The sequence below is a fragment of the Sorex araneus genome, chromosome 2, assembly GCF_027595985.1.
Source record: "Sorex araneus isolate mSorAra2 chromosome 2, mSorAra2.pri, whole genome shotgun sequence".
NCBI lineage: Eukaryota > Metazoa > Chordata > Mammalia > Eulipotyphla > Soricidae > Sorex > Sorex araneus.
Window position 1 is genome coordinate 77099649 of NC_073303.1, and position 72089 is coordinate 77171737.

Genomic DNA, 72089 nt, shown 5'->3' on the forward strand with positions numbered 1-72089 from the left:
AGGTAGTTACACAGTGGTATAGGGACTCGTTTTTTCTATTCAGTGTGTGTGATTCCCCCACCACTGGGCTTGCCAGAAACTCGACTCAGACTGTATCTCAATCTGAGGTTCTCCCAGCCCGATTACATTTATACTTGCCTGACTTTTGTGATAGTCTGATGATTTTCCCTGATGACTCCTCTTTCTCCTTATTTATACAAATGTTCTTTCCAATAAATCTTTTTCTTCTAATCCTGTCTTGGTATCAATTTTCTGGATAACCCACACTGACAAAACTACACGTGTCAAATTCTATGGCTCACCACTATGTAGGTCTGGGTAACTAAAAGAAGACCTGTGGGGTCTTAAAGGAATGAAGCATAATTCCATCTTCCAATTTGAAAGAACCTTTTTCCATTTCAGAGTCACATTAGGAACCACCAGGGTGAGGGTTCCATATGAATTCATGTAGACCAAGAAGGCAAAACTTAGCTGGAGTGCATGGTAGAGCCCTGAATTCCATCCCTAGCACTGAATGGTTCTCTGTACACCAAGCCAGGTGTGGCTCCTATGCATCTCCAGGTATGGCCCCAAATTAAAACAAAGATAAGACACTTTAGTGGCACAATTAATTTCCAAGTGACCTAGAATACATCCATTACACTGGACATCAAACAATACTTGAAAACACTCATTACACTAGTAATTGTTGTCTGTCTTCCATTCTAGATATACAAGTCTCAAGAAGAATTGTTTTTTATTCACATTTTAGTATATCCCTGATATTTAACGGACTTGCTTGGAGCATTGAAAGTTTTCTTTAAATATCTGTTGAATAGTAGAATTATAGAGCATACCAAATCTTAGCTCACTTTTATATTTTGTTTATTGGTAAATTAAGGTTTTCTAGTCTATATAAGACCTATTAGTTTTCATCTCCTTACTGAATTTTGAGTACTGAAACTTAAATAGTAAGAGATATAAAGACAAAAGACCCCCAGTTACTGAGAAGCACAGGTTCACTGACTCACAGAATACAGTATACTGGCTAACATGAAATTATGTACAATCTCTATTTGAATTCATGTAGACCAAATTGTATAAGCCTGAGATTTTTAGGCGGGGGGTGGAACACAGGAACAAATTTTTGTGAACTTGATAGGCAATCTTAGGCCAACAAAGCATATGCTGTAAGAGAATATAAGTAAGTTGAATTTCGTTGAAAATTAAAACTTTAATGCTTCCAAAGACCTCATCAGGAAAATAGACAACTCACTGGTAGAAAATAATTTTCAACTCATTGGCCAGCATATAGTTTAAAGAGCTAGAACGCATGCCTGGCATGCACAGGGCCCTGGGTTTCAATCCCTGGCACTATATGTCCTTCGAGCACTGCCAGGTATACCCCTGATGGCCCTGAAAAACAGAGACTTTTAGGACCAGGGTGCTGGCGAAAGGGGCTGAAGTAGGAGCCCCTGAATTTGACCCAAGTTCCCCAAGAACTGCCAGGTGTGCCCTATCCCCCAATATTTTTTTTAACTAAGTACCTGAGAAAGGGCTTCAGTCTAAAGTATGTTTAAACTCATAGCTCAATGAATTTGTTTTTTACAAAATAACTCAGTATTGAAAACAGGCATTTAATCAACATTTCTCCAAAGAGACACAAATAGCTATTAAGCAAATGTAATAGACAGCGGTCAATATCATTAATCTGTAAGGAAAAGCAAATAGAGATAAAAATGAAATATTATATATTACACACATGGATGTGCACAATTAAAATAATGAGTTTTGAGAAGATTGTTGAGAAATGGAAGCCCTCCTACATTACATGTGAGGTTATAAAATGGCACCGCCAGTTTGGAAATTAGTTTATCTGTCCCTCAAAAAGTTAAGCATAGGATCACTCAGTAGTAGAGTGTCTGCCTTGCATATGTAAGGACTAGTTAGACAACCTTGCACCTCTCTGCTTCCCCACACTGGATCCTGAGCACTGCCATTGTGATCCCCAATGCCATGACAAGTGTGCAAACCCCAGAGCACCAACCCCAACCAAGGGCGTGCAAACATCACGACCAAATGTGTGAGCCCCAGCACTGCAGCAAGTGTGATGCCCGGGCATCATAACAGAGAAGACAAAAGGAAGACGAGAAGTACATGAAAAAGTTACAGATGCCTTCTGGCCAGCAATTCTACTTGAAGATACTCACCCAAAAGAATTGGAAAAAAATGATTGTACAAAAACTTGTACACAAATACTCATAGTAGCACTTTTACAGTAATAACCAAAAGATAGAGTCAAACCAAATATCCATTGACTGATGCGTAGATAAACATGTCTCATATCCATTTAGTGGATATATTTTGCTGTAAAAAAAGGAATGAAGTACCACAGGCTACAACATAGGTGATCCGAAGTCCCATCATCCTAAATGAAATAATTCAGTCACAAAAGACCACAATTCTCTTTACTTGCAGCACATCTAATAAGCACATCTAAAGAGGTAGAAAAGTTGGGGTCAGAGAGATAGTATACCAGGTAAGGCACTTGCCTTGATACTGCTTACTGGGTCTGATCCCCAGCACCACATACGGTCAGTCCCCTGAGTACTACCAGGAATAAGTTCTGAGCAGAGCCAGGTGTGGCTTAAAAACAAAAAAGGCAGAAAGTCTACAGTCACGGTTGGCAACAGACACCAAGATCATGAAGGGAAATGGGGATGATTAAAGACATTTTAAACTCAGAGGAGGATGAAGATTTCCCAACTTTGTAAATTGACTAAAAGCCATCATATTGTATACTTGAAATAGGGGAATAAACATTCAGTCCATCTTGGTAGTAGCTCAGTAGTTGACTTTTAATAACAAAGTCAACCCAGCAGGGTGGAAAAAAAATTTTCTGTTGTTTTAAGTAAAAACAACTGAATTATAAAAATGACAGATTGCCTAGGTCACTGACCATGGAAATTGGTGAAGGACTCACAACAAGGTCACATAAATGAGAGTTGAAGGAATACGAGGAGTGTATGATGAATTCAGGGAGATATTCAGAGCGAAGCAGCAGCAGGTAGAAAGACAGAGGAGGATAGAAAAGGAACAAGCCACAGTGTCCTCAGATTGAAGTCATTTGTGATACAAGGAAATAGGGGCCAAGAGGCATTTTTTGAGTCTATTTGGGTAGGTGTGGGGTGGGAGAGTGTCTCAAATCATAAAGGGCTATTTAGACATGTTAACTTCCAAGAGGAAAAGAGAAAACCGTAGTAAAATTCTGATTCTACTAAAATCATCATTCTTTGATAAAAGTTGGAGGTAAGTGAAATTAGTAATCCTAGACTAGAAAGGAGAAAATTGTGTAATGCAGGAACTTCATTTACTTTCCTTGGATTTTCTCAATTACTTAAAGCGTTACAATGATCGTTTGTAAATAAATGACACCTGACTTACTCCCTTACTGCCTCACATCTTCCCACGAAATGCCACTTCTCTTTTGTCTACTCCCCTTGCTTCATTTTCTCCTGGACCCTCATCTCAAATTTAACATATTTCACTTTTTAAGTCTTATTTAAAGAATCTGTTTTCCCATTAGAATAAAAGATCACAATAATTGGTTAATTTCTATATTCCTAGTGCCTACCCATGTAGTAAATAATTGGGGTGCAGGTGTTTTCAAAACAAATTTCAAAACAAATGGACACTGAGATGTTTTATGATTCATTATCATACAAAGTAGTAAGTGGTAGAATGCAAGTGTTCCTATACCATTGAATTCCTAGAGTTGTGATGTTGCAGGCAAAAGGTAAGTACTTTCTTAGAAGAGGGGAAAGGGGAAGGAAGAAAGGAGGGAGGCTGGAACAAAGAACTCTCTGGACTTTATAATAGTTTAGATTTTATTTTATATTATAGTTTGGATATAATTATACACAAGAATAATGAAAAGGAATGAGTGCAGAATGACTTTGGTTTCTAGATTTGGCAAATGGGTAAACAGTGGTACAATCTCCTAACTACATATAGGTTAGGCAAAAAAAGGAAAAGGACCAGGATAATCCACACTCTCCCTACACTACTTCAAAGTGTCTTTAATAATAAACTGAGGTGCCGAAGGAAAGCTCAATGGACTACCAAGTGCATATAAAGCATGCTTCTCATGCCGGAGGCCTGAGTTCCATTACCCTCGCCCTACTCCAAGAACCTCAGGGATGATCAAAACCAAACCATATAAAGTGAAGAAATCCAAATTGGCCCTTTGCGTATAATGGGGATAGAAATGAGTATGAATAGGAGTGATAGAAATGAACCTTTCGGGGGGGGGGGGAAGCGTTTAACTCTAAAAACGATAAAATTTCCAGGAGTGTTTAAAATAACTCCAGGGACTGGAAACTGTACAGCAGGAAAGGCGTTTGCCTTGCACGCCACAACCCAGGTTGTATCCCTGGCATCCCATATGGTCTGCTCAGCACTGCCAGGAGTGTGTGATCCCTGAGTAGAGCCGGGTATGCCCAATCCTACATCCAAAATTAAATAACAAGACTCTTTTTTTTTTTTTTGCTTTTTGGGTCACACCCAGCGTTGCTCAGGGGTTACTCCTGGCTCTGCACTCAGGAATCACTCCTGGCTGTGCTTGGGGGTCCATATGGGATGCCAGGGGTTAAACCCAGGTCGACCGCGTGCGAGGCAAACGCCCTACCCACTGTGCTTTCACTCCAGCCCAAACAGACCATTTTTAATGCGGATACTACAAACTAAGGAATCAGTCTTACCCTTAAGCAATCAAGCCATGGTCATGTTTAATCATGTTGGTGGTGGCAATGGCTTGAAGCTAACGAGCAACCACCGTGCAGAGCAGCACCTCCCTGCTTCAGAGTCAGGCCTGTCTTCCCCGTGTTCACTATCTCCCCGGGACCTGAAGGCCGGCTCGGAGCTCGGCCCGCCCCAGAACGTGGCCAGCTGTGGGCTGAGCACAGGATGCTCGCGCCTCGCGCGGCTCCCAACCTCCGCCCTGGCGCCCGACGAGGCAGGGGGCGTGGCGCTGGCGTTTCCCTCACCCGCGCCGGGCTCGAGGCTTGCGGCCTCCGGCCCCCAGGAGGCGCTGTGGGCTCGCGGCCAGAGCGTGTGCCCCGCCCCCGCCCCTAGTGCGCATGCCCGCCACCTCGGTGGATTCAGTTTTCTTTTTTTTTTTTTTCTTTTCTCTCTTTTTTTTTTTTTTTCCGGGCGGCCCCGGCGGCTGCGTACTGGCTGTGGGATGGGAAGTGAAGCCCCAGCGAGCGGCCGCGGCGGGGCTGTGAGGAGCGGCCGGGGGGAGGCGGCGGCGGCGGCGCGTCGGTGAAGCAGCTGGGCAGCGCCGAGAGCCGGGGCGGAGCACCTGCAGGCACGGGCGGCGGCTGCAGCACCATGGCGATTCGCAAGAAGAGTACCAAGAGCCCCCCGGTGCTGAGCCACGAATTCATCCTGCAGAATCACGCGGACATCGTCTCCTGCGTGACGATGGTCTTCCTGCTGGGGCTCATGTTCGAGGTGAGCGCCCCGCCCCGGCCCAACCGCCCACCCGGGGGCGCCTTCCCCGCCGGCCCGGGCCTCGGGCCCGGCTGGCCCCCCGGCGCGGCGGGCGGGCTCGGGCGGGGGGCGCGGTGCGGGACCGCTGGGTGAGGATGCAGACCCTCGCCCTCCCCCCTCCCGCGGGGCCTGGCTGCCGCCCCCCCTCCCCGGCGCACACGCCTCCCCTCCCGCCGCCGCCGCCCCCTCCTGCCGGCCGCGCCGCGCAGTTCCTGGTTCCCGCGAACGGTTACGTGGCAGCCGGCGAGGGGCCGGCGGGCGGCGAGGGCGGCCCCACGCCGCCGAGACGGGCCGGAGCGGGTGGGCGGCTGGCGGGGGGCTGGCCGGCCCCGGGGCGCCGCGGAGGCCAGGCCTGGGGGAGGGCGATCGGGGCTGTAGGTTGGGGGGGGGCACCCACTCGGGAGAGCCGACTTGGGGGTGACCGGGAGACCCACGGGCCCCGGGGGTGCTGCTGCCCCATTGGAAGGGCGGTGGCCGCCGGGCAGCCGAGGGATCGGCCCGGCGTCGGGCACGCCGGCTTGCGGGAGCTCGAGTTTCCCAAACTGGTTTTATTACCCGTCAGTTTCCAGAACTTTTTTTTTTTCCTTAGGTTTTTTTTTTTTTTTTTGCCCCGGTGCGGGGTCCCACCCCCACCCCCCCACCCCGCTCCGCGGGAATGAAATTGGGTGATTGCTACCCAAATCTCGGGCTTCTGAACAGCGGCGCCGAGGCATCAAGTCAGGTTCTTCCTTTGTGTCTTGAAGTATGAAAGGCTGGGACTGTCAGCAGTGTGTAAATTTCTCTTCCCACATATCTCGTATTTTGATGACTTGTTTCACAGCTGCTGAATGAGGGTAATAAACTTTGCAAGGTGAGCGGGGAAACAGCCTACGGGTTTCCCGCGCTCCCCGAGTCAGACGCCCATCTCTCTCGCCCGGTTTCAGCCTTGCCCCCAACCCTTACTCCCCGTGAAAAACACGAATTCGGTGTTTTCTTGCATTTCCACTCCTGGAAGGGAACCTCAGGGCAAAATTTGATGGGATTTGGGGAGGGGGGGGAGGTTTTGGTGGGGGGGAGGAGGGTGTTTGTAACTAGTGCAGTTTCAGCACCTAACGTCATGCCTTTTAAGAGATTTGCGGAAAAAGATTGATTTGCTTGGTGGGGGTTGGGGGGCGGGTAGGCCACACCCTGCTTACTCCTGGCTCTGCACTCCGGGGTCAGCCCTGAGGGGGCTGGGGAACCATATGGGATGCCCGAGAACCGCCCTGGTGCGCCCTACCTCCTGCACTAGCTCTCCAGCCCTCAGTTATTTTAAGGAAGCCCATTTGGATTTTTTTTTCGTGTTAGTACATTGTTTCATTTTGCCTCTTTTGAAATGGGCTCTTTCTGCTTCTATATGATGAGATTTTCTTCTTGTCATGTCTATCCACTTGGTCCATAGGGGAAAGAAAAGGGGAGAAAACCAACATATGTCGCCTTCTTTGTTTTAGGGTTGGCCTCCTGCTACTTACCTACTAGGGTGACCGGTCTATAACAACACCTGCTCTTTCCTCACAGCCATTGTTGCATAAAGTGGTGTGAAGACTTCTGGTGGTCTGAGAAATTCTCTGTGAATTATAACATCATTAAGATCTGCAGAGGTGGCTCAAAAGGCTGGGACGTGTGCTTTGCATGAGGAAGGGCCCTGACACATCTCTGGACTACATATTCCTACACACGCGCGCGCGCACACACACACACACACACACACACACACTCACACACAATCCCCTCCCCCATCAAGTAACATTAACATGCTTTCTATCTTTGGGTATTTTTTTTACGGGGAGGGGTCTGCAGGGACCACTTCTGGCAGTGCTTGGGAACCATATGTGGTCCAGGTATTGAACCCCATTTATCCACATACAAGGCACACACCTTACTGGTGTACTACTACTACTCCAGAACCCGCTTTCTAAATTTTGTATTTGTGTATTCTGCTTTAGTATTAGAAGTAATGCATTTATATTTGCAGTACATTAAACAGTTGTATAAAATTTGCCAAAAACCCATATCCAAATGCTAATTTGGCTTACTTTAAGACTACCGTTAAGAGATCAGAGACATAGTTCAAAGGCTGGAGTGCATGCTCTGCATGCAAGCTCTGGTGATCAAAATTAAGCAGAGTGTGGGGTAGCACCTCCAGTTGTAATCCCAGAAACAACCGAACAAAATGAATTAAAACAGAACAACACACACAAATATATTAAGGAGGAATAATACTGCCTGGAATCAGTATATATAATTTATGGAGTAATATTGCTTGGAATGTGTATTTGTAATGCTTTGAATTAAAAAAAAATCAGAAATTTTGATGCTTAATATCCTAACTTTGCTTTATGTAAAATAGTTCACATTTAGTCATTTACTAGAGATATTCACTACCTGTGCCTTGCCTCATGTACTAATATTTCAACAATGATTTTTTAAATTTACCTGTAAGTAGTTTATATAGGCAAAAAGTAGCTTTAATTTTTTAAGTTGGTGGCCAAAAAGGGTCAGTGTACAGAGAAGTGACAAGTTTGTACCAGTTGTACATTTCTTACCATATGTTAGTTTTAAGATCTGAAAATATACCTACATATGGGAAGAAACTGACTGGGTTAGTTCTGCTATTTGATTTCTAAAGTAATTGTTGCTGAATCTCATAGGTTAGCCTGATTATAGGACTAGGATATTATGTTAGAATAACAGAAATTGAAGGTTTGGGAGAACTGTTACGTGTTTTGTGTAAGTATACTGAGGAGGTGTTAGGATTTACGGTGAAATTGACAGACCAGTACCATACTATACTACTAGCCAAAATGGTCAGTATACCAGGAGTAATTCCTGAGTGCAAAGCCAGGAGTAACCCCTGAGCATTGCTGGGTGTGACCCAAAAAGCAAAAAAACAAAAACAAACAAAATGGTCAGTATAAATGGATCTTTTTCTTTCTCTTTTCTTTTCCTTTTTGATTTTGTTTTTGCTTTTTGTTTGGGCGGCCACACCCAGCAAATGCTCAGGGGTTTACTTCTGTCTCTGCACTCAGGTATCATTCCTGGTGGTGCTCTAGGGGCCATATGTGATGCAGGGGCTCAGATCCAGGTGGATGACATGCAGGACAAGCGCCCTACCCATTGCGCTATCACCCCAGCCCAGAATCAATGTATAGATGTACTGTGGAAACAGACGGGGCGGGCAAAGGAATCTGTGTTCAAGATAAGGCCTTCCAACTTGCTACCTGAATTATCATTTCATTTCCTAGAATCGATTTCCGTTTTGGTGAAGTGGGACTCATTGGGTTACTTCTGAGAATTTGGTTAGCTAATGACAATAATGCCTGATTCAGGTGCTTGGTTTTCTGCAGGAATGTCACACATGATAGATATTACTAATTTTCCTTAGATATTTGTCAAAGTTTGAAAATAGAAGAAAGCAGTTCCAGAAGAGAGAAAGGTTCAACAGTTAGCACTCAAAGAGTTCATGTATACTGAAAATGTTGTTAAAGAAGTAGTCTGCTGAGAACTGTCTACGGACCTGAACTTACCTTGATGGGATCGTGCAGATGGGGTGGGGGAAGGTGAGGGCGCCAAAAGTGGGGAACACCCAGGCGGAGAGTGAGGTGTTTAACAATGAGTGCATGAAACGCTGTTCTTAGCAGTGTTGTAAATGCGGGTACTTAAAAAAAGAATTTAAGCCTGTTTTGGGGGAACAGAGTTTCCATGGAACTTCATATTTAAAATTACTTATGAATTTGAAATTTCACATAATCCAAATCATATCTCTCATTAATGGTTTCATGATTGAGTTGACACAGTCTAAAATTACACAGTGCTTTGGAAACTTTCTGAAAGGAGAGGAGTAGAAGAGGGTTGAAGAGTTAGGGGTGTCCAGCTTTTGAATTACTTTTACCATGCAGGTTTGGGGAACATTTACAGTTGTCATAGGAGAGTTCTGTAGGCGGCTTGTTTTATTTTTAATCATGACTCGTCTTTAATATTACTTTTTTATTTAGGTACTGTGATTTACCGAGCCGTCCACAGTAGAGTTTCAGGCATGCAATGCACCACCTCCACTCCCCGCCACCAGTGTCAGCATTCCTCACCAGTGTCCTCAGGTCCTTCCCCTCCCCTCTTTGCCTTTTTTTCAACAGGCACATTTTAACTGTTCACTGTTAAAATTTGTATCCCATGCTTACAGTTGTGTTGGCTCTGGTTTAGATGAGTATACCTCTCCTCCCCCACCAATAGATGTGTCCAAGTTGTCTACCAGACAACTCTTCTTCTTCATACTGCTGTTTTTCGCCTTCCTTGGCTTTTCCATTACTGTATTCTAAGTCAGAGGGTTTGTTCACCTTTGCAACCTGACATTCATATGAGTGAAAACATCCAGTATTTATTTGCCCTTCCTCTGGCTTCACTTACCATATTATCCTCCAGTTTCATCCAAGTTCAGTGAATTATATAATTTCTTGTGGCTGAATAGTATTCCGTTGTGTATTCATCTCACCTTCATGAACCACTCATTTATCATTAGACATTTGGGTTGATTTCATGTCCTAGCTATTGTTCTAAATGCTACAATTAACAAAGGTGTGCATATGTCTTTTTCAGGGAATATTCGTGGGGGTTGATACCAAGAAGTTGAATCACTCAATTGAATAGTAGCTGTGTTCTTACTTTTTTGGGAAATCTCCGTACTGTTTGTCATAAGAGCTAAACCAGACTGCATTCACACCAACTATGAATAAGAATTCCTTTTTGACCATATCCTCACGAACACAGAATGCTTCTAGTCTTTTTGATATTTGCCATTCTCACTGGTATAAGATCATATCTCATTGTCTTGGTTTGGATTTCCTTGATAATAAGTAATGGTGAGCACTTTTTCATATGTGTACTGGCCATCTATCTGTCTTCAATGGAGTGTCTCTTCATTTCCTCTCCCCAGTTTTGATGGGGGTTTTGGATTTTTTTGTCAATTTTTGTGAGTGCTTTTTATATCTTGGATATTAGCATCTTAGCTAATACATCGCGTACAGATATGTTCTCCATTTCAGTAGGGTGCCTTTTAATTTTAGTCTGAGTTACTTTTACCATACAAAAACTTTCAAATTTGATGTAGACCCACTTGTTTATTATGGGGTGCCAGGGGTTGAACCTGGGTCAGCCACATTCAAGGTAAGCACCATACCCGCTGTCCTACTTGGCTATCTCTGCCCCCTCTCTTTTGCATGTGGTTAGCCAGTCAGCCTGTCTTGACTCCATTTCATGTTTTTTGTCATAATGAGCTGCCATAATCCTGAGAGTTTCATTGCTGCTTGTTTCTTAATTCTAATCCATTGTAATGATTAGTAGGCTTGATGCTAACACTCCTGCCCCCCAACACACACACACACACACACACACACAAAACACACACTCTCTTTTTTTTTTTTTTTGCTGCGGTAGGCTTCTGTCATTGTGGTGGTCACACCTTCCTCCAACAAATACAAAGGACTTAAAAATCTCTGTAAAACAAGAAAAGCTTTGAAGGCCCATTTGGTAACCACTTAGTTAAAGAAGTATTGTGATATTCATGATCAGTACAGAATTAGATCATTAGTTTGTGTTTTTAGATGTTTCTGAGGAAATTTTTTTCTTTTGTAAGCGCAGAGTAGTTATAAATGTACAAAACTGTCATAAACTTGTTTTTATTTTTGAGTAGTCTGTTTCTACTGCATGTCTCATTCCAAATAAATTGTATTATTATAATATTAACTAAAGCAATGCTAACTGCATTGTACTTTAGGAGGCCTAGAAATGGCTAGTATTGCAGTGTAGCATTTTTATAAAACTTCTTAGGGTGTGTGGTTTATATTTTTCCTCTTACTCTACTTAATGCCACATACTGATCTATCATAAGACAGGTTTTAATTTTACCTGGAGGCTTAGCATAAAATAATAAGTTTTGTTGCTTTTGGAACTAAAATTAAAAGGCAAAGATACTAAATTTATCTTTGAGTATTATCCCTATTGTTGGTAAAGGACACATAAACTACTTCTTAATTCTAGTGTAGTGGCAACCTCTTATTTCAAACTGGAACTGGGAGATGTGAAACGTGTATGTTTTTTACATATGTGAATTGTGAACTAGGTATTAAAAGGGAAATTTAATAATTGACCAACTTTATAATAACGATACAAAAGCAATGTTACCCTGGAAATTTTTGCCTTCATTCTGCTCTAATGATGAATAACCCAAATTGTAATAAAAAAGGACTAACCTTTTCTTTATTTTCAAGTGATCGCTTTACAACTACCCCAGGTAACGAATCCATTTGAATGGCCGTATGCTGAACATGAGCCTGCCTTTACAGATCCCGAATTCTAGTACAGTAGAGCCCTTCCCTTAACTCTGCTCCCCACCTACCAGCTGTCCACTTAGAAGCTTTTATGGTACTTTGAGTCCCTTTGCTTTTATCTGGTATATTAGCCTCCTCGTTATTTTGCCTTTATTCTTGCAGACTTGACTTACCAACTCTTTCCACGCTTTAGTCCCTGTCGTTTCTTGGTTTTCTAGCTCCCTTTTTGCATTGTTAAATTTGAACTAGCCAATCATAATTCCAGCCTGCCTTCTGCCTCGTGTGTGTGCCTCCTGTTCATGGATTTTTCTGGCCGAGGTTGCTAGAGGAAAGTCATACAGTAGATAATATTTCAAATAAAGGTCTCTAAACTCAGATATTACTAATAATACCTAGTGATCTCTTTGCTTTTCCCTGACCAGGAGCTATGTAAATAGTAAGTACCTAACTGCGCTTACCAGATGACATAGCTTCAGTTTTCCCTAGAGAAAACAAAAGTGTCAGGTGTGAATTTCTTCACTTTCTATGTTTTCAGCTTATCTATCTTATCTCTATCCCTATCTTTTTCCCTATCTTAAGAGAAAAACTGTTCAAGATTAACTTTTTTAAAGAGTTTTTTCTTCAGGTTTTGACTGACATTTTATGCTATATCTGTATATGAACTGGGAAAATTTTACCCCAAAAAATGTGCATTTTGAGTTAACTGGTGATTTGAGTCAAAATTGTAAGCCGAATAACTTGACTTCTTATGCCTTGTAGCCCTATGTGTGCATTTTATTTCCTCCCAGATCTTCCCATCAATTATCACTTTACGTTTAACTCCTGGCCTTTTACCCGGCAGCTTTCCCATTGTCCCCACCTAAGCACACACTCTCCATCATTAAACAAATCTGAATCTTGCATCTAGTAGATAAAGTTTTATCCACTGTGATGTACTTCAGTCCACTGACATGGCTTTTGCTCTCTCCATCTTCAGTGGAACCGTTCAGGCCATGACCACTGATGATTACTTCAGTCATCAGTATGTTGTAGTCTTCCTAACACACCCCTCTTGAAACGATATTCATTCTCTTTCTGCCTCATTGATCATTCTTATTTTCTATTCACTTTTGTCCCTCTCTACAGTCCTAAAGCTTTCTTACTTTTCAATAAATATTATAGTCTGTATAGATGAATTATATATCCACACAGCTTCAGCTACTGTCTAGTGAAGAAAAATCCCAAGTGTCTATGCTTAGTCCCTATAGTCTTATACTTACATTTAATTGCTTGTTGGGCTTTCACCAGTATATCTCACGAAAACTACATTTATCTAAAACTCACTTTTCCTTTTTTTCCCCAAGAAACCTACTGTTCCTACACATTTGTATTCACATATCACATTTTTACCTAATTGTTTAAAAGTTTTGACACGTAGTATTTGACTTTTTACTCTTGCTTCCCAAGCCTATTTTACTCAACTTGTGTACTACTCCGGTTTACATTTTATGTAGTTTTTAATTTGCTAATATTGATTGGTCCCATAATATTTATCAGGCTCCAAGCTAGTCTTTAAGCATATATTGATGAACAGAAACAAGTATGGTCCAGCTCTCCTGTAGCTTTCTAACGAGTCGAACAGAAATAAGTATACTCACATTAGAGTATATGTTTTAAAGACATAAATAATATAATAGTGTAAGAAAAAGAATATGACATACTTATAGAGACAGGGAAAGTATCTTTTTAAAAGCTGTGATTGAATTGAGATCTGAAGGGGGTCAGGGTGGTTACAACATCAAGAACTGTGTATTTGAAGACTCTGGGGGCAGGAACTGCAGAGTGCAGGGAAGCCAGGAGGAAATGGCCTAGAACCAGAGGTTCCCAAACTTACATGACCTGCCACCTCCTTTTCGAGGGAGGAAGCCCTTAGCAAGCCCCAGAAATCTGCCTTCTTTAAGCTGTGCCCACTAGTTGCACTGGAGGCTCCTACCACCATTCCCTGGATGGATCCGGCTCCCCCACAGCATGGGGAAGACCCTGTCACCCGCTTCAGAAACACCGGGCTCAGACCGGGGATTGCTTGTGTGCCCCTTAAGATTTCATTGTTTAGCCTGGGAAGAATTAGAATGCTTCCAATTAGGGTGGGAGGAAGTACGCCTGGGGAGGGGTGTTGAACTGATGATTGTGATCGCAGTGCCCTAAGGGATCCCAGGGCACTTGAGATCCTACTGACCTGACCATAGGCCAGAGCTGCGAGTGGATGGTCTTAGTTCTCTACAGTGCGATCTAAACTTCTCAACTCCGCAAACAAAACACTGAGTCTCATGTTTGTTACTATTTGACCTGTGTACATTGTTTCTTATACCTTAATCACTGTCTCATCCCACATTGTGAACCCGTGGAAGTTATATTCCCTCAGAGGACCCAGTGCCACATGGATCTTTAGAGAAACCTTTCCACAACACTCATCATTCCCCAGATCAGGGATAAAAAAGAAAGTTTTCTGTTCATCTTGAGTTTTTATAATAGTTTGTTAACCTGACTTCCTGCATTGACTGAGCTCCTACTTGACCGGGTCTGCATCACTCATCTTTGTTACTTCTTTTTTTAGCACAGTGTTCCTGGTGCCTATTAGTATTGAGTAAACATTCAGGTCTTCTTGCTCCAGTAAGCCACTAGTTAAATCATTTGAACAGTTATTGACCCAGTAACTGCCAGGTGTGAGAGATAATAAACACACGCTGTCTCTGTGTGTTGCTTCCTTCCTCCTCCTCTGGTCCATTTTATCAGAGTAACCACTTCCTTTTTTTTTAGGTTTACAGCAATTTTTTGCCCCTTGGTGAAAAGCTTATATCCTTATGGTCTAAAGAAGAGAATCAGTTATTTAATTACTGTTTACTGAAATAGCAGTCTTTTGAAATTTTGAAGTTAGGGTGGAATTACTGCACAACCTCATCCAAAGAGCAGAATGCTTCGGTGAATTGTGTTTAACTCCAAAGCTCAAATCGTTGGTGATCAGGAACTTAAATTGCGCATGTCAGGGTGCCACAGGAATTAGGGTACCATAGGTTTTTTATATTTGGGGGTTGAACATTTAATGGTTATTCCCCATATCTAGAAATTGAGGAATAACACTTTGACATAATCTTTTCTCTTTTCCTTTCTAGATAACAGCAAAAGCTGCTATCATTTTTGTTACTCTTCAGTACAATGTTACCCACCCTGCTACAGGTAGGATTTTTTTTTTTTTCAGAATTTTCTATTGAACTGGGAATTTCCATGGACATCAGTTTCTTAATTTTCACATCTTCCTTCATGATTAGGTTGAATCTTACTTTGATGATTTTGTGCAAGGTAATATTTGATGTTTGGGGTTGACTTCAACCTGTGTATATTTAATAGTTAATGAATATTTTTGTAAATGATTTTTGAAAAATTATTAAAGAACTTTATTTACCTTTCCAGTGATTTTTTTTCTTATAAAAATTCTAAAAATAGGCCTTTTACATTTATTTAAACTGTCATTTATTTAAAGTTCAGTCACAGTTTCTAAAGCATGTTTGGGATCTGTTTTTCTATCTTTGAATTAATGTTAAAACATAAAGGCCTGTGACAGCAGTCCTTTTAAGCCTATTTTATTTTTATTTTTTGTTGGGCTGTAACTCTTAATAGTTACATTTATTAGAATGTCAGTAAGCTCTCAGTGTTATTTGGCTTTAGTATCCAACAATTTTATGGCTTTCAGAAAGCTTTTCGGTTTTTATTACTAAATTTTGTGACATGAAAACCAGTTATTGAAAGTTAACTTGAGTGCAATAACACAGCATGGGTAAATAATGGATATTTGGTTAAAAAGTGTTAATGTAGAGACTCTTACCAAAAAATCAATTACACAACACTGAATTAGGTTTTTCTTCACTTACAACATTTTATAAATATTTTGTTTAGTGACTTAAATTATGCAAAACAATAGTTCTGAATTTTGTATATGCTAGAATAAAGCAGTTGTACCCACGTGGCCCCATAAACCTTGACATAAGAACAAACAGACATTTGCAATTATTTAAAATTCTTTCAGAAAAATTATACCAATTTCATGAATTAGAAAGTTTTAAGTAGCAGGACTGGAGCAATAGCACAGTGGGTAGGGCATTTGCCTTGCACATGGCCAACCGGGTTTGAATCCCAGCATCCCACATGGTCCCCTGAGCACCGCCAGTGGTAATTCCTGAGTACAGAGCCAGGAGTAACCCCTGTACATCGCCAGGTGTGACCCAAAAAGCAAAAAAAAAAAAAAAAAAAAAAAAAGTTTTAAGTAGCTTATGATCAAAATGCAAATATAGGTAAAGTCCATGTTTCATCAGTTACAATGTAGTCACTAGTATGAATGTACAGGTAGGTTCTTTTGAAAGATGGGCAAATTGGCTAAATATATATATATATGCATATATATTTAATTATTATTTTTCACTAGGTGATAATCATTTAATCTGAGTCTCAGAAATGACAATTTCTACTCTTCCCAAGGAGCAGTTTGGCCTCACCTATTTTGTGGTCTTGAAGATAGTAACTAAACTTTGTGGACTCTTTGTAAATAATTTCTGAAACTTTACATTTCAAGATAAGCTCAGAAGATCTTCTAAACACTTGAGATGTCCAAAAGCAAATTACCTGTTGTATTTCTGCTGAATTTATGTATTAGTCTTCTTTTGTTTATTCTCTTAACTATGTTATATACTCAGTGCAATTTTTTAACCTTATGCACGTTTTTTGTGTGTGTTTGTCCTGTCGTTTTCTGGCCTTTAGAAGAACATGCTACTGAATCAGCATCCCTTTATTACTATGGTATCAAAGATTTGGCAACAGTTTTCTTCTATATGCTAGTGGCGATAATTATTCATGCCATAATTCAAGAGTATGTGTTGGATGTAAGTATATAGTTGGGTCTGGTTTCTTTTGCTTTTGTTTGTGTTGTTTGGGGTTTGTTTGTTTGTTTTTGAGCGACACCTACGGTTGCTCAGGGCATACTTCTGCCTCTATGCTCAGGGATCACTGCTGGCAGACTAAGAGAACATGGGGTTTCAGGATCAAACTCAGGGGTTGGTATGTGCATGGCAAGTACAAGTGCCCTATGCAATGTACTATCACTCTGACCCCACTATAGAATTTTTTAAATGCTTTGTAATAAACTTTGGTATATCTACACACTGGAATACTATGCAGCTGTTAGGAAAGATGAGGTCATGAAATTTGCTTATAACTGGATGGTCATGGAGAGTATCATGCTACGTGAAATGAGTCAGAGAGGGACAAACATAGAATGACTGCACTCATTTGTGGAATATAAAATAGTATGAGACTGACACCCAGGAACAAGGGCCAGGAATCTTGCTCCATAGTTGGAAGCCTACCTCATGAGCTGGGGGACAAGGCAGCTGAAATAGAGAAAGGATCACTGAGTCAATGATGGTTGGAGGGATTGTTTGGGATGGAAGATGGGTGCTGAAAGTAGATAAAGGACCAAACGTGATAGGCTTTCAGTATCTGTATTGCAAACCATAATGCCCAAAAGAAGAGAGGGAGTATGGGGGAAATTGTCTGTCATAGAGGGGATACGAGAGACATTGGTGGTGGAAAATGTGCACTGGTGGAGGGATGGGTTTTCGATCATCATATGAATGAAACTCAAACATGAAAGCTTTGTAACTGTATTTCACGGTGATACAATAAAATAATAATAATAAATTAAATGCTTTGTAAAATACTAGGTCTCTATGACAGTGGTATGTTAAATGTATTTTATAAATATATTCTTAATCACTAATGATTGCCTTTATTTTTAGAAAATTAACAGGCGAATGCACTTCTCCAAAACAAAACACAGCAAGTTTAATGAATCCGGTCAGCTTAGTGCGTTCTACCTTTTTTCTTGTATTTGGGGGACATTTATTCTAATATCTGTAAGTATATACTATATTTAAATTGCCTCAGAATTAGAAATGCTATTGTATTTTTTTTATTATTATTTTTTAAATTTTCTAATTGAGTCACCATGTGGAAAGTTACAAAGTTTTCAGGTTTAAATCTGTTATACAATGCTCGAATACCCATCCCTTCACCAGTGCACATATTCCACCACCAAGAATCCCAGTATAGCTCCACCCCGCACCCCCACACCCCTAACCCCCCACACCCCTAGCCCCCCCACCTTTAGCCTCCCCCCTGCCTGTGTAACTAATAAATTTCACTTTACTTTCACTTTGATTGAGAAATGCTATTGTATTTTGAATGCTTGTAAACAAATCCTGAACCTTAGAAAGATCCTTTTTTCTATTTTCACCTAAAATTAGAAGTTCTACTGAACCATTGCAAAGTTTCATAAGTAAGTCTTTTTATTAGTTTTTAATGCAACAGAGATTCTAAGCTATTGATTAATGTTTCAGAAACTCTTGCTTATTTTCACTGATTTTATATCTTGTTGCCATTTACCAACATATTAGCAATAAAAAAAAAGTATGATGTCAGTGATACTTTTAATGTCAGTGTTACTTTTAATAGCTTACAGAAACTGTCTCTTTTACCCCTTTTAAGCAAACAGTAGGGTATTTTGCAAGCAACTTAAAATGTTGTATAACTTTTCAGTTAAGCTATCAAAGCCTTTCAGTGTACCTTTGTAACCAGTTGGGGGGTGGGGGAGGCTAAGAGGAGCATTATTTGCTTTAGCATTAGTAGTAATAATCCCTGTAATGATTCCTTAAATTTATATGAACTTCACGGTTTACATATTTTTTAGCTTAGGTAGACTCTTAATTCTTTCTGTGAGTCACTCTATTAGAGATGAGTAATAGGTGAATGAATTTTTTAGGGTACAACTCTTAATGCTGGAGAAAATTAAACTCAGCTTTTCAATACAGAACCTATTATGTTTTATGCTGCAACTTTTTAATTATATTTCATCAATACATAGAAATTTCAATTTAGAGTGTTATATTTTAGTAGAAAGACATTCTTAACTAAAGATAAGTCACTTTTTTTTTTAACATTTACAGTAAGCCTTGCTGAATTGATCTGGTTATCTTAAAAAAGCTTTTCTTAGAATGTAGACATAATGCTATAAAACTTGATATCAGTTGAATCCTTCGTCCCCTATTAAATATTATATCCTAAAATCCCTCTCTGATTGCCCAAGATAAAATTTGTCTTTTTCATTGTTTTTGTACCTCTCGCAGTCCATTGATTTTTTTGGGGGGTTTTTTTATGTTTGTTTTTATATATGCTGTTTAATTTTTTTTCTACTGAAAGCATTCCAAAGGCCAATAATTAGATCCTACTTCACTTTGTAGCTCTTGTGTTGATGTTCACATCACTAAAATAATTCTGCCGAATTGAAAATAACTAAAACAGCTGAAATATTTGACTTCCATGGGCTTTTTGGAACCTGTTGTGGGGAATATAAATGTGCAGGAAATGAAAATGTCTTTTCTACAAATTTTTCATTGTTCTCAAAGGCAGTTTTTTTAAAAAATCTTCTTTCACAGGAAAACTACATCTCAGACCCAACTATCTTGTGGAGGGCTTATCCTCATAACCTAATGACGTAAGTCACTTTTTTTAGCAGCCTTTTCTTAGTTGAGAACTATGGTTCTGTCATTTGTAAGCAGAATTTACTTGGAATAATCTTTGTGTTTGTTTTGGGGTCACACCCAGCAATGCTCAGGGATTAGTGCTGGTTCTGTATTCAGGTGTCACTCCTAGCGGACTTGGGGGACAATATGGGGTGCTGGGGCTGAGTCCCGGTAGAGGTGTGCAAGGCAAGCACTCTATCCACTGAACTGTTTCTCCGGCCCTGATTCTTTAATACTCTTTTTAGGATTTGAGTTCCTTCATATAACAGTATATTCTAATTTATTTCTAATCTTTTTCATGCGTTTGCTCGTTTTTCATTGCCCTAACGTCTTTTTTCTCCTATCCTTTAATTTCTTTTTCTTTTTTTTTTTCTTAATTGTGCTCACAGGGCCTTACACATAAAAGACAAGAGCTCTAGTGGTAAACTACCACAGCCCTGGCCCCTTTATTCCTTCCAGTTCTTAACCTTTTTATTTATTTATTTATTTTGCTTTTGGGGTCACACCCCACACCCAGTGATGCACAGGTGTTACTCCTGGCTCTGCACTCAGGAATTACCCCCAGGCAGTGCTCAGGGTACCATATGGGATGCTGGGAATCAACCCGGGTTGGCCACTTGCAAGGCAAACACCCTACCCGCTGTGCTATTGCTCCAGCCCCTTAGTTCTTAACCTTTTTAAAGAAAAGTATGAGATAGGTATCGTTTCTTATTTTCTCTCTCTAGTTTCTATTTACTGCTGTAATTAGTTCAGTGGTTGGTAATAGCATTCATGGACATTGTACCCATGCCAAGACTGTTTGCTCTGAGAGCAGTAAGAGGCATTTTATGTAGTTCATTGGCCACCAGGATGTATATGTTTGTTATCTAGACAGTCATTCAGTAAATGCACTATTTTGTGAAAACTGCAAAAGATATGAAAGGAATAACATAACCATGTGTATTTTGGTTTTTAAGTACAGTTGTAATACGTATGCTACAGAATCGTTCTGATTTTTTTTTAAATGTATTGGTTCCTTAAACCCAAACAATGATATACATGTTTATGTGGGTTCGTATCTTCCTTCTCAGATTATTTAAGATTTTCTTTCTAGTTTAGAACGATAAGGAAGAAGAATAAAGAAAAGCAGTTGGAGTGATATAATGTAAAGAAGACACTTTTGGTTCTATACTGAATTAAATAAATTACATGACAAACCCTTACATACATTATTCCTTTGTAATCCTAGTTGCCCTCTTTTGGGCTTTCTCAGTGTTCCAGTGAGGTAAAGTTTTTATACCTGAAGTTGAGAATCTTCTCCCAGTTTCCAGTGATTGTCGATCTTCACTTTCATGTTCTCTTTTTGCTGTTCCATTTTCCTTTTGATGAGATCTTACATATCTGTGGTTTTATTTTCACAGAGTAATGTTCCCCTTTGTTTTCAGTAACTAACATGACATACTAATCAGTATTAATTAACTAATAGACAAGGAGCTGTGGATCCTCCCAGTCTTTTATGTTAATGGGGTTCTGCAGATAATGCTAGGCGTTTTGTAAACAGGGTTCTGCAGATAATGCTAGGCTTCAGTGGCTTAAAACGGTGGAACCTACTGATGGTGAAATTTGCAAAGGGAGGCAAGGAAAGTGGCAATTGGAGAGTTATTTGAAGATAACACAAGACCATTGTAGAGGACCTGACAGAATAACACAAAATACTGTATCCTGATTTCTAGTGATTATTTTTACTTCATTGCTTTTAAAATGGCATGATTAACAAGGTGATTTTTGCTCTCTTGTGCAGATTTCAAATGAAGCTTTTCTATATATCACAGCTGGCTTATTGGTTTCATGCTTTTCCTGAGCTCTACTTCCAGAAAACCAAAAAAGTAAGAAGTTGTTTCTAGCACTAAACATTTCCCAGTATCTTTAACCTTTCTTTCTCCTTCTCATGTTCTTTCCCAATTATATTCCCACCTCCTCACTTTTCACACCAACTCTCTTCTTATTTTTGAAAAGGAGCTACTTAGTCATGATTTTGACTAGCCAACGATCTTTACATTTGACATATTAATTTTGTGTTTTTCAATTATATCAGTGCTAATTTAAAATTTGAGCAAAATTTTAATGAATATTGGTTTTATATTGACTTAGCAGATTCACTTAATCAAGACCAAAAGAATTTAGTAAGATTATTTCATATATATATATATATATATATATATATATATATATTCTTCTTTGGGGTATATATATCCCAAAGAAGAATTCAGTATTAAAAAAAAGTGAAATAAGTGGAGAGTTCCTTTTTAACCTGTGAGAAGATGTTCATTTATTTGAACAAATAAATGTAGCACTGGAGCACTGGATAAGCTCCTTTAGAGTTTCAGGCTAAATACTTCTAAAATTAAATGTCCGTGAGATTATAAGCCAGTTTTTCCTTTATTTAACTTTTTTCTAAAATCTATACTGGCTCCCTTAGTTCTGTAAGTCAAATAAAACTGTTCAACTCCAGTCTTAGTGTTTCTCCCATTTTTTTTTTCTGATGCCTATTTCTTCTGCTCTTTCCTAATCTTTCACTTACAATAATGTAATTTTACAATTTTACGATTCCTTCTCATCGGTTTATTTTCCTGGAATACCTTTTCTTCTCAAAAACTCAACTTATATATTTATTGCAAAGTTTTCATTAATGATTATATTTGCTGCTTGTTTGTAGCTCTGGTGTGTGTGTGTGTGTGTGTGTGTGTGTGTGTGTGTGTGTGTGTGTGTGTGTGTGTGTGAGAGAGAATTGTACTACAGTTAAAAAATAACATCAAATTAAAGTCCGTGTATTGGGGCTTGAAAGTTCTGATGTTGATATCTTTTATAAAGTAGATTGTTTTCTAAAATTCATTAAACCCTGAGAACTGTTTTAAAATTCAGACTCCCTATTTCAGTAGCCTTTCCTTGTTTAGTAATCATATTTGTGTTCACATCAGGAACTGCACTGCCTAAAACAATTGTCAGTAGCCACATTTAAAGTAACATTGGAGAAAGCATGTACTTTCACACTTACTGTATTTCATTTATTCCTTTGTAACATGTGGCTAGTTGTCTGCCTTTTGGATACCCAGGGTACAGAAATTTTCTATCATTCCAGAAAGCTCTCTTGAACAGTACTTGCTGAGAGTATCATAGTTTCTTGATGTCTTAGCATGACTCGAACATTTAAAGCCCTTTTCAGGTATCTGTGTACATAATATAATACCTTTGACTTTCATTATTAATGTACATGTCTGTATCTTATTCACTGGCCATATAAATAAAAGGGGGCATTTAAAAGCAGTTGTTCTTTTGAGTTTTTAGAGCTTTTATCTATTACTGCCAGATGGCACTTCTCCAGAAATGCAGTTTAATTTTTATGGAGTAATTTGCATAGCTTAAAACTTAACTGAAACTATTTTTAACACCTACATATGACAGTTGAAAGTAGCTGTTTCAAGTAATTAGCATAATGTGAAAGTAACAGCTGCATATATGTTAAACGGTTTCTTAAATTTTACTCTATAAAAATTATTTTTAGAAGAGCACTTTTACTTGAAAAAACTAGTACAGCGATTGTTTTGAACCAGTCCTGCAGGCAAATCCAGAAAGAAAGGAGCAGTGCTGGTAGCAGTTCTGTAGGAGTGCTCGCTGGTCACTGGTCTCTTCCAAGGACAGTGCACTACATAGATATGCAGACAGTCCTCCATTTTACCTGAGATGTAGAGTGTAATTTCTGTTTTCTTTTGGGGGGTTCCGTGTGGACTTCATGTATTGGTGCTCAGGGCCTACTCCCAGCTCTGTACTGGGCATCACTCCAGTAATGCTCAGGGGCCCGTGTGGTGCACAGGGTGAAAGCCAGGCCTCCTGCGTGCAAAACATACACTCAGCACATTGAGTTACGTCTCTGTCAAGTTGAGTCTCTTAACCTCCCTGATGTTGTAAGGCTTTAGAGAAGTGTGAGTTAAATAGCCATCGTGAAATAGTGAAATATCATATTCCTAGTAGTTTAGTCTTGTACATATTTTGCATATCATGTAAATATATTGAATTAGAAATATTTTTTTGCCCACCGTAGTTCATGAAAGCTTCCTTCACATTTTTAATATGTAACTTTGTTTTATCTAGAAACCAATTGAGTTTTTTTCAGTTATATATCTTATCTAGACATTTGTATTGTTAATCAAAATTAAGTGCACAGTAAGATACTAGTATTAAGATAATCCTGCTATAAACATAGCAATTATAATGTTAAGGGATTTTATGGTTAATATTACATATCGTAATATTTGTTACCAATTGAGCTATAGATCGTCACACTGAAAGGAATTTTGAGTTCATTTGATTCAAGCAAACCCAAGTATTACTCACATTTTAAATGATGTAGTAGTTCAGATCAAGAGAATTTAAATTACTTGCTCAAGCAAGGCAGTTAATTGAGGTGAGTTGGACAGCTTGTAAGTGCAGAATATCCTCCAAGTTTTCAATTTATATAATAATACATCTTTTACTCTAACACAGTGCTAAGGGATAGAAATGTTTCAGCATGTTTTAATTCATGATGCAATTTTCTGTTTATAGGAAGATATTCCTCGCCAGCTTGTCTACATTGGTCTTTACCTCTTCCATATTGCTGGAGCTTATCTTTTGAAGTGAGTTGAGCTTTTTTCTTATATGGAGGGAATAGATGCTATGTAATTATAAGATAATGATCATTAATCTTGACTTTTTAAATTTTGTTCTTTTAACAGCTTGAATCATCTCGGACTTGTTCTTCTGGTGCTGCATTATTTTGTTGAATTTCTTTTCCATATTTCCCGCCTGTTTTATTTTAGTGATGAAAAATATCAGAAAGGGTAAGATGTTCCGCCATTCTGTTTTCTGTGTGGTTAAAATTAGGACTGTGTTGTTACGGACCCTACAGCTGCCGTCGCCCATGCTGTGGAAAATTACAGGACTCCCTAAGCAGTCTTAAATGAAACTCGCAATTCAGTGTAGTGTTTTATTCTCTGCAATGGAATATTTCTTAAACAGATGCCATATTGGTACTTAGAAGTTTTTGGTGTGGTGGTGGTGGTGGTGGTGGTTGTTGTTTTGTGACCAGGTGCGCACCTGCAAAGGAGGAATCAGATTAAATATTAAACACATCACTTAATAGCAGCTTTCTCAGCTGGGGACCATGTATCCTCCTGGGGATCTCCAGGATATTCCAAGAAGGATGGGACACAGCTGAAAAAAATCACAAAGAGGTGCCCCGGCACAAGACTAGGGGTTCAAATCGGGGGTACAGGGCCACAATAAGGAAGCAAGGTGGGGGAAAGGTTGGGCAACACTGCTTTATAGGACTTTTAGCAACTCTGCCGTACTGTTGATCTCCAAGAATGTGATATATATCATTTCTCAAACATTTCTCGGGGAACTCTGATTTTACTTGAATTTTATCTTCGCAAGCAATATTATGGATTTGACTTATACTATTTCTCTTACAGGTTTTCTTTATGGGCAGTTCTTTTTGTTTTGGGAAGACTTCTGACTTTAATTCTTTCAGTGCTCACTGTTGGCTTTGGCCTTGCAAGAGCTGAGAACCAGAAGCTGGATTTTAGTACTGGAAACTTCAACGTGTTAGCTGTTAGGTACAGTTGATTTAACTTTTGTCTTCATGATTTAACGTTGCACTGCTCCTTAGTACATAGTAAGCGTTTCATTGTGACATTGTTCTGATATACTTTTTTCAATTATTAATATTCCCAGAATTGCTGTCCTGGCGTCCATTTGCATTACCCAAGCATTCATGATGTGGAAGTTCATTAATTTTCAGCTCCGGAGGTGGAGGGAACATTCTGCTTCTCAGGCACCGCCTGTGAAGAAGAAACCAACAGTGGCTAAAGGCAGGTCTTCTAGGAAAGGAACAGGTTTGTATTCTCTAAGCAGTATTTTTTGTTGTTTGCGGGGACCACGCCCACAGTGGTGCTCAGGCATTACCCCTTACTCTGCACACAGGGATTACTGGCAGTGCTCAGGGGGCCATTTAGTGCTCAGGATTGAATCCAACTCAGCAGCGTGCAATACAAATACCCTACCTGCTGTATTTCCTGCTATTGCCCTTAAAAAAAATATTACCTAATCACTGTGAATTACAAAGTTACAGAGTTACTTATAATTCTTTTTTGGGTGCAGGGTGTTCCAGTACCAATCCCTTCACCAGTGTCCACTTCCTCTACCAGTTTCCCAGTTTCCTTCCTTTTTCTGTTTTTCTTCCCTACCCCACCTTTTAGGCATGTGAGTTTGAAAACTGTTACTGATAGGGTATCATGCTTGTCACTTTACTTCCTTTCAGCACCTAGTCTTAGTCCAGAGTGACCACTTCTGTGATTATTGTAGTGGTCCCTTCCATTTCCTGTCCCACCTCCCTCCTGAGTAGCAAAACTCCTACTAAGCGCCCGTTCTCCTGCACTTTGTTTCTGTTGTCCTTGAGCATGTTATTCCCCTACTGTATTACTTTATATCCTGCATATGAGATCCATCCATGTATCAGCAAATTGCATTCATGTATCAGCAAACTACATCTTTTCTTTAATTTTTTTTTTTCCTTTTTGGGCACACCCGGTGATGCTCTGGGGTTACTCCTTGTTCTGCACTCAGTAATCACTCAATAATCAGTATTTTAGGACAATTTTTGCACACAAAAAGAAACCTTGCTGATACTAAACTTAGATAGACTATAGGTGAATTAAGGGAAGTGATGTTTCAACCCATGAGCATAGTATATAACTCCATTTATTTCAGTCATCTTTAATCTTAACAGTTTAATTTTTGTATGTTTGGGGACCATACCTGCTGGCTCTGCGCTTAGGAATTATGGGACCATATGGGATGTCAAGGATTGAACCCAGTTGGCCATGTGCAAGGCAAATGTCCTTATCCTCTGTACTATCACTTTGACCCCTATATAATATTTTTAACATACTTTATTGAAATATAATTCGCAGATCATAACGTATACCCTTTACATCTTAGAGGGTGCGCATTATGATGTGTGAATTATGCTTAAATTGTATGTTTCGGGGACTAGGTCTGTGGCTGTGCTGGTAGAGCACATGTCTGGCATGTGTAGAGCCCTGGGCTTGACCCTCTGCATGTCAGATGTGGCCCGAGCACTACTAGGAGTGCCCCTGTGAAAAAAATAATAAAGCATATGTTTCAGTGGTGGTTAAGCATATTCACAAAGTTGATGAACCACTAATTCCAAGACGTCATCACACACACACCCATGCCTATTAAGAAATCATTTCCCATCTCGTCTCTCTAGTGCTCCTGGCAACTGCTTGCTTATTTTCTTTTAGTTTACAGTTTCTTGACTTTTCGTGTAAATGGAATCACAAAATACATGATCTTTCGCAACCGGTTTCATTTCCTTGAGGAGTGGGTTTGGGGCCTACAACCTGGCAGTGCTCAGGGGCTGCCCTGGCACACGATGCTCACACTTGGCTCGGGAGTCACTTCCAGCAGTGCTCAGGGAACATGTGGTTTGGGGATGGCAGTTTTTGCGTTTTGATTACTATGACTAATGCCTCCATAAATATGTCTTAGTTTGGACACCTGCTTTTGTTGTTGTTGTTGTTCTTATCACCTACATGGTACCTAGAAAGAGAATTGCTGCATAGCAACTGTATTTAACTTTTGGGAGGAACTGTTAAATTTTTTCGTAAGTGGCTTTACTATATTACATTATTTTTTTTTGTTAGCCATTTGTCCCCACAACCATTTTTTTAAAAAGGCTATTTAATAATCTCTTCATAAAATTGTCTTATGCTCTTCTTAAAAACCAGTTGATCATAAAAGTATTAATTTAAACTCTCAGTGCTCTTTGGTGAGTGAATGATCTTTTATCTTTGTCCGTACCACATTGTCCTAGAGTAAAGTATGTTTTGTGATCTGGAAATGTTGGATCACATTTTCCAGGTTGGTTTTTTTTTTCCATGTTTGGTTATTCTGAACCCCTTACATTTTCATATGAATGTTAAGATCATCAGCTTGTCTATTTCTGTAAAACCAGCTGGGCTTTTGATATGAATCTATAGGTTGCCTTGGGAAGTGTGAACATTACTGTTCTTTCATTTGGGGATATCTAATCTCTTTCCATGACATTTTATAGTGACCAGAATATAAGCCCTGTACTTCTGCTAAATTTATTCCTAAGCAGTATTTTATTCTTTCTGATATTGTTGTAAACAAGGATTAGAGAATTAATTTTTACTTGTTGATGTTTGTATCTTGCAATATTGCTGATTGTGCTGCTTTTTAAGTTACCTTACTTAATAGTGGTTTGTGTTGAATTACTTTGCATTTTCAGTAGGATCCTGACAGGATCATTTCATCCGCAAATGAGATAGCTTTAACTTATTTCTATCTAGGCAGCATTAAAAAAAAAAGTTGATGCTCAGAATAAATATAGGTAGGCCATTCTATCTTAGAAGTTGATCTATTTTTAGTATCCCTTAGGATATCAACCCTGTATAAGGGCTTTCTTTCCTGAATTCAAGTCTTTATCCCCCAGTTGTTGTGAAACTTCATAATTTTTAGCTTTGTAGTTCCTTAAGAGTTACTTTCTGCTGATTCCGTTGGATTCTCTTGTTTGTTTAGTAGTTGGTAAATACAGTGAAGGAAAAATATTTGTTTGCTTTGGTTATATTCCATTGCCTTCAAACAGCCATTTTTGTACTACTACGGATAATTTTGGAGGGCCGATCAATCAGTGTGTTGTAAAGACACTTCTCCCTAGGCAGATGGAATAGAGAAGGTATCACTAAGAAAATGATGGCTGGAGGAATCAGTGGGGATGGGAGATGTGTGCCGAAAGTAGATAATGGACCAAACATGATGACCTCTCAGTGTCTGTGTTGCAAGCCATAATGCCCAAAAGTAGAGAGAGAGTATGGGGAATATTGTCTGCCATGGAGGCAGGGGGAGAGTGGGAAAGGAGGGGTATACCCAGGATATTGGTGGTGGGGAATGTGCACTGGTGGAGGGATGGGTGTTTGATCATTGTGAGATTGTAACCCAAACATGAAAGCTTGTAACTATCTCACAGTGATTCAATAAAATTGAAAAAAAAAAAAAAGAAAGAAAGAAAGAAATGGAATATTGGATCAGTGAAGCCATAGCAGTTTAGCCTTTGTTTATGCATACACTGTACTTACCAGGTTTAATGCTCTGAGAATACAGAACTGTAAAAATATGGTAGTTTTAAAATACTAGAATATACCAAGATACATTTAATGCTAGAATCCTGCTAATGCTACAGAGGAAAAAGAAGAGACAGAAAAATCTGTATATGTACTATATGTGGCTTTTAAATTCTGGCAGTATGAACTTCAATATTATGGCTGTAAGTCAGTCCATCTAGATTATTTTTAAGCCAGCATATACATAGAATAAATTTTTATATATGATAGCAAAATAATAATAATAATAATAATAATAATAAACACTTCTCCTGGGGGCCAGGGAGATGGCTCAAAAGGCTGGAACACACTTTGTTTGCATTTGGGAGCCATCGGGTCAGTCCCCACCACTGCATAGTCCGCCAAGTATCCCTGGTGTGTTACTGCCCCCTCTCCACAAAAGAATGAAAGAAATAGTTCTTCAAGAACTTCAGTTTTGGACTAGAGAGGTATACAGAGGGTAGACACTTGAATCCCTAGCACCAACCAGTGTTCCCCCGAGCACCCCCAGGGGGATGTGTCATGAGCACAGAGCTAGAAGTAGGAGTAGCCCCTGAGCACTGGCAGGTATGGCCTAAACAATACACCCCTACACCCCTCCCCCCATTTTTTAATGAAAAATTTTTAAAGCTTTGTGTGGTCTTTTTTTCCCTGCTTGCAGCAGTTTTTATTGAACTGTACTTGAAATCTAGTAATTATTTGTCTTAGTTGTTTTAGGATATTTTATTTACGTGTCATCTGAGCCTTTTTTTTTTAATGGTTGGTTAAGCTATTTTGAAGGTAAAACATTGGTAAATAAGTTAACTAAGACCATAAGTGTATTTGTTCAGATGTAAAATTTCTTTTGGGGATTTGGATTTATACAGGAAAATAACTCTTGATTTCTTCTCTTTTTTCAGAAAATGGTGTTAATGGAACAGTCACTTCAAGTGGAGCAGACTCTCCCCGTAATAGAAAAGAAAAATCTTCATAAAGGATTGTAATCTAACTGATTCATGTCCCCAAAGAAATATGCTTTTTACTATATCTTTCAGCACTAGATTTTTTTTTCTGTTCTTGAAAATACAGTTTGTGCTCTTTGATTCTCGCTATTGTACTGTTTCATGCATTTTTTAAAAGGGCATTGAGGAGAGGGTAATTACTATGAGTGAAAAAAATATTTTAGCTTAGACTAAGCTACCTGCCTTCAAAATAGTTTAGGGACCATAATCCCACCCCCACCCCACCACCTGTTTTGTTTTATAGCTGAACATTTTCTAATGATTTGGAGAGATAACTATTTGCAACAATTCTACATATCAGTGATACAATTTCTTGTGCTCAGCAGTTTTTTATATTAGCAAGATGGCCTATTCCAGCAAGGTCATATTTTTTTAAGTTATCTTTCAGGGTAAAATGGAAACACTCTAAAGTCAGAAGTCAAACTTTAATATGTTTTCAGTGTTCTCTAATTTTTAGGAGTTTTGTAGCCTTTACACCTGGGGAAGAAAAGATTTGTAAATTCACCAAAATAATTGTGTGCTTTCTTTTATAGGTAATGGTTGTTAGTGTTACAATCCCCTTTTTAAAAAAAAAAAGTACTATTGGTTACTATGTGGAGATTTATTGCCATATATATATTGAATCAAGATATATTAACATAAAAGTACTTGTGAAGTAAAAGCTCTCTTGTGCGTTTTCAACACTTGTAAACTGAAAGTCAGAAAATGAAATTTTTACTGTACAGCTGTACAGCAGAAAATCTGGCTGTAGCCCTTTTTGATATGTTTGTTAATACAATGATTCTTAATGGGGCTTGTCATAGTTCAATATGCACAGTATCTTAGATAAATATTGCTTAACCTGCAACCCCTTTTAAAAAATAATGCATATTTGATTTATACTATAAAAGGAATGTCAGGTTATTATATATTTGGAAACATTCAGTGCACTAAACCTTAAAGAAATTGAAGATTCAGGTGGATGAATACTCTACAAAAGATAGTGCTTTATGTTATAACTATAGCTTTCGTCCCATCTTTGAAAAGCATTTATCTGTATAAAACATATTTTTGGATAAATATATATATATTTGTATCTACAGAAAGCCTCTAAAAAATTTGAGTAAAATATTTGGTTCCCTTTTCTATAATTATTCTTTAAAATTCAATGAGCTCTATTTGAGTTTTTCTTGTCTTTACAGTACATGTATTGCTCTTTTTGGTATTCACATCTTGTTCCCCACTTCTCACTTTTGTCACCAGCTAATGTTTGTGCCATTTTTAGTATAAAAGTTGCAGACTTGTTAGGTCTGCAGTTTAATAAGTTGCCGTGCTGCTAGAAAGTTGTGCTTTTGTTTCCAGCTGTTTACCTACTTCCTGGAAAAAGTAAGAGCTCTCTGTAGCATCATGGAGTTTCAGTGGAACCGAATTTTTGCCACTAAAAACTGGCATTATATTGAACTATACATTGAGAAATCAATCAGAATAAAACTTTTTACTTTCACAAGCCGTATCCTGTATATTTCCTTCATTATTGACATGTTTTTGTGCTATTTTATTAAATAATCTCATTAACCTACATTATTTGAAGAGTACACCCTGGATGGACTTTTAAAACAGCCTTTCAAAAATATTGTTCTGCAGAAAAGTAAAAGATATCTGGGGCCAGAGAGCTGGTACAGAGGTAAGGCTGTGTGTGCAGCTGATGTCACCAGTTCAGGCCCCAGCACCACATGCAGGCTCCCGAGCGCCACCAGGAATGAACCTTGAGCACAAAGCCAGAACCCTAAGTACAGCTGGGTATGACCCAAAAACAAAACTATAAAATAATTAGGTTTCCATGTTACTAGTAAGAGCTACTGGGAAATAATATAAATAATATTTTTCCATTAGCCATTAGATTAAACAAATCTTTACTAGATGGGTCAGTCTCTCATGCGAAAATGTGCACCAAGAATGTGGTTAGGGGCTATATGCCATGACCTCCATCTCATTTATGGAAAACTTCATGAGCCATTAGAACATTTGTGTTGTATCGCATACACTATGGATGGGTTTTCCAAAGCACCTATATACAAGGTACATACAGAGGCCAGAGCAATAGTACAGTGGGTTGGGTATTTGCCTTGCATGCGACTGACCCAGGTTAGATCGTGTGGTTCCCCAAGCACCACTAGGAATAATTCCTGAGTGCAGAGCCAGGAGTAATCCCTGAGCATCACCAGGTGTGACCCAAAAAGCAAAAAAATAAATGAAGGTGCATACAATTGCTCAAATGTAATTATACATCACAAGCTTGTGTCAAATCCTCTTCAAATGCTCAAGAAAGTTTTCCTTAAAAAGTCTCCAGATTCGATGTTGACTGTCACTGCCCCCTGGTTTTGGGTCCAACTTGAGCCTGAGAACTGAGGACCAGGCCTTCTATCTCAAATTTACTGTCCATGAACTAGTTACTTCTTCAGTCCAGGCTTTATTTTAGTCTCTCTGCCACTGCAGAGTATCTTCTTGCCTGTGTTTTAGAACATGGTTGTAAGTGGTCCAAACGTTGATGCTGCTAGGCAGAGGTATAAATTGCATTCTTAAAACCAAATAGTCCTAGGCCAGAGGGATAGTCCAATGGGTAGGGTGCTTTCTTCGCACGCAGCCGACCTGGGTTTAATCGCCAGCATCCCATATAGTCTTCCAGGCACCACCAGGATTAATTCCTGAGCGCAGAGCCAGGTGTGGCACAGAAACAAAACACTAAATCCTGTACAGTTCTTAAATTCATAACTAGTTTTGGAGCGATGCTTACATAGATGGGAAAGTGAGAGAAATTTTTGCTACCCAATAGCCAATACTCGTATTTTTCTTCATAGTGTTGCCACGTGTTTCTGTTGGAAATTAGTTCTACTTTTGGACTGTGTTTTTTAAGATGTAACAATTATGCTGTTTACCTTTTAAGTGATTCCGAAAATAACTGCTGAAAATCCTAGAGTAATCTTAAAACAAGATGTTTTGATTCAGAAGCAGCCCAACATATAGTAAGAATATAAAGGAAAAGAATTAGCTAATAATTTCACTATGTTTCAAGTTTGGGGATGTGAAATTAGTATTTCTAACTGTCAGGAAGAATTAAGACTTATAGCTCTAGCTCTAAAGAGTGAAGAATGGACAGAGGACAGAGTCTATGTTTGACTTAATAGCTCTGGTAGATAGCTCAGGAGAGCACAATAAAATTAGAAGAAAAACTGATGATAAAACTTAGTTAAACTGGTTCCAGGAAACTTTTTAAAGCTATGAACCATTTACAGAAGGCAGCATTTCCCTGGCTCAACTCCACATGAGGTAGAGAGCAGAGAAACCAATATTTACAGACAAACCAGCCCTTTGTTTGCCTAACTATAATTTGCTTTACCAAAAGCCATGTGCCACATATTTGATAAACTTTATTTAGTACTACTCAGAAAAGTTCTAAGCCATTACAGCTCAACAGTTGAAAGATGATTAATATATTTGCTTTAGGCTAAAAGTGTCCTGAAAACAAATATTTTTTTTTAAATACTTAAACTTAGGTTCACCACAGAGTCTAATCCTTGGTTATTAATGATTTTTAACTTGAGCCTTAAATTGGCCAAAGAAAATTATTTCTTTTTTGAGGATCCAAACTCAAAAAATTCAAATGATAAGTAACTGTTGGCTTGTTATCAGTCGTAGGCACTTAGTGGAAAGACTAGTGAACCAGAGGTCAAGTCTGTTCATTCATTGATGAACTACATGTGATCTCAAATCAATATGTCAATTTTCTGAGATAAGTAACAGCACCTACCTCACAAAGTCATTCTGAGAAGTGAGATAGAACACATAAACTGTGCAGAGCTCCATGCCTGGTGCCTATTAAATGTTTATTGTTAGCTCATAATATGACATAATTGCACTAGCAATGACTAATAAATAGTATATAGTTTGCACTCTTTATGACTTCCCTGTGAGATTCCATTGATACAACATTGCTTAGCACTCACCGCTTCCAGCAACATTGCTCCCCTTCAGCAATCCCCAAACCTTACCAGCTGATAAACCAATAAAGTTGAGTGAGGAGCCAGAGGGAGAGAGCACCATGGGTATGGCACTTGCCTGGCATGTGGAAGACCCAAGTTCGATCCATAGTGCCCCATTGGTCCCTGAGCCCACCAAAAGTAACCCCTGAACATGGCTGGGTGTAGCCCAAAAGCAAAATAATTAAAATAAAATTTTAAAATAAAGTTGAGTGAGATGTTGAGTGAGGTGGCCTTGCTTGCCATTTAATTATTAGTAGACTTTGCAGATGTATTTAGCTAGCACCTAAGTGCATAAACATCCAAGTTTTTATTTTGGCATCACATCTCACTGTGCCTGAGTCTCCTGGCTCTGGACTCAGGTGTCACTCCTGGTAGTTTTAGGGGACCAACCATATGTGGTGCTGGGGATTGAACCCAGGTTGACACAGGCAAGGCAAGTGCCTTACCCACTGTACTATTGCTCCAGTCCAAACATCCAAGTTTACAGTGAATCATTTACACTTAATGACAATAGTCTGTATAGTTTTGTTTCCTTTTGAGGAGGGGAGGCACATTCAGCAGTGCTTACCTGGCTCTGCCCTCAAGGATTACTCCTGGCAGGACTTGGGGGACCATATGGGGTGCCAAGAATAGAGCCCAGATTGATCACCAATAGGGCAAACATCCTACCCACTGTACTATCTCTTCAGCCCTCTATGGCTAACATTTTTATTACTATACTTTCCCCCGTTCCTGTGTTGTTGCTATTGTTTCTGGGAAAACTGGAGATGTGGTTGCAGTGCTCCCCCCCCCCCCGGGCTTGCTCCCCAGGCATGTCAACTTCGCTGTGGTGTCGGGGATCACAAAGAACAAACAGCGCCGTGGGGATCAGTCACATTCTTGCACGTGGGACAGCGCTGGAGGTGAAACACTGCCCTCACTGGCCTTTCGGTTGCAAAGCAGGTAGTGCCTTACCAACAGAGCTTTAAGAATGATTTTCTTTCTCAACCAGATACATATGACTTATGAAAACCATATTTTAATTTAGATGTTGTCTACAACTAAAGAAATTTCACATGCTTGAAGTTGCTTTGCCTTTTAACTGCGTGGGGGCCAAACTCTATTGTGCTGAAGTGAGAGCGGTATCATGCAGTGCTGGGACTCAAACCCAGGGCCTCACACATCCAAAGCATGTGTGTGGCCACATAAGCCTGACCCTCCTGTGCCTTCCCAGAGAATAATCACACTCCATCAGGTGTGATGAGAACACCTGGGACGAGAAAAGGAGGTGCTTACAAGGCTGTCAAGAAATTTAAAGTGAGCTCAAAATATTCTACAATTAAAACCCTACAGGCAGACTGGCTAAAAATCCCGGGTAAGACAGTATGGATCAAACATGCCACAGACTAAAATCTAAAGACCATGCATAGTTTTGACCTGCTAATTGGCTTCTCATATCAACTCCTTCTTTGCCCATCAAATACAAGAAACAATAAATTATTCTGTGAGAACGGAGATTAATTTTCCAAAAATGCAATTTTTCAGTCAACAGAACATGTAATAATCTCCTGATCAGTAGAGTGGTCTTTCCTATTTATTTATTTATTTATTTATTTATTTATTTATTTCATTTACAAAACCATAAATAAAGGGGACAGAAAGATAGCACAGGAGTTATTAAGGTTGATTGTTTTACATAAAGCTGACCCCAGTTTGGTCCCCGTGCCCCAAATGGGCCCTGAGCCCCTCCAGTAGTGATCCCTGAGCACTGCAGTGTGCGGTCCCCAAACCAAAACACCTGCACCGTAAGGGAGATAGCGCAAGTGGTTGAGTGCATCCCTAGAGTGCTCAAGGCCTGATTTGGGATCCCTGAGCACAGCTCGTGACGGTGAACCTTTGGAACTGGGGTGTAGCTCTAGTGTCTCCAACCTGAGCAGAAATGGCCTGGAGTCCTGGGGCACCATCAAGCATGGCCCCTATTTATTTATTTGTTTTTTTAAATTTTTACTAGTGAATCACCGTGAAGTACAGTTACAGACTTACAAACTTTCGTGCTTGCACTTCAGTCATACAATGATTGAGTGCCCGTCCCTCCACCAGTGCCCATTTTCCACCACCAATGGTCCCAGTATCCTTCCCACCACCCCCACCCGTCCCCTCCACCCCGCCCCACCCTACCTCTGTGGCAGGTCATTCCCTTTTGCTCCCTCTCTCCTTTTGGGTGTTGTGGTTTGCAATAGAGGTATTAAGTGGCCATCATGTCCGTCTATAGTCTACTTTCAGCCCTCATCTCTCGTCCCAAGCAGGCCCTCCTAGCACCCTTTTTCCCTTCTCTATCTGAGCTGCCTTTTCCCCCAGCGCATGGCCCCTATTTAAAGAAGAAGAAGAAAAAAAAAAAAAACAAGATCCAGTTACTTGTCATGTAGATCTGTTCTTCAACCTGTGCTCTGTGGAGGGTGTTGATCTGGGGACCCCTCCTGATGATGTGTCCCAAACTCCCCCCACTCACATGGCTCGGCGCTTATCTTGTGGGGTGAGCTGGATGTTTGGACACTGCATGATGTCGACCTGCAAAGTTATTGTTTTCTCCAGGCTACAAACGTGAAAAGGTTGAAGAAGTATCATTGAGTGCCAATAGAGTGAAAATGTCTATGTTGTAAAAAATAAAAGGCATATGAAAATTAATATCTAATGTGATTTTTAAAAAGTGTATTCAAATCTTTGCTGTTAAAGACCTAATTGAGGGGCTGGAGCAATAGCACAGCGGGTACTTGCACGCGGCTGACCCAGGTTCTATTCCCAGCATCCCATATGGTCCCCCGAGTACCACCAGGGGTAATTCCTGTGTGCAGAGCCAGGAGTAACCCTTTAGCATTGCCGGGTGTGACCTCCCCCCCAAAAAAAAGACCTAATTTTGAGTACCAGGACTATCTTGAGAGATTGGTAACTTGCCTAAATAATTAATATGTTTAACATTCCAGTCTCGGTTCAGTGATATCCTTCAAAGAGAACATACACACTCACACACACATATGCACACATGCACACACACACATCTGTCATTCTAACAGAGTAGAAAGGGGCCCGGGTGAAACCTGGACTCATTTCTCTGTGGCTACTGTGCATGGACAGCCAACAGAGCAAAAACGTTATCATGGGTCAGTGCAAAAACATTGCACAGAGGAATGAGCTGAGGAGACAATAACGACTTAACAACAACATCAAAAGAAACCTCTCTCCACAGTGATTTTCAAAGAAATTTATGGAGTACGTCTCTGAATATTGACTCTTATCCAAAAAGCTTGGGCTCATCTCATTTATTCTTCATTACAGAGCATTATGGAACATTTTAATTTTGCATAGCTTAAGGGCTTTTTTTTAATCTTTCTGAATGAACACTAAAACAATAAGGAATTTAAAAAGCACAGTCATTTTGTGGCTTCGGGTCAGAGTAATCACTGCTCCCCTTGTATTTTGATGAGCGCCAACATTCTCATTAGAGTCCAGCATTTCCTGTTGGGCAGCGCTGCTAATCCTACCCCGTGATACGTACACGTAGAGAAGTGTCCGAACAGGGCTGTGGCAGTCACTGTCCTCGTTTTTACTCGCGCTCCAAGGACATCAGGCTCCAAAGGTAAGAGCAGCTGTACTCCCTCTACTCATTAACCAGCTGCCCTTGGCATCTTTTTTCTTGTTTTGAATTTTAACCCTAATCCCACAACTTCTCGACTAAAGAAGAACCTTTCAGCCTATGATTGGTTTTGATGTTTTATTTTGGTTTGGGCTTTTTTTTTCTCTCTGCATTGATTATTTTAGCTGCTTCTGCAGGATTTGCACTTACAATCATCTGGGTGGGGTGGGGGCACACAGAGCGTGCTCGCCTTGCAGGTATGAGGCCCTGGGTTTGATCACCAGCACCACAAAAAATAAATGGCAAACTTAGGGACCCAAGATAACAGAATAAGGAGCACCTAAGGCTGCATTCTCCTACAATTATGGCAAAATAGCACTGTAGCACTGTCGTCCTGTCCAATTGTTCATCGATTTGCTCAAGCGGGCACCAGTAACATCTCCATCGTGAGACTTGTTGTTACTGTTTTTGGCATATCGAATACTCCACAGGTAGTTTGCCAGGCTCTGCCATGTGGTCGGGATACTCTCGGTAGCTTGCTGGGCTCTCCGAGAGGGACGGAAGAATCGAACCCGGGTCGGCCGAGTGCAAGGCAAAGACCGTACCTGCTGTGCTATCGCTCCAATCCTGCAAAATATACACGAAAATTTCAATGAATCTACACATAAAGTACCGTTGAAACTACTAACAAAGAGTATCACAGGAACCACGGAAGGAGAGCTCCGAGCTGGGCTGGGTACGAGAGAGCCCTTCCCTTTACCGTGGGACTGAGCATCATTCGGGAAGAGGCTCTAGCCCTGAGCCATCTCCCCAGCCCTCCTATAGTTATTTTTATTATTATGGTTCCCTGGCCCTTGCCACAGTGGAGGCTGTTGTGATGACCAGGGATATTGGCACACACGCTGCGCTGCGATGTGCCCGGGTGCCCAGGAAGCCTGGTGCGGAGAGAGCAGGGGGAGGCAAGGGGTGGGCAGACAGGAAAGGGAGGACTCCAGGCTTCTTTAAGGAAAGGACCTGTCACCTGAGAGCTCAGGTTGAGGGGGCGGAGGGCAGAGCGGGCAAGGCACAGCCTTCCAGCTAAGGGTGCGTCTCCCTCCTAATGCTGAGGCAGTAAGGAATCTTCATCCCAGAATTTCCATGCAGGCCTAGAAGACAAGCTCTTCAGCTATCCCCACTCTGGTTTCCTCAGCAGGCTTTTCTCCTGTGATTCAACCGGTGACCGGTGAGAGCAGAATTTCTCCAAGGGATACTCAACCAAGTACCTGCTTGGGTTTTGGGGTTTTTTTTTTTTTTGGTTTTTTTGTTTGTTTTTTTGATGCTAGCCCACATAATGCATAGTATTCTTTTACCTTCTGCCTTCATTTGGTGTGCCCTCTTGCGTGAGACCCTGCAGAGAAGAGCTGAGACAAAGCACCAAACAGTTCTCTGGCAACAGACAGAAGAACTTGCTCCTCGGCTGGGAACCCAAGAGTGACGGCAGGGGACCTTTTAGGACAAACATTGCTGATTTCAGAATTCCAGCTCTGATTTAAAGTCAGAACACAAAGTTATATGGATCCACTAAAGGTACCCTGTGTTCTGCCTCCCTGATAATTGATTCGAAGTTTCCATTTCTGAAAATAATTCACCTTTTAATTGAAGCTGGCGCTGCTGAAATGGCATCGCCGGAGCCCACTCTCTCTCCACGCTGAGAACAGTGAGCAGTCAGTCTGCCGTGGGCAATTGCAGAGAGTATGCATTTAGGCCTCCATGGCCACTCAACAGATGTTGAATCTTTTTTTTTTTCTTTTTGGGTCACACCCCGCAATGCACAGGGGTCACTCCTGGCTCATGCACTCAGGAATCACCCCTGGCGGTGCTCAGGGGACCATATGGGTTGCTGGGATTTGAACCCGGGTCGGCCGCGTGCAAGGCAAACGCCCTACCCGCTGTGCTATCACTCCAGCCCCAGATGTTGAATCTTTAAAATAAAGAATTAAGCTTGAATTTTGTGTGTCTCTGAGGATTTGGGGGGGAGGGGAGGGGTGCTGGCAGGTTGTGCCACTGCCTAGAGGAGTGTGGGGACCATATGGAGTCCTGGGATCAAACCCAGGTCCTGTCACATGCAAGCCCAGCGCTTTACCTGCTGTACTATCTCTCCAGTCCCCCGGAGGGATGTTCTATTGTATTTTCCCTACTTTTTGTTTTGTTTGTTTTGGGGGGCCATAACTGACACAGTGCTCAGAGGCGTTTCCCAGCTTTGTGCTCAGGGTCACTCCCAGCAGTGTTTGGGGGACCATGTGGTGTCAAGAAGCTGGACATCTGCCATGTAAAGCATGCGCACTGACCCTTTGAACTCTCTTCCCAGAGCCCCTAATAGTTAACTTTATTATTTTCAAAAGATTTTAACTCTTGAGGCTGCAGCAGGGAGGGGTACTTGCCTTGAATGTGGCCGACCCAGGTTTAATCTCCAGCATCCCATATGGTCCTAGCCCCCACCCCTGGTCCTCTTCCAGGACTAATTCTTAAGTTCAGAGCCAGAAGTAACCCCAAGCAGCATCACCTGGTGTGGCTTAAAATACACAAATAAAGAATTTGATCCTTGGTGGGTTTCAGACAAAAATGGGTTCTTCCACAGAAGTGCTTTGAGATTCTTTGACATTCTTCTACGCCACTAAGTGGGCCTCAAAAACACTGGCAGTTAAACTCGAGCTCCCCCAGAAGGACCCAGAAGTGCTCGGAACATGTCAGAAGGGAGCAGGAAGACATTGTGGACTTGCTCATGCAGCACCAAACCCTAGACCACACTCTTGGCAGCTTTCCAGGGTCCACTTCCCTCCCCTCGGGTCCCCCAAGAAGTTTCCCTCCCACCCTCTAGCCTGCCTCTGTGACAGGCAGTTTTTAATAAATTTTTGGCACTGTGGTTTGTAGTACTGTCACTGTAGGGTTCATGCAGAACACTACCGCCTTTCAGCAGCCCGCCTCCAGGTTAGCCACTTCCCTCCGTCATTGTCATAGTGTCGGGCACACCCTTTCAATGTCAGGTTGATCCACACCAGCCCCTGACTTGAGATGAAATCCTCAATATGTGAGCTGGCATGAAGGGGGCCCTGCCGTGCTATGTTACCAGTCCTGTCTTCGGAGGCTTGTCTCACACCCACTAGAGGACAGAAAAGTCTTGAGTTTGCTCAGTCACCGAGGCCATGGCACACAGATCGCCAGCTATTTGAGATGGGAAAACCAGCCCTTCAAAGTCATCCCTTCTGGGGCCTGAGCGATAGTGCAGAGGGTGGGGCACTTGCCTTGCATGTGGCTGACCCGGGTTCAATCCCTGGCATTCCATATGGTCCCCCAAGTATCATCCGGAGTAATTTATGTTTGCAGAGCCTGAAATATTGCTGGGTGTGACTCAAAAAGAAAAAAAAAAAAAGCAAAGTCATTCCTTTTGCTGTTTTGTTGCTTCCATAGTGAGTGAAAGACACTTCTATCATGAGTCCCCAAATCACTAAACCTATAGTGGCTGAGAAAGACAGCGTCAGCTGTGGGCTGCTTGTTGTGAAGGGGATGCCACAATATCCCCAGTAGAATCTGGCTCCTCCCAGCGTGCAGCTTCCTGAGATAATAAGAGCACTCAGCGTTCCCAGCAACTGAAACGGCTTCCCATTATTTGTGTTCTTTTCGCATCAGTCTTCCACTACGCCAAATTAGTTGGCTTTTTGCAAGCAAGGGGGAAAAGGTTTTTTCATATCTTTAGTAGTTTTCCCACATGTCTATTACATTTTGTACCTGGTGGTTTCTGAGTAAATGTTGACTAATCTGTTTAAAAAATGATGAAACTCAAATAGCAGCTTCCATTTTTTTCACTTTCACAGTCCATTTATTTTTGTGATGAGGGACTATTCTATTATTTTATTTGAGATGCCCATGGATTTGATGTTAAAATTTGGGGATTAAAGAACATAGTAAAAAGAACACAAAATTTAGTTAATTTGAATCTTGTGTGCCCAGGTAATCAGGCCTATTTATGGAACTGGGCAAATATAAGTTGATTCCTCCTTAACTCAAGCTAATTCCAAATTCAGCCATTTGCAGAAACTTCAATGATTTAGATTTCTTTCTTTTCTTCTTTCTTCCTTCATTTCTTTCTTTCTCTCTTCTTTTCTTTTTTCCTTCCTTCTTTCTTTTCTTCCTTTTCTCCCTCCCTCCCTCCCTCCCTCCCTCCCTCCCTCTCTCCCTCCCTCTCTCCCTCCCTCCCTCCCTCCCTCCCTCTCTCCCTCCCTCCCTCCCTCCCTCCCTCCCTCCCTCCCTCCCTTCCTTCCTTCCTTCCTTCCTTCCTTCCTTCCTTCCTTCCTTCCTTCCTTCCTTCCTTCCTTCCTTCCTTCCTTCTTCTTTTTGGTGGGTACAGCAGTGTTCAAGGTTTACTCCTGTCCTAGAGCTCAGGAGATACTTCTTGTGGGGCTCAGTGTACCACATGGGGTGCTGGGATTCGAACCCAACTGGCCATGTGCAAGGTAAGCACTTCATCCACTGTACAACCTCTCTGGCCCTCATGACTTCTTTTTTTTTTTCTTTTTTAAAGCATTAAGAAACAGACCTAAAGCACTTACTCTTTGTCATTCTCATTTTCTATCTTTTCTGGAATTTCCTGAAAAATTCCCATAAGGCTCTGGTAGAAAGCGAAGGATTTACTTCTGTAGCCTGCGGCAACATGCTGTGAGCACAGCCTCAGTGGCCAGGAATCTAGAGGAAGAGAGGGTGGAAGGCAAAACCGGAACGAGAGGGCAGGAGGGCCAAGGCAAGTGTCTGTGAGAACAGCAGGCCCCACAGTGGACACGAGCACTGCTCTGTGAGAATAGCTGCGCATCGGGCACACAGCAGTCTTCACTATTTTGTTGTTGTTGTTTGGGGAGCACCTGGCTGGATTCAAGGCTTCCTCCTGCCAGTGCTAGAGGGAGCTACTCCCAGCAGGGTGCTTGAGAGTTGCTCCTAGCAGTGTGTTCAGGAAATCTTGAGGTGTTGGGGATTGGACCCAGGCCTCTTGCTTGCGAAGCACGAGCTCAGCCCTTGGAGCTCTCTCTCTGGCACCGTTTCTCATTCTGAGAACCACGTCTGGCCAGGAGGACACTGTAATGTCACCAACAATTCCTGCCTGGTAGGTGCGACCTGAAACGTCAGGTGACTGCTTACAGCAGCGGTCAAGGCCAGTGGCACTATGCCATTCGATCAATTTAATCCGGGTCAGTTGCAAGCCCCACAGATTTGCACCTCTCCCGTAGACTAAATTTGGCATGATAGGGTAACGAGCCAACATTATTTTCAGGAAAACTGGCTTAAGTGAAGGGAGAAAAAGTGAAAGCACAGCAATCTCTACCTTTCACCAAAAAATGCGTCCAAGCAATGGTTTTTGTTGTAATATGTGAGAATGGTCCTGAATTGCTATTGTTGTACCCAGGTTTTCGGGTCTCGGCGTGAACAGATACAGAGTCACAGAGACAATAATGCAAGTGCAAAGGAGTTTTATTCCCGTTGACTAGGGTCAGCTATCTCACCCACTAGGTGGTCTCTTGATCGCAACCCTGACCTCCAAGTGCAAGCAATTTATATAGGTGCAAGATTGAGCAAGCACTATGATAGCAGCAATCAAGCAACAGTGGTCAGCGATTAGTCAACACTTGATAAGTTAGTCAGTTTCTGGTCGTTCCAAAAAATAGACATAGTGACAATTAGTCAGTTTGTGGTTGTTCAAAGAAATAGTGACTCCTCATGAAATTACAAGTTCAGTTTCTGGGAAGCAGAAACTTAGGCCTAGTCAAAACTTAATGTTAGCTGCCGCCTGTCATGGCTTCAGTCTGGCTCTAGCTCTGGCTTTCGGGTACTACTAACACGACTTAGTGACCTTCAGTAAAATTAAAATTGGTGAGGCTGGAGCAATAGCACAGCTGGTAGGGCGTTTGCCTCGCACGTGGCCGACCCAGGTTTGATTCCCAGCATCCCATATGGTTCCCCAGCACCGCCAGGGGTAATTCCTGAGTGCAGAGCCAGGAGTAAACCCTGTGCATCACCGGGTGCGACCCAAAAAGAAAAAAAAAATTAAAACTAGGTTTTCTATGGTCCAAACTGTTGAAAAAGGCAAGAGAAAATAAAGTTCTGCTTATAGAACTGAGCACTGGGACAGGGGTGAGCTGGGATAAGTTAGGGAAGGAAACACTAGGACAAGGGGGGAGGGGGAAGTGACTGTCACAGGGACAGACTGAGGAGTGGGGGCAAGGGGGAACAAAGGGCACTGATAGAGGGTGAAGGGGTTGGTGCTGGAACAATCACTGTCACTGTTACCCTGTTGCTCATTGATTTGCTCGAGCGGGCACCAGTAATGTCTCCATTGTGAGACTTGTTGTTACTGTTTTTGGCATATTGAATACACTATCGGGAGCTTGCCAGGCTCTGCTGTTTGGGCGAGATACTCTCGGTGGCTTGCTGGGCTCTCCGAGAGGGGCAGAGGAATGGAACCCAGGTCAGCCATGTACAGTCCTAAAACTCAATCATAAATATCTTAATAACTTTTTAATTCACAGTAATTTGATTTAAAAAAGTATATGAGGCCAAAGTTCTACTTACATTAAAGAAGAACTAAAAATTAAATTAAAAGACAGGGCAAGAAAACCAAAAACAGAACTACACACACACACACACACACACACACACACACACAAAAAAAAAAAAAAAAACCATGATAGTAATCATAGCAATTAGGACAATTACAAATTTTTACTAAAAGGCAAAGTTTGTGGGATTGAATTTTGTATGACTTCTTTGTAAAGTTCTTTCACAGCAACTTTAAAGCCTAAAAAATGCATATTCTGTGACCTAGCAATTTCACCCCAAGGAACTTCCCAATTAAAAAGCCAGCATTCATCAAAATGTAAATTTCACAAAAAGACATGCCCTAAAGTGCTTGTAGTAGCACAACTGAGATACCCTAAGTGATTTATTTACTATGGTCTCATCACAAATAGATGGAGCGGCCTAGGAGACCTGACCTGGACCTATCTCCTAGGTCAGGATTTTAGGGGTGCATGCTTTACGGGAGCAAGACCCCAATTTCAATCCCCAACATTGTATGTTCCGCCAAAGACACAAGGTATGGCTCTGCACTGCACTTACAGTTTGTGCATTTTACTGAATGTTAATTTTTAATGAAAAGAATGGCCTAAGAGATAGTATAAGGGTTAGGACACAAGCAGCAGACCCTGGTTTGATACCCAGAACCACATGATCCCAGAGCACAGGTGGGGGCAGCTCCCCAAGCACAGAGCTGAGAGCAACCCTTGAACAGTGCCAAGTGTGTCCTGCAACCCCAACCCCTCAAAAATATAATTTTAAAGCAATATTCATTGACTTCATACATACAAAGAATAACAAATATGCAAAATATGCAAAACTAACACAAAAAGCAAAAAAAAAAACCTAAAAATAAGATAATTGGAAAAAGACTGACTGTCTGTCCAGAGAGAGAGAGTACAGGAGGTCAGGTGCTTATAAGGTCAACCCTACAAGTTTGATCCCTGGCACTGCATACAGTGCTCCTGAGCACCACTGGATGTGGCCAAACCAAAAATTACCCCAAAACATTGACTCATTATTATTATTATCATTATTATTATTATTATTATTATTATTGCTTTTTGGGTCACACCCTGTGATGCACAGGGGTACTCCTGGCTCATGCACTCAGGAATTACTCCTGGTGGTGCTTGGGGGACCATATAAGATGCTGGGAATCGAACCCAGGTCGGCTGTGTGCAAGGCAAATGCCCAACCTGCTGTGCTAGAGCTCCAACCCCAACTATCATTATTAACACATTTTATGAGCTAGCATAGCATTCTGAGTGCTTCCCTATTTACTTTTCTATCAACTCACTCTTTTTCACAATGCAATAGTTACTTATATTTATAATTTATTGAGTCACCAAATAATTTAGTATCAAAATTTATAAAGTGAAAACTGTAGTGATAAACATAAGAATTTATAGACATATAATAGTCATGTAATAGGATAATAGCCCTTCACAAGTTCTCTGCCAAATTAAGTAGGCAAAAATAGGTAAAGTTTTGAATTATACCGTTTCTTTGCACTTCTTCAAAGAACACTTCTTTTGGAAAATTATAATATATTAAGGCAAAGGAAATCTAAAAAAGAGAAACAGCAGTAATTGAAATCAAAGCAGCAGTAATTGGAAATACCACTTCTCTGATTAAAAATAATAAATTTAGAAACTCATTAAACATATTTAATCCACTAACTAATAAAAATTCAGATTGGAGAAAAATTTAGACCTCCTATTCTAAAAATAAGAGTCCATAAAGCTATGCGCAGAGGTGAACTCATAACCTTAAAAGCTTTTAGAATAAAAAATTAAACTAATAAAATGACCACTTACACAATTGATGTGTAAAGAGCTCTTATACCACTACTGACAGTTAAAAATGAAATAGGATGGGGTTGCAGATATAGTACACTTGCCTTGCTTGTGACCAACCTGGGTTTGATTCCTGGCACTCCATGTTGTTTTCTGGACCCTGCCAAGAGTGATCTCTGAGCTCAGAACCAAAAGTAATCCCTAAGCACCATCAGGAGTGGCCCACAAAGCCCACTAAATTTTTTTAATTAAAAAAATAAAATAGGAACAGGTCACTGTTCACAATAGCAAAACAGTAAAAATGGAGTCTATATTTAAAAACAAATGCGCCAGGACGATTTAAAGTAAACAGTAAAAATTATACAGGAGTACAGTGAAAACTGTGAACCCATTGAGAGATATATATTTCTGAATATGCAGACTAAGCATTGTAAAGCTATTGATTCTCCTGAAATTAATTTATAAGTTTAATATAATTCTGACCACATGGTCAGTTAAAACTTTTATTTACTTATTTATTTATTCAAATAATGTAGGAGTACTGCTATTTTTTTTTGATTCACCGTGAGATACAGCTACAAAGCTTTCATGTTTGAGCTTTGGTCATACAATCATCAAACACCCATCCCTTCACCAGTGCACTCTTTCCACCACCAAAATCCCCAGTATTCCCACCTCCCAGCCCATTCCAACACTTCCCCTGCTTGTGTGGCAGAAAATTTCCCTCATACTCTCTCTGCTTTGGTTACATTCGATATTTCGACACCAGTCTCACCACCACTCAAACCTGCCAAAAAGGCAATGCAAGACAACTTGTTTTGTATTGCTTGTTATGGATAGAATATAATGTCCAGGAAATTCTGTCTCATTCTCTTTGGGGAGCTTTAGTTTATAGTCTCTGGGTCTTGGCCATTGATGAGATTACATGGCACTAGGGGCGGTTTGTGGGTGTGACTGCCAAGCTTCTGGAAAACTGGGGACCTGGAGGGAGGAGGCCCAGTTCTGATCCAAGCGGGCTTGGAGATCTCAGTCACGGGTTCCCGCATATCTGGGTTTTCCTGCTGGTCTGCTCTCTGGGTGAAGTTCATTCCATTTTGGGTGAGGTTCGTCTGAGCATGTGGAGTATGGCCGTGGTCATGGCAGTGGTTGGGTTCTGGAGGTTTTCGGCTGCCAGGGTTCTGCTTGGGGCAGGGAGGGAAACTCAACCTGCCCTTCTCTGAGGTTCCCCAGTGAAGACAGACTGGCCCAGGGTCAGGGCATTCTGCGGCTCTCTCTTCTGGGAGCTTTAGTTTATACTCTCCATACTCTCCGGGTTTTGGCCATTGACGAGATTACATGGTGCCAGGGGCAGTTTGTGGTGTGACTGCCAAGCTACTGGAAAACTGGAGACCTTGGGGGAGGAGGCTGAGTCCTAATCCAAGCAAGTCAGGGGTTCCCACCTACCTCTGTGCTACAGGTCCTAACTGCATCTTTTGATCTTATTTGAGATTTATGGGTCTCTGAAATAAGGCCAATAAAAGAGTTTATATAGCTGAGCCGGAGGTGGTTTATAGGTGTGTCTCCCACATACCTAACTTTTGGTCATTTAATTCTTGGTAAACTTGACCTCCATTTGTTAGGGTCTGGTGAAAGGAACAGCAGCAATTTTGTGGTATCTGGAAGTCTGAAGGTATCATCAAGCTGCTGATGCACTCACCCCACCCGTACAGGTTTGCTGCTGGTGGCACCATATCCCCCCAGTTAAAATTTTTAAACTGAAAAATTAACTGAGCTTACCGCGAAACCTTGTCATTAACAGTATTATAAATCACTATAGCACTATAGCACTGTCGTCCTGTCCCGTTGTTCATCAATTTGCTTGAATGGGCACCAGTAATGTCTCCATTGTGAGACTTGTTGTTACTGTTTTGGCATATTGAATACTCCATGGGTAGCTTGCCAGGCTCTGCCGTGGGGCGGGATATTCTCGGTAGGTTGCCAGTCTCTCCGAAAGGGACAGAGGAATCGAACCCGGGTCAGCCACATGCATGGCAAACACCCTACCCACTGTCCTATCGCTCCAGTCCATTATAAATCAAATTGCCTAGAATAAATTTTTTTAAAAATACGTTTATCTTATCATCTCACACCACAGAGACTGGCCCACATCCCAAAAAACAAAAGCAACCATTGTTAGCATGGATGTGAAGAGAAAGGGACTCTCCTTCACTGCTGGTGGGAATGCCAACTGGCTCAGCCCTTTTGGAAAACAATATGGACGATTCTCAAAAAATTAGAAATTGAGCTTCCATTTGACCCAGCAATTCCACTCCTGGGAATATATCCCAGAGAGGCAGAAAGGTACAGTAGAAATGACATCTGCATTTCTATGTTCATTGCAGGACTGTTTACAATAGCCAGAATCTGGAAAAAAAAAAAACAGAGTGCCCAAAAACAGATGACTGGTTAAAGAAACTCTGGTATATCTACACAATGGAATACTATATAGCTGTCAGAAAACATAAAGTCATGAAATTTGCATATAAGTAGGTCAACATGGAAAGTATCATGTTGAGTGAAATGAGTCAGAAAGAAAGAGACAGACATAGAAAGATTGCACTCATATGTATGTAGAATATAAAGTAGCTGAGAGGTACAAGCTTGCAATGATGCAATTTCTGGCAGATATTTCTCTGGAGTTAGTTACTAAAATACAGAAATCCAAAACCATGCGGCTGCTAGTGCGGCTGCTTGACTTCATATCTCTTCATTCTCAGCAATGGAAAACAAATTATCAAATGCTTCCTTTTCAGCAGGTCCGACTTTAGGGGGGAGAAACTCCAAACAATAATAGTGAGTTTTTTGTTGAAATATTGAATGCAATCAAAGTAAAGTGAAATTTATCAGTTACACAGGCAGGGTGAGGGGCTGGGGAGGTGAGAGGGTGGGGGGAGGTATACTGTGATTCTTGGTGGTGGAATATGTGCACTGGTGAAGAGATGGGTGTTCGAATATTGTATAACTGAGACTTAAACCTGAAAGCTTTGTAACTTTCCACATGGTGACTCAATAAAAGAATAAATTAAAATAAATAAATAAATAAATAAAATAAAAATACGTTTATCTTAAATCACAAAAAGTTAAAAATAGTTTATAAAATGAAAAAAAACGAGTAATGAGAAAAGTGACTCTAAATTAAACACATCAGAAACTTCCATGTCATGAAAAAAATAATAACAAACTCAGTATCTCAAATATACACTCTTTTGAAAGCAATGAGAAAATCTGGATAAAATAAAAGGATCATTTGCTATTTTGTTTTTTTTTTTTTGTCTGTGGTCCACATCCAGCAGTGCTCAGAGGCTTCTCTGGCCTCTGCTCCTGATGATGCTGGGGTGTGGTACCATATGCAACAGTTATCAAACTGGGTCAGGTGCTTACATGTGCCTTAAGCCCCGAGCTATGTCTCCACTCCAGGGTCATTTGCATTAAGGAAGTGAAGAAATAACAAGAAAGTGAAGACCTACTGGGCCACAGTCCAGGGAAGTATGGAGGCTCAGGGAAGTCAACCTCGGGGACCCTCTGCCCTTTCTAGAGGGTCTGCTAAGAGACTGAGAGGCTCACTTTTGGGAGTAGGGACTCATCATCATCATCATCATCATCATCATCATCATCATCATCATCATCCCATTGATCGTCGAATTTCTCAAGCAGTCTCAGTAACATCTCCATTCGTCCTAGCCCTGAGATTTTAGAAGCTTCTCTCTACTCGTCCTTCCCAATGATGCCACATTGGAGGCTCTTTCAGGGTCAGGCTAATGAGACCCAGCTTGTTACTGGTTTTGGCATATGAATACACCATGGGGAGTTTGCCAAGCTCTCCCAGGTGGGCAGGAGTAAGGACTAGAATTTAGGATTTAGTAAGGAAGTATTGATTCTAACATACCTCCTTATTTTTCTTTGGACCCCTATGGATTTATGTTGTCTAAATGACAACATAATGAGTTGTCATTTGTTGACATGAGTGGAATACATAGACTTTATCTAGGAACTGTATAAACTATTACTTTCTTTTCTTTTTCTTTGCTGCTTTTGGCTCTCCCAAGCAGTATGTGGGCAACCAGGGGCCACTCTCAGTAATACTCAGTAAACTGGGCTGGGATAATTCAACACTTGCACCCATACTGTGTAATCACAAAATAAATAAGTGATGGCTGGTGTGGTCTCTCTCTCTCTCTCTCTCTCTCTCTCTCTCTCTCTCTCTCTCTCTCTCTCTCCCCACCCCCTCCACTATGTGTGTGGGATGGCCATGAGCCCATGAGCCACTTCCCCACCCCGACCCTCAGCCATCGCCAACAGACTCATGAAGGCCCTGGGCTGGTTGGTGACCATTTCCAGCTTATTCCAACCTTGTCTCCCTCTTCTTCCTTCCAGTCTCGTAGTCCTTCAGTTGCTCTGCACTCGGTCTTGCCACCTTAGTCTAGACCCCAACTTCCAAGCACCACAGGTATCAAACTACACCTAGGTCAGATAGCACAATCAACATATGTAAAGCCCTTCCTGTCCTTTTAAGACAAAGATGCTTTAAGACCAGGAAACTCTTGGGCCAGAGTGATAGCATAGCAGGTAGGGCGTTTTCCTTGCACGTGGCCAACCTGGGTTCAATCCCCAGCATCCCATATGGTCCCCCAAGCACTCCCAGGAGTAATTCCTGGGTGCAAAGCCAGGAGTAACCCCTGAGCATCGCTGGGTGTGACCCAAAAAGCAAGAAAAAAAGAAAAAAAGACCAGGAAACTCTTTTCCTTTAAGATAAGGAAACTCTTAAAGACAAAGATTCCCTGCCAGGAGATCCTTCAAGGGCAGAATTTCACCTAGAGGTGCGTTTCTCCTTTCCTTAGTCCAACAACCATTTAAACATCCATCTTAATTCTACTTCTTAATAATGTTAGTCATTTCGTATGAACACAGTAAAAGATACATTAAGCTTGTAGGGTGGCTCTACTGGGGGCATCTCCCTATAGATCCCAGATCTCAGACTATAGTGCTCAGGCCAGATTAGTCTTTACTAACCCTAGCAGGGTCCTATCCAGTTGTTTCTCTTTGGATCATGACAGAATTTGTTCATGATCGCGCCCTTAACTTATAGTTAAGTATTATGGTGCTTGGCCTTTCCCATTTTGAAAGCTTACAGCTTGCCCTGGGCCCATCCAGTCCCTTCATCGGAACCCTGCTTTTTGGGTGCTAGGAACTAAGGGCAACTGAAGCTTAAGTCGAGTAAATATGACAGATGCCCAGAAGTTATTCAGAGTCAATTAACTCCCAAGTTACAAAATCATAACATATCTGTCAACTTGTGTCTATACAGAAAGCACATTGCTCTTAAGTAAATGTATAAAGGACATAAGGAAAAGAGAAAAGTGATATTCACTTACAAATACAAACCCAGAGATCTCTGAAGAGTTTGACTTTACAAGTCATTTTATAAGTCACTGCCTAGGGGAAATGAGTGTTTAACAGGTAGAGAAAGCCGAGCACAGAGAAGTTAAAGATAAACGGAGAGGAATGGGAGTACATTGGGAGCACTGTGAATGGTGTAACTCAAGAAACCTAAGCTCCCTGTGGCAAGGGAGAAGGACATACCAATGTTATCCTACACACATGGCCACTCCAGCCATACTTGTGGGAGACCAAGGTCTTACCCATTGTCCTTCGGGAGGCCAGATAGTGATAGTGTGGGGATCAAAATTAGATGTATGTGTACATAAGGCACGTACCCGTGGTCCCTGCCATCAACCTGGCCATGAAGATCAAAGTCATGCAGGTAAATCTAAGCGAACACTGATGATATCAAATGTTCTTCAGAGTTTAAATTCATTTATTTTTTTTTGGGGGGGAGTCACACCTGGCAATGCACAGGGGTTACTCCTGGCTCATGCATGTAGGAATTACTCCCAGCAGTGCTCAGAAGACCATATGGAATACTGGGAATAAAACCCAGGTCAGCCGTGTACAAGGTAAACGCCTTACCCACTGTGTTATTGCTGCAGCCACAGAGTTAAACTTCATTTTGATAACTCAAGAATTTAAAATCCAAAGTGAGGACCAGGAAGACACTCAAAGGAGTGAAGCCTGAGGCCGAGTGATAGTAGGGAGGGTAGGGTGCTTGCCTTACAGGGAGCCAACATGGGTTTAGTCTCCTGAATTGCACCAGGAGTGATCCCTTACCTCAGAGCCAGAAATCTGCCCTGAGCACAGTCAGGTGGGGCCCAAAATCCAACAACAAACAAACAAACAAACAAGCATGGCCTGAAGCCATGCATTGGTGCAGCCATACAGGAAGAAGTCCTGTATGGACATTGTGCATCCCCGCCCCCCCATACCCTCCTAAGTCATGACACAAAATAAAATGGGTGATGACAATGACATAAAAGAGAGGTGAGAGTAACTAAAACCAAAATATTGCACTGCCTTGCTCCTTTCCCCATCATCCTTTCCCCCATTGTTGTGGTTTTTTTGTGGGTCCTCTAGTGGTCCTTGGGGTCACCAGGCCTGTATCCAGCAATGCCAGAAAGGCCGACATGATGATGTGCTCCAGCTCCCCAACTCCCTTGAGTTGTCTTTAAAGAGGCAGAAGTACCAATTCCTGCACAACTTTGTAAAGTCAGAAAGGATTGGGGCCAGAGAGACAGTTCAGGAATTAATGTACTTGCCTTGCACACAACTGGCCCAGGTTCAATCCCTGGCACTGCTCGTGGTCCCCTTGAGCTCCACCAGGAGTGATATCTGTAAAACAATCAGGGGAAAAACAGACTTGCTATAATCATTACATTAAAGTGATTACCAAAAGAATAGTTGAAAAGTATAGAATTCCAAGCTAATAGATGAGTCACGAAATCACAAAATCCCGTTAATCACCAATTTCTCAGGCGGGCTCAGTAACATCTCATTTCGTCCTTTCCCTGAGATCTTAGAAGTCTATCTTGACTCGGCCCTGGCCCTCCTAATGATGTTGCACTGGGGGCTTTTCAGGGTCAGGGCAATGAGATCCAGCTTGTTGCTGGATTTAGCATATGAATGAATACACCATGGGAAGCTTGCAAGGCTGTCCCATGTGGGCCGGAAACTCTCAGAAGATTGCCACTTTCTCCCAGAGGGAGAAGTAGGCTAAAGTAGGCCGCTTTGCTTCTGAGAGCTTGCTTTTAAGTCTCTCTCTGGATGTTGGCCGTTGATGGGATTACACACACCTGGGTTCCTCTGCCGGTAGGAGGATGAGGCCTGTCCGAACGTGTGGAGAGGGGCCTCCAGCATGGCTGTAGCTAGGTTCCGGTGGTCTTCGGCCGCCGGGAGCTCTGCTCGGAGTGGGGAGGGAAGCTGGAGCCCATCCCCTCCGAGGGGCCCCAGGGAAGACAGCCAGGCGTGTGGGCAAGAGACTCTCTGCTTAGGGGAAATGAGTGATTAACAGGTAGAGAAAGCCGAGCACAGAGAAGTTAGAGGAGTAAATGGTATATATGGAGAAACTTAAAAGGACAAGAATTACAATAGCCAAAATCTGGAAAAAACTGGAGTGCCCAAAAACAGATGACTGGTTAAAGAAACTTTGGTATATCTACACAATGGAAAACTATGCAGCTGTTAGAAAAGACGAAATCATGAAATTTGCATATAAGTGGATCAACATGGAAAGTATCATGTTGAGTGAAATGAGTCAGAAAGAAAGAGACAGACACAGAAAGATCACACTCATCTGTGGAATATAAAGTAACAGAATGGGAGACTAATACCCAAGAGTAGTAGTGATAAGAACCAGGAGGTCTGCCCCACAGCTTGGAAACTGGCCTCACATACTGGGGAAAAAGGCAGCTGAGATAGAGAAGGGAACACCTAGTAGAGAATGTTGAGAGAACCCACTCGGGTTGAAAGCTGCGTACCAAAAGTAAACTAGAGACGGAACATGATGGCCACTCAATACCTCTATTGCAAACTACAACATACAACAGGAGAGAGAACAAAAGGGAATGCCCTGCTGTAGAGGCAGGGTGGGGTAGTGGGGGTTCGGGTGGGGGTGGTGGGAGGGATACTGGGAACATTGGTGGAGGAGTATGGGCACTGGTAGAGGGATGTAAACGAAATGCAAACATGAACGTTCATAAGTTTGTAACTTATCACTGTACCTCACAGTGATTCACTAATAAAAATTAAGAATAAATAAATAAATTTTTAAAAAGGACAAGGGGAGAAAGAAACATGGAACAGCAGAGAAAGATACTGCATTTAATCAGAACATCTACTTGTTTGTTTGTTCATTTTTTTTCATTGTGGGAAGTTAAATCCAGCACCTCACACACGAGGCAAAAGCTCTACTGCCAAGCCATATTCCAGACTCCACTTATGAAATTTTATAGGAAAGAGGGAAGAAGAGAGGAAGAAGGAAATATATTTTCAGATTTTGTTTTTAATACATATGTGAATATGGTACTGCAGGTCAAACTCAGGGCCTCACACATACAGGGATTGTGTTCTACCGATGGGCTACATCCCCAACCACAGAACCTATACTTAAACCCCAAAATATCACTAATTAATTTAATGTAAGTGGACAAAATATTAAGGGCAAAAATTAGATATTTGAACTTTTTTATGTAATTCGATGCTACGTACTTAAGTATTGATAGTCACACTGATCCACATGCTCAAATTTCTGCTTTTATGACATAAGTGTATATGCAAAAGTTAAGGTTTAAAGACAAGATAAAGGGGCTGGAGTGATAGCACAGTGGCTAGGGTGTTTGCCTTGCACACGGCCAACCCGGGTTCAATTCCCAGCATCCCATATGGTCCCCCGAGCACTGCCAGGAGTAATTCCTGAGTGCATGAGCCAGGAATAACCCCTGTGCATCACCGGGTGTGACCCAAAAGCAAAATTAGGTAATTAACTAATTAAAAAAATAAAGACAAGATAAAACTTGGTTATTTGAAAAAATTTTAAAATAAACAATCCTTAGTATACCTCACTTTTAAAAGAGAAAAAAAAATCACCAGAATAAAAAGAGAAAACTACTAATGATCTTTCAGAATGAGAAAACTAACATATATTAATTTAACAGTTAACAACACAGAAGTGAGGACCTGAGAGCAGGGGCTAGCTCTCCCAGCGCAGAGCCAGCAAACTACAAGTCCCAAAAGGCTTAGCATCTTCAGCTGGAAGTGATGCTGCTTCTCTGGCCAGGAGGAAGGAAAAAAGAGGATTCTTCTTTGCCTAGCAACAACCCCGGTCTCGAAGTTAGATAAGGTTCTCTCCATGAGCTTTTTCCTTTAGCGTTTCTAACAATAGTAATTTTTCCTCAGATTTCCCTCAGATATTCCTCCTCAAAGACATTCTCATGCTTTAACTCAGATATTCTTCCTCGTGGAGATTTGTCTTTAGATTTCTCCTCAGCATCTATCTCCTCAGACATATTTCTAAGATATTTGTCCTCATTTTAATGCTGATGCTTTTTCCCCTCATTTTTCTCTCTTAAACTTTCCTGGTAATCACTGTTTGTTTTACCTCTCAAATTTTGCCCTCTTAAACTTTCTTTCTTGAGACATATATACACTCGTAAGTCAAACATTTCCTTTGGCATTCTCCTATTGCATAAATGGTTACAATCAGGATATTTAGTCTTCCTCATTATTTTTTGTGTTCATATTCATTCTTACTTCTACTCATTTTTATACTCAATGATAAATGCCTTTTCTCCATCCACTAGTTAAACATTTAGACTGAAATTTGTGTATGCCAGTGACTTTTAAATTTATATATTAGAAAACAAAATTATGAATTTTAATCCATTTTTGTGTGTGAATTTCTAAGAAAGCTATGCTTATATTAGAAAAATTTTCATAATTGCATATTACTAAAATATCATATTGGAAACTTTCAGTATTTCATAATGCTTCTTATTGAACTTTTTAAAATTTGCACTATTTTCTTTAATAAACTTATTAATGTGTACACTGTATTATTGGAACAAATAGTTCATGTACATTATTAGTAGGAATCTTTAAAAAGATAAGTAAAGTGCTGACTTTTGTTCTGTGGAAACAAAGGCATGCGCTATACTTTTCAAATTCACCTTTTTTGTTATTTCCAAACAAGCCCATTTTGTCTGCAAGATGGCTGACTTGTTTTTGTTCAAGGCCAACAAGGCTTTGAACAGATAATAGAAGGACATTCTGGACAATTTTATGCCAATACCTGGACATTTTAGATGAAATGGATAATTATTATAACAATAAACCACTAAAAAACAGAGTACGGAAACAGGTCATCATGTCTCCAGAGTTTGGCGAATGACGGGGTGGTGTTGAGTTACAGATAAAGGATGATCTCAGTGAGTTGTCCTGGGGAGAAATCCAAATAGGGAAATAATAAATAAAGCTGACTAACCCTCACATCAAAATTCTAGAATATTTATAAATAGAAATGTGAAAGATGACTCAATAAAGTTAGAAGAGTATATAGATTATTTTCTTAGCCTCTGATTAGACAATTTCTTAAGACTAAAAATATTGACAATAGAGAAAGAGAATGACAAACTAAATTTCTCTAAAATTTAGAACTTCTGCCATCAAAAACTCAAAAGAATAAAAGAGCATGTAATAAAATGGGAGAAATTAATATAATGCACCTAACGTTTAAATAGTCACATACAGACCTTTTTGAAATCAGGGCTGAGGATCAGACTCCCTGGTAGAATGAATGCATGAGGCAGAATCTAGCTGAGTGGTAGAATGTTTGTTCAGGAGGTGAGGGGCTGGTACCATGCACAGAGGCACATGCACTTAGAAGTGGAGAAGAAAGAAGAGGGGAAGGAGGGGAAGGAGAAGAAGAAGAAAGAAAAATAAATATAAAAAAGAAATGCTCTGTATCACTGTTCATCAGGGATATGCAATTCCAAACAATGAGATGTCACCTCTCATCGGAGAGGCACATCAAAAAGAACAAAAACATCCAGTGTCCATCTGGATGTGGGGGTGTCAGGTGGGGGGTGGGAAGAAACCCTCATTCACTGCTGGTGGGAACATCACCCCATTCAACCCTTTAGAAAAACTTCTCAAAAGTTTAAGAATTAAGCTTCCAAATGCCCCAGCAATTCAAATTCAATTAGCTATCTATCAAAGGACCCAAAAATCCTACTCAGAAAAGACATTTGTACCCCTTTGTTCTTTGCAGCACTGTTTCCAAATAGCCAAAATCGGGAAACAACGCAGGTGTCCACGAACAGATGACTGGATAAAGAAACTATGGTACATCTACACAATGGCTATAAGTAAAGATCAACTAATTCAATTTGCTACTGTATGGGTGCATATGGAGTGTATCATGCTGAATGACATCAGAAGAAGAAGAGGGATGGATGATCTCTCTCATATAGGGGGTAAGAAATATTGGAAGGGAATAACACACGGCCCAAACCAACAGGATCTATGAACTGGTCTATAGAACTGAGCTTACCACGGTGGAGAGCTAGGGCCAGAGAGGGGTTTGAAGGGAGCAAACTCTGAAGTGGTGGCAGGAAGGGTGAGGAATTAAAAAATATCAGACAACCCAGTAACAAAATGAAGAAGGCACTTCAACAAAATGTTATCTCATAGCACATAATGTGAAGGTGTGTGCATATGTATATACTTTATCCCCTTAATCAGAGGAACACATTGGGGCCAGAGCAATAGTACAGCAGGTAGAGCATTTGCCTTGCATGTGACTGACCCAGGTTCAATCCCCAGCTTCCCATATGGTCTCCTGAGCACCACCAGGAGTAATTCCTGAGTGCAGAGCCAGGAGTGACCCCTGAGCACTGCCAGGTGTGGCAATCAAACACCATCCTTTCACCAGTGTGCATTTTCTACCACCAATGCCCCCAGTCTCCCTCCCACCATCCCCACTCCACCCTTCCCCCTGCCTTTATGGCAGACAATTTCTTTCTTACTCTCTCTACTTTTGGGCATTATGATTTGCAATACAGATACTGAGAGGCCATCATGTTTGGTCCTTTATCTACTTTCAGCACACATCTCCCATCCTGAGCGATCCCTCCAGCCATCATTGACTTAGTGATCCCTTCTCTACCCAGCTGCCTTCTCCCCCAGCTCATGAAGCAGGGCCAGCTGATGTGAGGTGATGAAGTTTGCAGTCACTGGTAGAGACAAGGCTGAAGAAGTGGTAAGTAAATGACAAAAGAATTCCAAAGTTCAGGGAGTGGTGGGTATGGAGGCTGTGCATAAGTAAAACAAAAATTCCCAGAAGTCAAGGCCAGGGGTGATGTTGAAGAGACAGAGAGTGACTGGACATGAACGTTACGGAGGCATGGTGGGCAGAGAGCTGACTCAGAGGACTGGATGGGCTTTTTATGTAGGAGTCCCGGGTTCAATACCTGACACCATGTGCTCCCCTGACCACAAATGGGAGTGTCCTCCTTCCCGGGGTCATCTGATCTGCATCAAGAAGACGCGATAGACCATCCTCAAATAAGATGCTATTAAAGAATAACACAGGGGCGGGGGTGGGGGGCTGTGCTGGAGAGATAGTACAGAGGGCAGGGAGTTTGCCTCGCACGTGGCAGACTTGGGTTCCATCTCTGACATCCCATATGGTCCCCAGAGCACTTCCTAGGAGTGATTCCTGAGCGCAAAGCCAGGATCACTTCTGTCCAAGAGAAAGGGGAGGGCGTTTGGGGATTGGAAAGAAGGCAGCAGGGGAGAACGACCTCAGAGACATCAGTCACTTTTGATTTGGAAAGAGAGGTTGAGTACATTCAAGGTTAGAAGTCAGGGTTTCAGGGACTGAGGGGGGACAGAGATGTGAACTGAAAGTAGAACGCTTTACATATATATGTATATATATATACACACATATATAAAACATACATATGTGCTTTATATATGCATATATATACATATATGTGTATGTATGTTTGTGTGTATTAACATATGTGTGTACACACATATATACACACATATATATTTAATTAACACTTAATTTAGCTCCTGTTTCTTTGTTTTCTTCCTGTTTGGTATTTTGTTAGCAGAATTGGTTTTGTTTTCTTTTATTATGAGAGAGAGGTGTGTGTGGTATGGTGTGTGTGTGTGTGTGTGTGTGTGTGTGTGTGTGTGCATTTGGAGGGGGATGAGAGGGGGAGTGAGGAAATTGTCACTGCCTCTGCCTCTAGCCCAGAACCAGGTTCCCTCCCTGCAACAACAGTGAAGGGGACTGTGATAACAAGGCACCGAGCGGCTTACATTTGTTTTTTTTTTATAGCTCTCTACTGCAACCTGCTGGTGTGAAGTGGCATCGCAGCTGCCGCTGACTCCTCCACGTAGTGTTCTTAGCACTTTAAGACCCCCTTCCTTCGCGTTTGGGAAGGCCAATAAACCTGGCCCCTGACTCTCAGCCTGGAGTCTGAAAACTGCATGCTGCCCAGGGCAACGTAGCTTCAGCAACACCACACTTCCTCCACGACTGGATCAAAGAGCCAAATGTTACAGAACCTAGGTGGGGTATTTTGGCGTTTGGTTTTTAATCAAACCTGGGGGAAAAGGTCTGTAGAAGCAGATTAAAAATAAATAAATAAGTACATAAATACATAAATAAATAGTCACAACATCAATTAAGATCTCTCTTAATCATCAACTTTTTTTTTTAATGCTGGGAATCGAATGGGCTTTACTCATTCTACCACTGAGTCATATTCCCAGCTACCAATCAACTTTTAAATGCTCAGTACCAAATGGAAATAGGGCAATAAATTGTACAGTCCACAGAAAGAAATACAAATTTCAAACATCAAAACAACCTTAAAATGTCACTGGAAAAGAACTTCGAATTAAAACTGTGATAAAATATGGTTTTCATTTGCCTGTCTCACAATGTAGCTTGATTACAAGCCACTCTTTCTCTGTAGGGTGCTGACCTCTTACAAGAGCAGATGAAGATATGTTTTACATCTCTTTGTTTTGTTTTATGTCCCTGTGCACCAAACAGGCTGTTTCTTTAGCATAGAATATTCCTGGAACCTTTGTCATATAGGTTTAGCTCTAATCCAACCAAGTCTTATTTCAAAATTCAACTCACCCTCTCTAGGAAGCTTTCCTGGCACCACCAGTCCATAGCTTCTTCTGATGATGGAGGTTGCAGGGGACTGGAGTGAGGGTGGGGGATGGGGGATGGGGCATGAGGAAGGAAGGTCACACATTTGACTGTGGTGCTCAGTGAGGGAGCACTTTAGCTGCAGTGCTGTGCTAATACACATGCTCGGGAGGGGTTGCACCCTTTTGTTGTGGTGCTCACAGACACCACAAAATCCCATTAGGATGCAGTGCAGCTGGAAATGCCAAACATTTGCAGCATCAGGGAATCTCAGTTGGCAGAGCTGTGGGAACATGCTCCAGTGCAGGTCAACACTCAAAGCCACGGTGCCAGGCCCCGGACCCTTGTGTGATCATTTTACAGGGTTCGGTTCCACTCTTGTCTCACTGATTCATCCTTAACTTACTTGCTCCTTTTTCCCAACGGCTCTGTGAAGGCACCAAGTCTAATTTGATTTTGCCTTCCCAAGACCTTGCTTGGTAGAAGCGCTCAAAGATTCTTTGTTGGACGTATGAATAAAGAACTCGTTATTTCACTCGATTGTGCGTAGTTGGTTTGTGACACTAGGTTACGTGCATGGCACAGTCCACCAGGAGGCAGTGTTGTGCAGTGAAAAGCTGTGAGCTCTGCAAGTGAGAAAGTCCGGCTTCCACTACAGCTCCGTCTCCTACCTGCCTGGCCCGGGGGTGGGGGTCGGGGGTGGGGTGGGGGGCTTCCACGAAAGAAAAAAAAAACATGCAAAGAATATTTGCCTTGCAGGATCACCACAAAGATTAAAGATAATTTGGGTAGATGTAAGTAATGTCTCCAGCATATTGTAGGTATATTCTTCATAAAGGAGCCCTTGATCACTTGCTTACATAAGAATAAACACAATTGCAGGGGAAAAGGCCTTGTTCAAAGAAGCGTTCTCTCCAATTATGCTGCAAATGACCCTAGGTTTTTGTCAAAGCAATCAATCCACTTCTCACTTCTTCCAAACAGAGGACTCAGGGTTATGCCCAGGATTCTAAGGTTCTCAAGACTGCTCGTCCCACCCGGGCTCAGGCAAGTCAAGGGTTGGGGGGACTATTATTGCCAGGCTCTGCTTCAGCCGCATGTGCATTAAATAGATTTTTGTGCACTGGCCTGGGAAACAAGCCACCGTCTATAATTCTGTTTCTATGGGGAAAGGCTTTCTGTGTTCCAAACAACCAACTTACTAATGAACTCCTGGAACACAACCTATTTGTCGATGGGGACTGGCTGAATGGGCTTACAGGCTGGAGCCAGCCGCCCAAGCGACGGCACAGTGTTGATCTAATTATAATGAATTCTCTACAGTGACTAATCTAGCTGTGGTCGCCACAATTGAAGTGGAATTTTGAAAAATTGGAGAGGGTCCTATAAAGAACCACAAAGATGATTAAAGGGCTGGAGGAAAATCTAGTCTGATCTCTATAGTTTTAAGAGGATTGTAGAAACGACCCATGTGATAATCACCCTCTAATGAAAAAAGTATTTGATTCTGTACTGTGTCAAGTGCAATGATCATTTGTTAATTGACTATGAACTCATGGAGAAGGCAACCAGTATTAGGTGAGCACCCACACCAGACCAGAGCACACTCCAGGCGCCTTTTAATATAATATCTAAATGCATTCTCATAGCCAGCAGGCCAGGTAGACATCATGTTTTTTTATAAATGAGGAAACTGACTTTGATGATATACATTTGTGTAATATTTATTGTTGTGGTTGTTCGGGGGTCACATCCGGCATGCTCGTGGTTTAATTCTGCCTCTGTGCTCAGGGATCACAACTGGTAGTACTGGGGGCATATTTGGTGCCAGGAATTGAACCCGAGTTGGCTGTGTACAAGGCAAGTGCTCTGTATTATGTCTAGGGCTCTTGTCTAAAATCTTGTCACTGACAAAAGAGCTTCCAGACCAGGGGGCTGGAGTGATAGCACAGTAGGTAGGGCATTTGCCTTGCACCCGGTCAACCTGGGTTTGATTCCAGCATCCCATATGGTCCCCCGAGCACTGCCAGGAGTAATTCCTGAGTGCAGATCCGGGAGTAACCCTTGTGCATCGCAGGATGTGACCTCCCAAAAAAGAAGAAAAATAATAAAATAAAATCCAGGCCATACAAGTTTCAAAGACTAACTTCACTTTTAAATTCCAAGTAGAACATTTGAATCCATTTTACATGGTACAGAGATCAAGTTTTTCACACTTGATCTCTGAAATATCCTTTGGCAACATAAAACGGTTCTATGGTTCCACGGTAGCCCTGAGACTAACCACGGAAGCCTCTTAACATGCTGGGGTTCCTGCAGCCCTGCCTCTTGCATACCCGGCTTGTCTCCCACTGTCACGCATTCTCTGGACTCAAGAATCATCCCATTTCCCAGTGTCCCAGTGAGCCCCCAGTCTCCAAGCCCTGCACACACGACACCCCCTGCTTTTTTTTTTTTTTTTTTTTGCTTTTTGGGTCACACCTGGTGATGCACAGGGGTTACTCCTGGCTCTGCACTCAGGAATTACTCCTGGTGGTGCTCAGAGGACCATATGGGATGCTGGGAATCGAACCTGGGTCGGCTGCGTGCAAGGCAAACACCCTGCCCGCTGTGCTATCGCTCCAGCCCCACCCCCTGCTTTCTTGCCTAAGCTTTCCTATGAATTGACTGCATTCTACTCACTCTGTGGGCCTCAGGCTTAGGGGTCTCCAAGAATGGGCTAAACACTCCTGCTCCATGCTCTCGTGGACCATCCCATGGAACGTCCATGAAGAGCACTCATCACCCAAAGCTGGAGCTCCGTTGCTTTAGCCTCGGGCATAAACAATATACACACCACCTCCAATCAATCAATGTAGTAATTTGTTGTAAAATAATTTTTTTCAAACAATAGCTAAAATGCTAACATTTAAGAAACACTTAAAAAAAGAGAAAGGAATGGAAGCTATTCTGGCTGTCCCAGATTTTCTGGCATTTTCTCGAGAAGAGGAGAAGGAGGCAGCTGCAGTAGGTATGACGCTGGAGTGATGAGATGTCGGCGTGCCCCAGACATTCACCCTGCAGAGGGCTCATCCGGTCATCTAGATCGTGACAGAATGAAGGCTGAGAACTCCTTGTCCTTTAGCTGTATGAAGGACTCAGGGATCCATTAGTTCCAAAAGTATGTGGATCCATTAGCTCCATTAGTATGTGGATCTATTTTTTTCCCCACAAATTGTTTTGTTTTGTGTTTCGGGGGGGTATAAATGAAAGCAGAACATTTTGTGATTTTTGCTCCGGAAAAAAAAGTGGATCTTTGAAAAATGCTCCAGAGACAAGCTTTCAATCCTATGCGGTGGCAAAAAACCCAAGGGTTAAGGAAATCTTCCCTCAGTGTGACTTGCATCAGCCAAGTGCTTGTGTGTTCTTGACACTAGAGAAAGAAAATACCCATCAGCCTCCATTCAGTGTCTTTTGTAATGGATGTCCAATCCTGATGCCTCCTGAGTCGCTCTGATGTTTTCCTTCGCTACGCTAAATAGTCCTGGCTCTGGCACCCTTCTTGGCCATTCAATAACCATTCTTTTCTCTGAGCTCTCTCCACATTCTCTCCAAACTATTGAATGAGGAAGAGCGGAGCAGGCCCCAGCTCTCTGTTACAGCTCCATCAGAGCCGAGCAGTGTGGCCATTACCTCATGACACAGACATGCTTTTCATTTGCCATAGTTCTCTGCTTGCTTTTCTTTTTTTTTTTTTTTCAATCAACAGAACTGCAGGGTTGTGACAATTCCTGCCGGTCAACTTGCTATCACTAGAGCTATATTTTCAATTTTCCAGCCAACTGCCTTTGCGTGGTTGGCACCTTGCTTTTGAACATGTTCACTTTTCAATTCCAAGTGGATAGCCCTGAAATTTTTCTCTGTTGCACTTCATCCGGTTTATGTCCATTATTCCATTTGACCAGCATTAGCTTCTCTGACTACTGGAGCCTGAAGCGCTTTCTCCCTTTTCCCTCACCTCAGGTCTGTGTTATGAGCTTGCCTGCTTCCTGTGCAAAGTTTCTATTGATCCGCTACTCATGAGTCAGAAGGAGCTAAATTATGCTGCTCTAAACAAGTCACTACCTAATCCCAATCGCTTAAAAAGAAGAGCTGGGTTCTTTTCTTCTGCTTCCAACACTGGTCAGCCTGAGGAGCTGATCACCGTTTCCTGACCCAAGATTGGCAGAAGTCCTCTTACCTCTCCATGCGGGCTTTCAGGGTTCTTTGGAGCATGGAGACTGGAGAATTTTCACTTGCTTATAACACTGGCTAAAGCCAGTTACACAGACCTGATTAATTCCAAGGGTGGATGTACTCCTAATGAGAGAAGAACTGGAAGAACTTCTGGTGTTCACTGCTAAAATAGAGACGCAGAGGCTGAAGCCGGATTCAGTTGGAGCAAGAAAAATCATTTCCTAGAGGCGCAACTGAAGTCAAACTCAATAAGTTCTGGAGTTGTGCGCCCAAGTGGGCTGGGAGGGAATCACTTATAAACTTTAAAAAGCAAATTATCCCACAGACGGCTCCACTTTCAGTGAATGTGATTTTGATTGGTGGTATTTTTCAAGCGGTGATTGGTAGAGTATCAACCCTGGGTGGTCTGTATCAGTTTCTTCCCAGTGGAGAACCAGCGTGGACATGCCCCAGCATGCCTGGGTGCCCGGATTTACCTGGAGCCAGAACCTCAACAGCCTTCCAGTTCTGGTTTCTACCCTGACTCAAGTTGGCTCTGTATTTTGTTTTCTTTTTTCTTTTATGTATTACTCATCAGAAGTCTCCCACAACCAACAAGACTCTAATTTTCCTAAAGACGAAGATCTTATCTTTTATTTCTGGACCTTCCATAAATCCTTATAAGAAAACTTGTAAGCCTTAGTGCTTATTTTTTATTCCGGCTCAACATCTCCTACAAAAAATAGAGGCATTTTCCCTTAGCTGATGGTCCTAAGGATACATGAAAATATCTGTCAAACTCAAATTGTGCCAAAGTTGCCATCCGCATGGTAAAAGTGCTCCAGGGGTGACGGTTTTCTCTCCACTGAGGAAGATAGTATTGTCAGGGAACCTGGGGAAGTGATGACTGATGACTGATGACTCTGTTTCTCTCTCCCAGATCAGCCAGACATATTAGTTTCACTGCTCACAGGTTACAGACAGAAGAAGGAGAGGCAGCACATCGTAATGGTTTTACAATATAGATAATGTCCCAGTGGAGAAAGGCACCAGATCATTAAACACTCCTGTTGGTCCCTTATGCTATCTGAATGCAGGGCTGTAAACATAAAGGCTGTGAGAGGACTTCTGGTATTTGCTATACTCCTTTCACAAAGACCAACCAGAAGACGCCATCTGGCCATGACATAGATTAGCTCCCTTGACCCAGGGCCCAAGAGCTCTGATTTCGTTTCACTGAACCAGTGACAAGGGGATCTTTCTGGGAGAAAGGACAGCGGAAGGCGGAAGGATACATTCCTTCAGCCTCTAGAGGCTGTAGAGGTTATTCCAGCTCTGGTGCTCTGCAAGCGCCCACCCCCTGTTACAATACAGTAGGAGTCGATTTGTGGTTCTCAGTTCCAACTGCTTAACAGAATCTCCTAAGGAACTTAAATAACAAAACAAAGCAGATTTTTCAGCCTCACCCCAACCTCCTAAAAATCATCTCAAGTGATTTCTGTCTCTTCATAACTGAAGAACTAATCTCTAATGACATCTGTAGGGATGGGTCCATCGCAACTCTGTTCCTGCTCTTGTTTTCAGACTTCCCTCATTTTGGTTGCCACTCACATTTTTGGAAAGCTGTGTCTTCAGGCCAAAGCTAAGAAACACAAAACGGAATATATAATTTCATTCAGTCCAAAACTGCTCTGCAAAATATCCAAATTTTCTTAGAGCAATCATCCACCCAATCAATCAATCTGCATTCCATTTAGATTTGTTCCTATCCCCTTCTCTGTTAATCTTTTGATATTAAAATGATACTAAACACTTCCCGCCCCACCCCCACCCCCATTGTTTAACCTGGCTACTGCCTAGCTTAGTCTTTCACCATCTGCTGCCTAGACATGTATTAGCTTCTGTCTAGATTTTCCTGACGTGAATGTCATTAATTCTGCCAACCAACCAGTCACAGTCCTTAATTTCAGTGTTAATATCCTAACATAAAATATCTGCTAAAAATTCTTCATAGAATTGTAAAATTGTGAAAAGTCTGATTTTCCCATAGTCCTGACTTTAAAGCATAAATTCCTTTGCCCATAGACCTAGGTAGTCAAAGTCTCTCAAAAAATGTTATTCTAGGGGTCAGATAGACCCCTAGAATATCTGACCTTGCCTTGCCTATAGCTAACACTTGGGTTTGATCCCTGACATCCCATATAGTCCCCAAGCACTGACACGAGTAATTCCTGAGTGCAGAAACAGGAATAACCCCTGAGCATTGGTGGGTTGTAGCTCCCCCCCCAAAAAAATAACATTACCCAGTATTACAAGATCATTAGCAGTGGCTTACCTATTCATATTATATCCAACAGTACTTAGTGGCTCGTCAACTTCTCATATCTTTGATGCATGGTCCTCTCCAAAGAGCGCATATCTGCACCTGTTTCTGAATGTAAGGTTCTCCATGATAGCATTGGGAAGTCTTTATGGCTTCCTCCCAGACAAAATGACAAGCCACTTCTCTTATATTCTCACTTCCATTATAGACTTTGATTTAATTTACCATGTCATATGACTTTGCTGCATACCCACCGTCCATCCCCACTAGAATGAAGGCATGGGCCAATGCGGGGCCCAGAGCACATATATCTGAAAAATACATATGCGAGTGAATGGTTGAGAGCTCTCGTCAATCTATATGTGGATGAATGCATTAGCACAAAATAAGAGTACAACACTCGATTCCACGGTTAAATTAACATATAAGAGAGATTTTTCAGCAAATTGAAATGGCAAAATTCTCGTCAGGAGAGAGGAGATGAGTTGGGAGACTGGAAGCAGGACCAAATGTTGGTTGTGCAGTACTGACAAAGTAGCGTCCCACCCCCAGCTCTGTTCTTTGCCCTCCTTAGAGTTGAGATGGTCACAGGAAACTACATCAGAAAGGAAAGGACTAGAAAACTAACATCAACTTTGTTGAAAAATCACTAAAAGTTTTATAGTATTTTTTAAACAGGATTTTACAGTAGAACCTGCATTCTTATTTTTTAATTTTATTTTTTATTAAATCACTGTGAGATACAGTTACAAAGTTTTCATATTTGATCCACCACCAAACCCCCACATATCCCCCTCCCACTCCCCCTCTGCCTGCGTGGCAGACATTTTTCACTTTACTCTTTCCTTACTTTGATTACATTCAATTTTCAACAGGGATATCACTATCATTATTTGGAGGTTTTCCTCCAACAGTCAGACATGTTGGATGGCATCAATAGATTGTATCTTTTCATTTTTCAGAAAATGGCCGGGGCCACCTGGAACCTGGGCTGGCACCGCCCCACTCCAGTGCCCCACCCCCCGAAGTTCGGAGCTGTCCCATTCCCACATCCCGGAGCTGTGTTAGTTGCTGCTCCATCTGGAGAAGGCGTACCGGCTGTACCTCCCCCATCTGGCCCCCCGGTGCTGCTGGCCTGGTCTGGGGGTCTGGAGCAGTCTCCAGTCGCGTTGCTTACTGGAACGCCTGGCTTCTCTGTTGAATGTGGCCAGAACCTGCATTCTTTTTTTTTTTTTTTTTTTTGCTTTTTGAGTCACACCCGGCGGTGCACAGGGGTTACTCCTGGCTCTGCACTCAGGAATCACCCCTGGTGGTGCTCAGGGGACCCTATGGGATGCTGGGAATCGAACCTGGGTCTCCTGCGTGCAAAGCAAACGCCCTACCCGCTGTGCTATTGCTCCAGCCCCCAGAACCTGCATTCTTAAAGCAAAGTATTTTCATTTCCAGCTGTCTTGACTCCCTCTTAAAGTATCAACATGTACTAAGTGTCAAGAGGCTAAGACTACCTTAGAAAAAAAAGAAAAGACCATTTTTGAAGCATTAGCTTCTTCTCATGGTTATCTCACTGCTCATCCCTGGAAGCAAGCTTCACCCACAGATTCCTGAATGTTCCTGCAGTCACTGGGACTCGAGTATGGCACTTCTGTGTTCAACACCATCCTTGTCATGAAAAAAAAATGTCACTCTTTAAATACATACATTTCTTATTGAAACAAACCATCGAGAAGTGTTTGGTGCCAGATTCCTAGTACTGGTGGTAGATGAATTTTTTTTCTTCTTCCATGTTTATGCTGCCTGCTCTGTAGAATAAAACTTAACAAAGAGTGTTTAGTGTCAAGTGGCAGTGTGGTTGAATCGTTTTTTTTTGTGTGTGTGTGGGTATGTGTGCTTTCTGAAAAGCTGGGCTCCAAAGGACAAATCAGAAACCCACCAGGAATAATTCTACACTTCCCAATGGTGGACAAAATCACACAGGGCAATGGAAGGAAATTCTAAAAGACCTTATTTAAAAGAGGTCCTGGAGTTAAAAGTCAGAAAAGTTCAAAGCAAACCAGACCAGCTACGGCTCTGTTCTAAGAATGAGCTGACACCGCCACATCTGTCGCTTCCTTGTCTTTGCCTGTTTACATCTCTATCACACATGGTGCATAGCAGAATATGTGGGGTCAACCTTGGTCAATCGCTGCCCTCCCCTCACTTCACTGTAAGCTTGCAATTGTTTTTAAAAAATGCTGATTACATTAAAGACGCATCTCTTTGGCAAAGGGGGATCATCGTTTTGTGAATGTCAATGAGCCCGATGACGACAGACAGAGCACTGTCGGAGTTGCCCTAAGATCATCCAAAGTAGATAGCCACATGCGTCCAGTCCATAACTTTTCTTCCACAAAGCTGTCCTTTGTCATCACCCACCCATTTCCACTCCCATCTTCTCTCTCACACAGTCTCACACCCACTGCCATAACAAAATACCACACGCGGGGTGTGCTTACAAACAACAGAGGCTTGTTTCTCAGAGTTCTGGTGACTGGGAGGACAAAGGTACAGGCATTTTTGTTTGTTTGGTTTCAGTTTTGTTTCTGGGGGCATACCTAACTGTATTCAGGGCTCCTCCTGGCTTTGTGCTCAGGGACCACACCTGCTGGGACTTAAGGGACCATAAGCAATGCTAGGGATGAGAACAGCACTGATCTCAAACTAGAAAAGTGCCTTAATCCCTATACAGATTTTTTTCCCCTCACTATCTGAAAATAGAAGGACCTATAAATCCTTTTCTAAGCTGCCATTCCCATACATTTATATGAAAAATATTTTGAGTGCCCCCAGACTCATGAAACAATTTAACCAACTCATACCAAATAACACACAAGACCTAAAATGACGCTAACCTGTCACAAGAGCAGGAATCCAGGTAGACACACACTGCTTCATCCAGTCTTCCCTGGGGAAGGAACTTGCTGAGTCGCCTTCTGGGTGCCCTTTCCTCTAGATTGACTCCTCCAAGTGAGCACTGAATGCTAGGACCACTTTTCATCTGCATCCTCAAAAGAAAGGAGACTTCAGATTGCTTACCTTAGCAAAAACAGGTTCTGATACAGGTGTTCTGTGGGAGAGAAGTGATGGGTGTTCCTGCATAACGCAGACTTCCGAAAAGCAAAGATACACATATCAGCAGGCTAGGTTTCATTCATCCAGAGGCTGCTCTTCTGCTTTGGATGACAACTTACTTCTTGTTGTGTACTAATAAGACATCATAGGAGTGTGTGTGTGTGTGTGTGTGTGTGTGTGTGTGTGTGTGTGTGAGAGAGAGAGAGAGAGAGAGAGAGAGAGAGATTGGGTTCCTGGTGTCTTTTTCTCCTTTTCCAGGACACTGATCCTATCATATCAGGAAGTCCCTTTACTCAGCCGCCACTGCCTCCATAAAGATCACATCTCCAAATAGTCATATCAGGGGCTGGGGCTCCAACAAGTGTGATTGGATCAGACCACAGCCCTTATTCTTTTTAGTTTTTTCCCCGCTTTTTGGGTCTTAGGGGACCATAAGCGATGCTAGGGATGGGAACAGCATTGGCCTAAAGCTAGAAAAGTGCCTTAACCCTTTAAGATGTTGCACAGGAGTTACTCCTGGCTTTATACTCAGGAATTACCCCTGGCAGTGCTCGGGGCACCATATGGGATGCTGGGAATCGAACCCAGGTCAGCCGAGTGCAAGGCAAATGCCCTACCCACTGTGCTATAGCTCCAGTTCACAGCCCTTATTCTTGCTTCCTTCCTCTCACCTTGCTTCCTACTTACTCTTGGCTCTAGGGATTTTATCTTATGGCAGCTACTGGAGTGCATGTGGCAGGGAAAGAAATGGGGGAAAATTGGATCCAACCAAGAACGGAACTTTGAAATAAGAAGAGGATTAGTTGAAGTGAATGGTGCCACCATGCATTTAATTTTACAAACCTAGAACTAAAATGTAAGGTTTGATCCTCTGACATTTGCTCACTGCTGCCCAGTGAAAAACAACTACAACTTTTGATATTCAAAACAACAAATCACTGGGGGACAGAAGGATAGTACAGCAGGTCAGGTGCCTTGCAAGCTGACCCAGGTTTGACCCTCAGTACCACATATGTAATGGACCCCTGAGCACTACCAGGAGTAAAATTTGAGCACAGAGCCAAGAGTAAGCCCTGAGCACCACAGAATAGACCTCTCACCCATTGCCCTCAAATCAAAAGAACAAATCATTTCCTACAATTCAGGTATCCAAAGTTCAGTTGGATTCTGGCTGATCCAGGCTGGACTCAGATGGCTCTCTGATAGAGCCTGAAGCTTTAGAGGAATAGATAAAGTTAGCGGGATTTTTGTTTGGTTGGCTTCTGTTTTGTTCCTGGGGGCATACCTGGCTGTGTTCAGGGCTACTCCTGGCTTTGTGTTCAGGGAATCACTCCTGCTGGGGTCCCTATAGCTTTATCTTCCCAGGCACCCCCACCTGCCTCTATGGCAAGCACCTCTTCTCTCTCTCTCTCTCTCTCTCTCTCATTCTCTCTCTAATCTTAGGCATTATGGTTTGCAATAAAGATGCTGAAAGGTCTTTATGTAAATCCATTCCCCTACTTTCCACACTCAGTTCTTGTCCAGAGTGATAATTTCCAACTAATTTTGTCCCTCTGTCAGACACCTCTACTCATAATTCTCTCATCTTCCCCGGTAAGTAGGCCAATCTGGGCATGTTTCTCTCATGGTGTCAACAGAGACTCAAAATAAACTGAAAACACACAATGACTCAAACCCCAGACTTTGAATGGCAGCCCGACACTTCTGTTTATCTCATTCACACAAGTCAGCCATGTCCTCATGCTCAGAGCCAATACTGTGGATGCAAGGAGGGGTGGAAGGTTCATTATGCGGCAGGCTCTTCTCCACGTGCACAGTTAACACACAGCATTAGTTTATTGGATCAGTCAGCCAAATCTTCTGGATACATCTATTTCTCCCATCATTGCCCGACTCTACTATTCTTTTTTATTATTATTGCTTTATTTTTATAAGTTGTTCACAGTAGTTTTTTACAGTTAATAGTCAAACACCAATCCCACCACCATGCACCTTCCCACCACCATAAGAGGAAAGCGTGTGAAGATTGTTGTATTTCATCCTGGAGCCATTTAAGCCTTTGTATAAGAGATTACAAGCATGTATGTTAAACTCAAACAAATGTGTGCTACTTTTGGTACATCGGTGGGCTATAGTATAAGAGGCAGCTGCATACTCCAAGACATTCTGTATCACTCTCTACTGGGAGCTTTATTTCAGAGTCTCTGGATCTTGGCCATTGACGAGATTACATAGCACCAGGGACAATTTGTGGGTGTGACTACCAAGCTACTGGAAAACTGAGGAGTTGTCGGGAGGAGGTCCAGTCCCGTTCCGAGCGAGTTTGGACATCTCAGTCATGGGTGTCACATGACTGGGTTCTTCTGCAGGTTCCCTCATAGCTGAGGCTCTTCCGAGCCTGTGGAGAGCCACTTTGAACATGGTTGTGCGGTTGGGTTCTGGAAGTTTTTGGCTGCCGGGGTTCTGCTGGGGCGGGAAGGGAAACTCAACCCACCCCTTTCTAGTTGCCCCGGTGAAGACAGCCTGGTGTGAGGTCAAGCCATTCTATGGCACTCTCTTCAGGGAGCTTTATTTCATACTCTCTGGATCTTGGCTATTGATGAGCTTATATGGCGCTAAGGGGCAGT

General features: G+C 41.7%; 1 protein-coding gene across 1 annotated transcript; it reads left to right on the forward strand.

Moving 5' to 3' along the window:
- The first annotated feature begins 5164 nt into the window (after positions 1-5164).
- TRAM1 (translocation associated membrane protein 1) lies at positions 5165-31197 on the forward strand. Its single transcript, XM_004602401.3, has 11 exons — positions 5165-5493; positions 15023-15086; positions 16662-16783; positions 17699-17815; positions 19394-19452; positions 21261-21345; positions 24062-24132; positions 24232-24336; positions 24970-25113; positions 25232-25392; positions 29604-31197. The coding sequence occupies exons 1-11, from the start codon at positions 5371-5373 to the stop codon at positions 29675-29677; spliced, it is 1125 nt and encodes a 374-aa protein (XP_004602458.1). The 5' UTR covers positions 5165-5370; the 3' UTR covers positions 29678-31197.
- Positions 31198-72089: the final 40892 nt, after the last annotated feature.

Coding starts and splice junctions, on each gene's coding strand:
- TRAM1 (XM_004602401.3), top strand. CDS start 5,371: ATGGCGATTCGCAAGAAGAGTACCAAGAGCCCCCCGGTGCTGAGCCAC. Junction 5,494..15,022: donor TGCTGGGGCTCATGTTCGAG/GTGAGCGCCCCG, acceptor TTTCCTTTCTAG/ATAACAGCAAAAGCTGCTAT. Junction 21,346..24,061: donor ACTTCCAGAAAACCAAAAAA/GTAAGAAGTTGT, acceptor TTCTGTTTATAG/GAAGATATTCCTCGCCAGCT.